This window comes from Pipistrellus hanaki (assembly GCF_964339955.1).
Source record: "Pipistrellus hanaki genome assembly, chromosome: X".
NCBI classification, from domain to species: domain Eukaryota; kingdom Metazoa; phylum Chordata; class Mammalia; order Chiroptera; family Vespertilionidae; genus Pipistrellus; species Pipistrellus hanaki.
Genome location: NC_140524.1, coordinates 62056582 through 62128670, shown reverse-complemented (window position 1 = coordinate 62128670; position 72089 = coordinate 62056582). Strand labels below are relative to the sequence as shown.

General features: G+C 38.2%; 1 pseudogene across 1 annotated transcript; it reads right to left on the bottom strand.

Moving 5' to 3' along the window:
• Positions 1–34884: 34884 nt before the first annotated feature.
• LOC311615451 (neurofilament light polypeptide-like) lies at positions 34885–61149 on the bottom strand (annotated as a pseudogene). The gene is made up of 3 exons: positions 61115–61149; positions 42985–43044; positions 34885–36125 (listed from the first exon to the last, which is right to left on the bottom strand). The product of its transcript is annotated as a neurofilament light polypeptide-like (transcript).
• Between the last annotated feature and the right edge of the window lie 10940 nt (positions 61150–72089).

Genomic DNA, 72089 nt, shown 5'->3' with positions numbered 1-72089 from the left:
TTATGCCAGTGACAAAGTGGTTTGTTTACTGCACCTTCATAATGTATTATTAAATTAGGAGGAGATGTGCCTCTAGTATTGTACTTAAGATTGGTTTGTCTATTCATGATGATTTGTGGTTTCATATGAATTTATAACTATTTTTCTATTTATTTAAAATGTCATTGTGATTTTGATAGGTATTGCACTGAATCTGTAGATTACTTTGAAATTTTCATAATATTAAATATTCTAATCCATAAACACAAGATGACTTTATATTTTTGGTACGTTCTTTAATTTCTTAAATCAATGTGTTCTAGTTTTTAGTCTGTAAGTCTTTAGCCTTCTTAGTTTAATTTATTCTTAAGTATTTTCTTATTTTCAATGCTATCATAAATGCATTTTTTTAAAAATTCTTTGTCTGATAGTTTGTTGTTAGTATATAAAAACCCAACTGATTTTATACTAGAGGCTTGGTGCATGAAAATTTAGCCTGGCCTGCCCCCTCTCACAGTCTGGGAGCCCTCAGGGATGGGAGGCGACTTGGCTATCAGGGGAAGGCGATGCCAACATTACACCTCTGCTGCTGCCACTGCTGGCAATGCAAGCCTCAGTTGGCCCTGGTTACCTGAGCCTCGGGTGGCCCTGGGCGGCTGGGCAGCCACCATCTGAGGCCTGCCTACACCTCAGGCTGGCCCTGGGCAGCTTAGGTCCTGAGGGGACTGGAGACTCTGGAGGCAGGCATGCAGAGTGGCCTTATCCACCTGGGGGCAGGCCCAGCCACATTGCACACCTGCCATCCTGGCAGGGCTGAGGGGACTGGGTGTTGCCATCTTGTGGTTGTGGGTGCCACCATCTTTGAGGGCATGGTGGTTAATTAGCATATTCCTTCTTTATTGGCTGTGAATGCTGACATATTTGTGATTTATTAACATATTAGGATATTCCCTATTTATTGGATAGAACTAGGGGCTCAGGTGCATGGAATTTGTGCACTGGGGGTGGGAGGTCTCTCAGTCCAACCTGCCCCCTCTCACATACTGGGAGCCCTCAGGGGATGTCCTACTGATGGCTTAGGCCCACACCCCAGGGAGCAGGCCTAAGCCACAGTCTGGCCTCCCTTTGTGGGAGGCAACCGGGCTGATCAGGGAAGGCACCAGCCCCATCACCCAGCTACTGCAGCCACTGCCAGTCACCACAGCCACCAAGGTATTTTCATCAACACAGACTCCCGTCCCTTCACCAAGAAAAAATGACAACTTTGTTTAGGCATTTTCAAGATGTGTTTTTCATAGGATATGCGTTTCTTTCTTTCTTTTTTTTATCCTCACCTGAGGATATGTTTCCATTGACTTTTAGAAAGTGTGGAAGAGAAAGGGAAAGACAGAGAGAAACATCAAAGTGAGAGGAACACTTTGATTGGTTGCCTTCTGCATGAGCCCTGATCTGGGCCCCAGACAGGGAGGAGCCTGTAACCTAGGAACATGTCCTTGATCAGAATCAAACCCAGACCCTGCTGTCTGCAGGCTGAAGCATTATCCACTGAGTCAAACCAGCTAGGGCGGGATATGCCATTTGTTAGCCCTCCAGCAGCTGACCTTCATATTCTTTCTCCAGAAGTGTGGTAGAAAATCCCTAGATCACCTTTTTAGATTCTTATTACCCAAGTTATTAAGAATATTACCAGTGGCATACAGGAAGCTTAGCCAATGTTCAGTCAGAAAAGGTGTTTCCTCTTTTCTGTTCACACCAATCGCACACATGATTGAGATCCCATGATACTATCTTTCCAGACTGACTTATTTAGCTTAGCATAATGCTTTCTAGGTCCATCCATGCTGTTGCAAATGATAAGAGTTCTATATATTTTACAGCTGCATAGTATTCATTTTATACTGCTGATGGGCACTTAGACTATTCCTAAATCTTAGCTATTATAAATTGTGCTGCTATGAATATAGGGGTGCATGTATTCTTTCTAATTGGTATTTCTGAGTTCTTGGGATATATTCGTAGAAGTGGAACCACTGGGTCAAATGGCAATTCCACTTTTAATCTTTTGAGGAAACTTCAAACTATTTCCCACAGAGGCTGCACCATTCTGTTTTCCTACCAGCAGTGCATTAGAGTTCCCTTTTCTTCAGATCCTTGTGAAAATTTGTCATTTGTTGATAGTAGCCATTCTTACAGATATGAGGTTGTGCCTCATTTTCATTTTGATTTGCATCTCTCAGATGATCAGTGATGTTGAGTACTTTTTCATATGCCTTTTGGCTTTCTGTATGTCCATTTTGGATAAAGCATCTACTGAGGTCCATTGCCCATTTTTTTAATTGGGCTGTTTATCTTCCTTTTGTTAAGTTGTATGAGTTCCCTGAAGATTTTGGAGGTTAACTCCTTATCGGATGTATCATTTGCAAATATGTTCTCCCATGGAATGGGCACTAATTACTTTATTGATAGGTTCCTTTGCTTTAGTTGGGTGTTTATATGAGACCATGTCATCTACAGAGACAATTTTACTTATTTTTTATTTAGAGGCCTTTTTACAAATTCCTTTATTGATTATGGTATCACACAATTGTTCTCATCCCCCATTCTCATCCCAAACCCCTCTCCACATATGTCCCCACCCCCCTATTGTCCGTGACCACTAAAAGTCCTTTGGTTGATCTCTCCCCTTTTCCCCACCCTCCCCTACCTTCCCTCTGAGGTTTGACAGTCTGATCGATGCTTCACTGTCACCTGGTCTGTTTTTATTCTTCAGTTTATATTCTTCATTATTTCCCGTAGACGAGTGAGATCATGTGATACAAGAAATACACTTAAAAGAATCAGAAATGAGACAAGCCATAATAGTTATTCTGAGGGGGAAATGAATCAGTCTATAGTGAGTTTCTTTCTGGGCCAACAGTACTTTTGAGTCTCAATTTCAATGTCAAACAGTTCCTTCTGTGTACATGTCAGCAATGATATTTCAGTTCTGGATGGTGGACAAATGGTGCTGGTGCAGGTCCGACCGTGTTTTTATTTCTTTCTTATTTTTTCTCTCTAGCTCTTCAAGTATGATATAGAATAGATGCGGCAATGAATGTCTTTGCCTTTCTCCTGATCTTACAGATTATTTTTTAACACTAAAGTATAGCTATATACTTTATTATGTTGAGGTAGTTTCATCTATTCCCAGTTTGTAGAGGTTTTATCATGAAAAAAATATTGAAAATTATAAAATGTGTTTTTGCATGTATTGTGAAAATCATGTGAATATTTTTGTTTATTGTGTTAATGTAGTTCTGAATTTGTTGAGGATTTTTGTGTTTATATTCTCCAGGGATACTTAACAGGAGTTTTTATTTTTATTTTTATTGTGTGCTTTTTAAAAAATTATTATTCAAAACTTGGTGCCAGGGTAAAACTAGCTTCATTAAGTTTGGATATGTCCCCCTTTCTTCATTTCTTTGAAGAATTTAAAGTAATTTGCATTATTTTTTTCTCCAGTGTTTGGGAGTATTTACCAGTAAAGCCATCGGGTCTGGGCATTTATTTGTTGAGAGGTATTTGATTACTGATTCAAACTCCATTGTAGTTGTAGGTTCATTCAGACTTTCTCTTTCTTCATGATTCAGTCATTGTAGGTCTTATAGTTTTGTGAATTTATCCATTTCTCCAAGGTTATCCAATTTGTTTGCAAATAATTGCTTATAACAGTTTCTGGGACCTTTTATTTCTGTGGCATCAATTGTAATATATTTTATTTAATATCTGATTTTATTTCTTTATTTTTTTACTCAGCTTAAATAAGATATTTTTTAATTATTTCTGATTTAATATTCATTATTTCTGTTCTGTATAAATTTGGGTTCATTTGTTCTTTTTCTAGCTCCTTGTTTTATAATGTTAGAATGTATATTTAAGATGTTTCTTTTTTATTTTATTTTTTTAAAGATATTTTTTAAAATGTATTTTATTGATTTTTTTTACAGAGAGGAAGAGAGAGGGATAGAGAGTTAGAAACATCGATGAGAGAAAACCATTGGTCAGCTGCCTCTTGCACACTCCCTACTGGGTATGTACCAGCAACCAAGGTACATGCCCTTGACCGGAATCGAACCTGGGACCCTTCAGTCCCCAGACTGCTCTATCCACTGAGCCAAACCGGTTTTGGCAAGATATTTCTTTTTTAAAGTAGGTATTTATCAGTATAAACTCCCTCTTTAAAAATGCTTTGTTTGTTATTATTATTTTACTGTGGTGTTTTTTGTTTGTACATTTGTTTGTTTTTGGCCATAGATTTTTTTTTTATGTTTTTGTTTATCTTTATTGTTGGAAGTATTACAGATTTCCTATTTTTCCCCCATTGACTCCCTTGACCCTTGCTCCACAGATCTTCACTGCACTATTATCTGTGTCCATGGGTTATGCATAAAAGTTCTTTTGTTTTCTTTTTTAGGGGGGGAGTGTTATTATTTTTAATTGTTTAAAGTATTACATATGTATCCTTTCTCCCCCATTGACTTCCCCTGTCTACCCCAATCCCCCAGCATTTATTTATTTTTAACTCTTTATTATTGAAGGTGAAATCAGGAGCTTCACAGACAAAAAAAGACTAAAGAAGTTTATCACCACCAAGCCAGCAATGCAAGAAATGCTAAAGGTTCTGCTTAACATTGCTTTTGCTATATTCTGTAAGTTTTGATATGTTGTTTCATTGTTTGTCTTGAAGTAATGCCTTTTTATTTCTTCTTTGATTTTTTTTGTTTAAAAATGTGTTGTTTAATTTTTATGAATTGTGAATTTCTCAGTTTTCCTTCTATTATTGATTTTTTTTTACTTTTATATCATTGTGGTAAAATATACTGAATATTATTTTCCATTAGGCCTTGATTTGTGACCTACCATGTAATTTATCTTGGAGAAATTCTCTCTGTGCTTCAGAAGAATGCTTATTCTGCTGCTGTTGAATAGAATGTTCTATTATATACATTAAGTCCACTTGATCTATAATGTTATTTAAGACATCTATTTCCTTATTGAACTATCTGTATATTCTATCCATTATTAAAAATAGGGTATTGGATTCTCTTACTATTATTATATTTTTATCTATTTCCTCATTCACTTCTGTAAATGTTTGCTTTATATATTTAGTTATTCTGATGTTGGGTGCATATATATTTATAATCCTGATATTTTCCTAGTGGATTAATCCTTTTATCATGATATAATATCCTTCTTTGTTTCTTGTTACACCTTTGTTTTGTTTGTTTTCATTGAATTTATTGGCCTGACACTGGTTAACAAAATTATATAGGTTTTAGGTGCACAATTCTACAACACATCATTTGTACACTGAATTGTGTGTTTACCACCCAAAGTCAACTCTTCATCATTCACCATTTATTCCCCCTATACTCTCTTCTACTTCTTTCCACCCCTTCTTATGTAATCCCCATAGTCTTGTCTGTTTCTATGAGTTTTTTCTCTCCCTCCCTTTTTTTGCTCAATCCTTTTACTTACCCCCACCCTGCCCCTTTCCCTGACAGCTGTCAGCCTGCTCTCTGTCTATGAGGATTTTTTTATTTAATTTGATTTAAAATATTTGATTTAAAGTCTGTTTTATCTCATATTAGTATAACCATTCCTGTTCTCTTTTTGTTAAAACTGGCATGGAATATCTTTTCCATCCCTTTGCCTATGTATATCCTTATATATATAGTGATTGTCTTGTGAACAGCAACATTGCTATAATTATAACAGTCTGTTCTAAGTTGTTAACAACTTAACTTCCATCACACAAAATCTCTACTCTTTAACATCTCCCCCAATACACTTTATGTTTTCTGGTCAAAATTTGCATCTATAAATCATATTGTGTATTTTTTTTAACATTTTTAGTTATAGTTATAATTTGTCTTTGAACTTTTATAACAGAAATAAAAGTAATTTATCTACTACTCTTATAGAAATGATACAGTATTCTGTATTTGTCTATATATTAACCTTTACCAGTAAGTTTTATATTTTTTACATTAGCAAGTTGCTTTTTAGCTACCCTTTATTTAAACTTGAAAAAAAAAAACACTTTATAAGAACTATTTCTTATAAAATATGCCTAGATGTAATTATCTCCCTCAGCTTTTGTTTCATGAGAAAGTATATCTCCTTTATTTGGGGATAGTTTATTTTGGGGATAGTATACTTGCCTAGTAATTGTTTTTTCTTTCAACACTTTTTTTTACAAGTATTACAAATAGTAGCACTTTTTAAATTAATTTTATTGATTATGGTCTCCCATAATTGTCTTTATAACCCCATTCCCATCCCAACCCCCTCCCTACATATGTCCCCACCCCCCTGTTGTCCATGGCCACTGGCTAGGCCCATATGCATGCACACAAGTCCTTTGGTTGATCTCTTCCCCTTACCCCCACCCTCCCCTACTTTCCCTCTGCGGTTTGAGAGTCTGATCGCTGCTTCTCTTTCTCTGGGTCTATTTTTGTTCATCAGTTTATGTTGTTCATTATTTCCTCTAGGTGTGTGGGATCATGTGATCCAAGAAATAGCCTTGTAAGCACTTTTAATATGTCATCATACTCTCTTCGACTCTGCATGGTTTCTGCTGAAAAATCCACTGATAATTTTATGCTGCCTTATTTTGTACATAAGTCATATTTTTCTCTTGCTGCTTTCAAAATTCTCTTCTGACTGAATGATTTCCAGTAACCTGTGTTCAACTTCCCTGATCCTTTCTTCTTGGTGTAGTCTGCTGTTTAACCCATCTAATGATTTTTTAGTTCAATTATTGTGCTCTCCAGCTTCATTAATTCTGTTTTGTATGCTTCTATATTTTCTCTTTGCTGAGATTTTTTCTTTGCTTATGCTACTTTTTAAAACTTTTTATTTATTTATTTATTTATTTATTTAATTATATATATATATATATATATATATATATATATATATATATATATATATATTAACCCCAGAGGTCGTTTTTTGGGTAGGTATTTTGGATTATCTTTCAGCTAAATCATACAATTATTTTTCAATAGAGTTTGTTTCTAGAGATTTATCTTAGCCCTTTGTTAGGGACATTTTTGCTTGATTCTTCATTCTCCTTGAATCTTTGTGTCTGAGTTTGCACATTAGGCAAAGAAGCTACCTCTCTTGACTCATACAGAAAATCCCCACCAGTCAGCTCAGATAGAGATTCTGGGAACCTCTCAAATCTTGTTTAGCACACTTCATTTGTTCTTTACAGTCCTCAGGGATCTAAGGTATACAAGTCCCATCTGTGTACTGAGACAAAAGAGACTGAAACCAGTTTTTTGGGCAACCCCCACAAGAGTTTCATAATTGCACATCAGAGCCAAATTTTTCCCTCCACTGGGAGGATTTAGGAGTTGTTTTTTTTTGTTTTTTTTTAATCTGTTCACTTGGTGGTAAAAAACATGTTGGTGGGATTTATGTTGACTGATAACCCAAATATCCATTTCTGCTTCACTTTTCCTCAGGTAACTAGGTTGTGCCAGTTCCCATAAACACTATGAGACAAGCAAGTTAGAAGCCATTCCTTTGGGAAGTCATCAGAAAATATGTGACTTTCCATACCCAGACCAACGTATTCCCTGTCCAGGAAGAAACAGGCAGCTGTGATTATGGCCTGTTCACTCTGTGCTGAGCCAGGAAGTGTATGCATGGTCTTTAGAACTTATGTTACTATTTTCATTCTTCCCTAGGTGGCTAGACTGTAGCAAGCCTGTCCAAGTTCCAAGACTATCAAGATGGATGCCAGTTCTTTTGATAGGCTTAGAGAAGTCGGAACATTGAATGCAGGTATCAATTTTTTCTCTCCCCAGAGGGAAACTGAAAGCTGGGATTTTTCATTCAATTGTTTTGTGCTTAGCTGAGCAACAATGGGAAACTATAGATTCTATGAATTATATCTATCAGAGTTCCAAGACTCGTAAAATAAAATTCAGCCTTCTTGGAAATTTTGGGGCATTGCATGTGTGAATTCTTTCCTTCCTCTGGGAGAAGTTTGGTGCTAGGTCATCTATTCCTGATCATATGTCACCATGCTGGGAGTGAGGATACTGGTAAGATAATGTCTCAAATCTATCCATATCAGCTTCACTAATTGTGGTTTCATGTTCATCTATGGTACAGGAGTCTTTAAATGCATTTATATTTCTCACACACACAAAAAGAATGTTCATAAATTGTGGCTAAAAGTTGTGTTTGTGAGTCCAAGGCTTCCTCTCTATCATTTTGCTGATGTTGCAGCCAATATCATTTCCTTTTATGGTACTCTCACTAGCCTTATATATTCTCTTAATTTTAAGCATACACTGGAGAACATTTTTTTAAAAAATTATAACCTAGTGAAAAAGATTGAGGAATATGAACTGGATAATGCTGATTGAATTACTGTACTCAAATAACTGATGGATTATTGCCAATATTATGGCCTAATTCTGGAAATATTCCCAAGAGCTTTGTATTTGACCTTATCAAGCTGAACTTAAAAATCAAAGACATTGAGGAGACAAAATGGTAGAAGAATAGATTGAGGTGTCCTGAGCCTTGTCCTGGAGCAAATAGAATGAGCAGCTGAAATAAATAACATGCACCCTGAGTCGGTGAAGGAGACTCAGCTGGTGAGACAGTTTGCAGTTGGGAAGGGCATAGGATCCCTGGAAAAAGGTAAAATCGAGGATCTGGGCAGGGGATTCTGCCAGACCTCTAAGCCCAGAGGGTCAGAGGGAAACTGCAGAGCACTGAGCAGAGTCCCTGAGGACAGGCACAGCATCTGACTGTGGAAAAAAGGTCCACAGGACTGTTGGAGGCAGGGCATTCTAGATCTGTGTCCACAGTCACAAAAGGCTGAACCCAGAGAGGGCAGCCTGGGGAGATGACCAGATTATGCAGTGCCAGCAAGAGAGAAGCCAGCAAAGACCCAGACTTGCCCCTCTCTGTGGCCTGAGCCTTTCTTCACTGAACCTGGTTCATAGGACCTTTCAGATATAGACACTTACCTGTGGGTGAGGTTCAGGAGAAGATGAAGATTTGGGGATTCTGAGGAGACGCTGCGGAGAGAAGGGGGTCCAGGAGAAGTGGCAGTGAGTCTGGGGCTAAGTCATATCTGAGCCCAAGACCTGGAAAGCCATTTTGTCCTGAAGAGATAGCCCCACTCTCCAGTTTCCAGGCAACTAATACAGCCACACTCAGATCCCACCCTGAATGCTACAAAAGATTAAATTTAAAAAATCTGAATAGTCCCTGAGAGTCCAAAGGGACTGGCCTAAATAGAGACCTTCAGTCCCAGCAACAGGAACCTGAGAAACAGTACAGTTCTGAAGACTTCACTTTTTCATTTTTATTTTTTTTATTATTATTTTGTTATCTCTTTTTTTTCTACTTTTTTCTTTGTTTTCCTGTTTTGTTTTTTGTTTGTTGTTTCATTTTCTATTTCTTTTCACGTTTTTCCCATCACTCTATTTTATTTTATTTGCTATTTTTTACTTTTATACCATTTTTAAATCAATTTTTGTAAATTTATTATTATTATTTTCTTCTCATTCTCTTTCTTCTTATCCACCCATCCCCTTTCTTCTTCCTCAACATTTAACTGAGGACCTCACCATATTCATCCAATTCTTAACCTTATTTTCTGTATATAAGGTCAGTCTCTACAGATTATGCCCCCACCCTCTTTGCTGGGTGTTTCTATTTTTGTTTGTTTATCTATTGGTTCTGTGGTGTTTTCCATATTTTTATTCCTTTTTTATTTTCTCTCCTATCTATTTCTTTTTCTTCAATATCATTTGTGCTCTCTTTTCTCTCCCCTAATTCTTATTTATCAGGTGGTCACTTATAGTGGGGTTATTGTTATCTTGAGTACATTCATGCTTTGTTCCTTTGTGTTGTGTCTTGTCAAGGTGAATTTTATCTTGTATGGCCAGGTGCTAGAGAGCAAGCCACATAACCAGACACCTGGAGAGGAACCTCCATCCACGAATGGGTCAATAACATCCCAGACCCAACCACAGAGGCTGGAAGAAAGCGGCAGTGAGAGAGAGAGCATGAGTGAGTGAGATAGCAAAAGAGGAGTGTGTAGTCATCTGGGGGGGTATGTTTGTATGTGAGTGAGGCACAGTTAGATCCCACAGGACCTTAGGGGGCAGGCTAACTAGGCATCTTCTGCTACCATTGCAAATAGTACAAGGAGGCAGGCTCGTCCTCAGAGGCCTAGCCTTTTAGAACGGGAGAGCTGCTGTAACTGGAAGCCCAGCTTCACCTCCACCCAGGGTGCCCACAGATAACATGTGGGACTCTATAGCACCCCTGCCAGGGACCTGCTACCTAGGCTGTGGTCCCACCTCAACAAGTTTCCAGCCTCCCCGGGCGCAGGCTCCTGTGAGTTCTCAAGTGTGCTTCCCTCTGAGCAGCCCAATGCTTTAGCCCAGGGCACTGTGACCACATGAGCAGCAGACACGAGAGCAGTCTGCTCCTGTCCAAGATAATCAGTTCCGGGAGCAGCCCACCCCAGGCCTAAGGGCCTGCCCCTGTCCAAGGAGCAGGAGCTGTGGGAGTGGCCCGCTCCCCCATCCAAGGAGCAGCAATTACGTGAGCAGTCTACCCCTTCCAAGGAGCAGCAGCTGCGTGCAGCCCTCACCTTGCACCTGTCTGAGGAGGAGCAACTGCAGGAGCACCCTGCACCCATCTAAGGAGCAGCAGCTATGTGAGCACCCCGTCCCAGTATGAGGAATAACAGCACTGTGAGAAGCCTGCCACTATTCGAGGAGCAGCAGCAGCCTGAGTAGCCCATCCCAGTGTAAGGAGCAGTATTCACACAAAGAGACTGCCAACATCCAAGGAGCAGCATCCCTGTGCTGTTTGCACTGATCCAAGGAACAGCAGCAACACACAGCCTGCATCTAACAAGCAGCAGCTGAATGAGTGGCCTGCCCTGTCTAAGTAGCAATGGCCTCATATGCAGCTCACTCCCACCTGAGGAGCAGCAGCAGCACAAGCACCCTTTCCTTCATATGAGGAGCAGAAGCTGCATGAGCAGACATCCCCTGTATGAGGAAGAAAACACGTTCTTCTCAGGTGTACATGGGTCATTATGGACCACATATTGGGTCACAAGCAAAGTCTCCCCAAATTCAAGAAGGTTGAAATCATATGAAGCATCTTCTCAGACCTCAAAGGCATAATATTAGAAATATACTACAATAAAAACAATCCACAAAATTCAAACACTTGGAAGCAGAAGAACATGCTATTAAACAATGATTTGGTTACCAAAGATATCAAAGAAGAAATTAAAAACATCCTGGAAACTAATAAAATAAAATAAAAACAAAGCAATCCAAAATTTATGGGACACAATGAAAGCAGCCCTCTGAGGGATGCTTATAGTTCTACAGGCATACCTCATAAAACAAGAAAAAATTGTAGTTAATCAAATATACAATTCAAAGAATTAGAAAGAGAGAAACAAGAAAAGCACAGAGTGAGCAGAAGGAAGGAGATAATAAAAATCGGAGCAGAAATAAATGACATAGAGACAAAAACAAAAACAAAAAAAACACCAAAAAAACAGTAGAATAGATCAATGAAAGAAAGAGCTGGTTCTTTGAAAGGATGAACAAGATTGATGAGCCTCTAGCCAGGCTTACCAAGAAGCAAAGAGAGAGGACCCAAATAAACAATATCAGAAATAAAAGAGGTGAAATAACAACAGACCCAAAGAAATAAAAAATGATTGTTAAAAAATACTATGGACAACTATATTCTAGCAAACTAGACAACCTGGAGTAAATGGACATATTTTTAGAAAAATACAACCTTCGAAAACTCAATCAGGATGATTCTAAAAATCTCAATAGGCCAATAACTATGGAAGAAATTGAAGCAGTCATCCAAAAGCTTCCAGCAAACAAAAGCCTAGGGCCAGACAGCTTCACAGGGGAGTTTTACCAATCAAGAAAGAACTAAAACATATTCTCCTCAAACTATTCCAAAATATTTAAGAGGAAAGAACAAATCCAAGCTCATTCTATGAAACCAGCATTACCCTAATATCAAAACCAGATAAAGACAACTCAATGAAAGAGCATTACAGGCCAATATCCCTCATGAACATAGATGCCAAAATCCTCAACAAAATTCTAGCAAATCGACTCCAGAAGAACATCACAAAGATCATACACCATGACCAAGTAGGATTTATCCTGGGAATGCAAGTATAATGCAATATCCGCAAATCAATAACTATGATACGTCACATAAACAAATTGAGAGATAAAAATCACATAGTCATATCAATTGACACAGAAAAAAGGTATTTGACAAAATCCAACACCATTTATTGATAAAAACTCTCAGCAAGGTGTAATACAAGCATCATACCTCAGCCTAATAAAAGCCTTATATGACAAACCTACATCATACTCATTTGGCAAAAACTAAAACCATTTCCCCTAAGAACAGGAACAAGACATGGACACCCAATCTCACCACTCTTGTTCAACATAGTACTGGAGTACTAGCCAATGTGATCAGAGAAGAAGAGGAAATAAAAGGCATCCAAATTGAAAAAGTAGGAGTAGAATTTATTTGAAATGACACAATACTGTACATAGAAAACACTGAAGACTCAATTAAAAATTATTATACTTAATAAATGAATTCGGCAATGTAACAGGATACAAAATTCATGCCAAGAAATCTATGACATTTCTATACACCAATAATATATTTACAGAAAGAGAGACTAAAAATGCAATCCCATTTATCATTGCACCAAAAATATCAAGATACCTAGGAGTAAACATAACTAAGGAGGTAAAAGACCTATATGTGGAAAACTACCGGGCACTGAAAAAGAGATAGAGGAAGACATAAACATATAGAAGAACATATGATGTTCATGGATTGTATGATGAATATCATCAACATGTCCATACTTCCCAAAGCAATCTATAGACTCAGTGCAATCCCATTAAAATATGAATGGCATATTTCACAGACACTGAAGCAACTTTCCAAAAATTCATCTGATATAAAAACAGACCACGAATAGTGGCAGCAATCCTGAGAAAAAAGGAACAAAATTGGTGGGATCTCAATAACAGATATCAAGCTGTATTACAAAGGCAGTGTTCTCAAAACTGCCTGGTACTGGCACAGGAACAGACATATTGACCAATGGAACAAAATTGAGAATCCAGAAATCGGCCCAAACCACTGTGCTCAACTAATATTCAACAAAGGAGGCATGAGCATACAATGGAGTCAAGACAGTCTCTTTAATAAACGGTGCTGGGAAAATTGGACAGATACTTGCAAAAAATAAAATGAAACTAGAACACCAACTTACACCATACACAAAAATAAACTCAAAATGGATAAAGGACTTAAACATAAGACAGGAAACCATAAAAATACTAGAGGAATCCACCGGCAGAGAAATCTCAGATATATGCTGAAGCAATTTCTTCACTGCTGCTAGGGCAATGGAAACTAAAGAGAAAATAAATGGGACTACATCAAAATAAAAAGCTTTGAACATCAAAAGAAAACATCAACAAAACAACAAGGAAACCCACTGTATTGGAGAACATATTCGCCAATGTTATTACTGATAAAGGTTTAATCTGCAACATTTACAGGGAACTCAAACAACTTAATACAAGAAAGATTAAAAAAAAAACCAATCAAAAATGAACAACGGACCTAAATAAATACTTTTTTAAAGAAGTCGGAAGGCCAAGAGACATGAAAACATGCTCAAAGTCACTAATCATTGGAGAGATGCAAATCAAAATGATAATGTGGTACCATCTCACACCTGTCAGAATGGCTATTATCAACAAATCAAGGAAGGACAAGTGCTGGCGAGGATGCAAAGAAAAAGGAACCCTCCTGCACTGCTAGTGGGAATGCAGACTGGTGCACCCAATGTGGAGAAAGGTATGGAGTTTCCTCATAAAACTAAAAATGGAACTCCCATTTGACCTAGTAATCCCACTCCTAGGAATATATCCCAAGAAACTAGAAACACCAATCAGAATGAATATATGCACCCCTATGTTCATAGCAGCACAATTCACCATAGCTATGATTGGCAACAGCCTAAGTGTCCATCAGTAGATGAGTGGATTAAAAAACTGTGGTACATCTACACAATGGAATATTATGCTGTGGTAAAAAAGAAAAAGTTCTAACCATTTGCAACAGCATGGATGGAACTGGAGAGCATTATGCTAAGTGAAATAAGCCAGTCAGAGAAAGATAAATATCACATGATCTCACTCATTTATGGAATATAATTAACAACACAAACTGATGAACATAAACAGGTTCAGAGGCAGGGAAACATTGATCAGACAGTCAAATCTCAGAGGGAATGTAGGGGAGTGTGTGGGCAAGGGAGAATGATCAAAGGACTTGTTTGCATACATATAGGCATAACCAATGGATACAGAGAACAGTGGTGTGAAGGCATGAATAGGAGGATTAGGGGGTAATGGGGGATAAGGACACATATGTAATAACTTAATCATTAAAGAAATATAAAAAACAGCAAAGACCTTAAGCAAATATATGTTATGCTTATATAGATAACCAGTATAGTTGAAATTGGAAGTCAGCTTTTGGCTGCTATATTTTAGAAAAACTTAAAGTCAAAGTAAGATAAGTAACAGATGCAAGATGCAGGGAACTGCATTTAAGTTGTGTAAAAGAACAAATTTCTAAAGTCTAGCAATGGAATATTATGATTTTCATAGTATATAAGCTCCCTCATCCTTAGAAATCATTTAATATTGGTAGAATGATCCTCTGTGTTGCATGTTATAAGGAGGATTAGGATATTGGATGGGTATCTATTTATTCTGGATTAATTCTGAAATCACTTTTGACTCACAGAGTCTACTAAGAGGTGACCACATTTATTTTCAAATGTTCCCTCCCATTTCTGACTTATAGTCTTCATAAAACACACACACACACACACACACACACACACACACACACACACATTTTAGCAGGACATAATATTAATGTCAGTGACCACACATATATATGATGTTTTTTACAAAAAGAATGTATCCTAGATAAACTTCAAATTTAAAGTTGTGGCTATAAGAGATTAAAAAAAAGTAAGAAATTAAAAACAGCAGGCAAGGAAATTAATGAAGTTAAAGTCTTAAAGTTAGGTAAGAAGATGACAAATACAGCTCCAAAAGAGTATATTAATAATGAGTCATGAGTGATTTCAGGCATTAAATTGGTACAATTCAACAGAAAATGTCTCATAATTTATTTGAAGTTTCTTGCTTATGCCTAGCAATCTACTGAATTATATTTTCATGTGTTGAATATCTCATTTTGTTTGAGAACATCCTTATGACTAAAGCCCACTGCACAGTATAGCTCACACCTTAGTAGTCATGTGCCCACCTGTTTTTCCCAATTAACATAACATTTCAAATTGAGTTTTACCTGTTTGCAGTTTTGAATCTATAAAATGGGAAGAGAGCTGAAATTCCAATTAGATAATAAGCTAAGGTGTAATAGAAAGGTCAGAAACTTTACTTGGAATATGATGACTTATTGGCTACAATTCATGAATCTAAGTATAAATTTCATACAACATTGCTATATTATTTTTCTGTCCTTATCATTTATGTATTTTTAAAAAACTGATATACCCCCATATGATGTCACTTGTAAAAAAATAAGCACGGTTTTAAGATGGGCTGGTTACATAATATTATTTAATTCTATTGCTGAAACTAAAACAATTACACTTTTCAAAATGTTACCACATATTAACGTTAAAACAAGAGAGGGTGAAAAGATATCATGATGCTGAAATCTCAGAAAAATAAAAAAGTGAAATTTGGAATTAACAAAGTAAAAAAATAACCCATGTGCTTTGATTATTCTACTTGTAATGAATTGGTGTTTAATTTCCATTGAGTCATCCTCAGGGATGGTAAAGTATTGGTATGAAGGACACTTAGCATAAATTCAGTTTGCCAGAATATATGAATAGGCAATATGCAGGTGGCATTTTATAAATGGCATTGTATTTAAAAATGAAGCACTGCCCACAGTACTAAATGTTTATTGCAATATTCTACTTTTTTTCTTGTAAATATTTTATGGAAAAAGTAATTAGAACTACACTGTAAGAGAAAACTAGAGACTCTAGACTACATTATTCCTTTATAATATAATGGTTAAATGCTGGAAAATAGTATAGAGATTCCTCAAAATATTAAAAATGGAATTCCTATTCCTCTCAGTAATCCCACTTCTGGGCATATGTCCCAAGAAAACAGAAACACCAGTCAGAAAGGATATATGCACACCTATGTTCATAGCAGCACAATTCACCATGACTAAGATTTGGAAAAAGCCCAAATGCCCATCAGCCAATGAGTGGATTAGAAAACTGTGGTACATCTACACAATGGAGTACTACACTGCTATAAAAAAGGAACTTTTATCATTTGCAGCAGCATGGATAGAACTGGAGAGCATTATGCTAAGCAAAATAATCCCGTTGGAGAAAGATACATATAACATGATCTGACTCATTTGTAATATAATGAACAACATAAACTGATGAACAAAAATAGAACCAGAGTCATAGGAGCATGGAACAAACTGTCCAACCTCAGATGAAAAGCGGGGAGTGAAGGGGTAAGAGATCAACCAAAGGACTTGTATGTAAGCACATGAGCATAACCAATGGACATAGATGAGGAAGGTGAGAGCATTTGCTGGGGTTGGGGGCACCTGGGGAGAGGTCAATGGGCAGGGAAAGGAGATTTACGTGATATTCTAAACAATAAAGCTGAGCTCCTGATTCTAACATTAAGGGCTTGAATCAACACTTGATTATTAAATTGCTCTGAGTCTCAGTCTTCTAATCTGTAAAATGGGCAAAATAGTACAACTTAACTCATGGAATTTCATGTGAGTTAAATTAAATAATTGATGGAAATAATTTAGTACTGCCCAGTACAAAGTAAGCATTAAATAAATGATCATTAATGAATATATCTGTTTTGCCTCTGTGGGAGAGTTGTGACTTCATTTAGCAACCCTATCTTTGCTGACATCATGCATTAAAATTCAGATTCTGGAAATAAAGGGTCCAAGTTTCCACACTTGAGTTTTCATTCTCACTACAGATATAGCTTTTAAAAAGTCTACCAATTGAAAAGACCTTCTTTTTAAAAATGTAAATACTTTATTGTTTAAAGTATTACATAAGTTTCCTTTTTCCCCCATTTACCTCTCCCCGGCAGCCCCCACCCCCCTGCACATGCCCTTACTCCTCCCCAGCTGTGTCCATTGCTTATGCTCATATGCATGCATACAAGTCATTTGATTGATCGCTTAACCCCTCACCCCCCACCTTCCCTCATAGGTTGAACATTCTGTTCCATGCTTTTATGACTCTGGTTCTATTTTTCTTTATCAATTTACTAGAGGCCTGATGCATGATACTCATGCACGGGTTTGGGGGTGTCCCTCAGCCCAGCCTGCATCCTCTCCAATCTTAGACCCCTCAAGGGATGTCAGACTGCCCATTTAGGCCCGATCCTACTGTGGTCAGGCCTAAATGGGCAGTCAGACATCCCTCTCACAATCAAGGCTCCTGGCTCCAAACTGCTCATCTGCCTGCTTTCCTGATTGCCCCTAACAGGTAAAAGGAAACTTATGTAATACTTTAAACAGTAAAGTATTTAAATTTTATAAAAGAAAGTCTTTTCAATCTGTAATTTTTTTTAAAGCTATATCTGAAATGAGAAGGAAAACTCACGTGTGGAAAACTTGAACCCTTTATTTCCAGAATCTGAATTTTAATGGGTGATGTCAGCAAAGGTAGGGTTGATGAACAAAAACTGCCCATTTTATGTTCATCAGTTCATGTTATTCATTATGACTCTGGTTCTATTTTTGTTCATCAGTTTATATTGTTCATTAGGCCCAGTGGGATCCGGCCTAAATGGGCAGTCGGACATCCCTCTCACAATCCAGGACTGCTGGCTCCTAACTGCTCACCTGCCTGCCTTCCTGATTGGCCCTAATAGTTTCTGCCTGCCATCCTGATCACCTCCCAACCACTCCCTTTCCAGTCTAATTGATGCCTAACTGCTCCCCTGCTAGCATGTTTGCCTCTAACTGCCCTCCCCTGCAGGCCTGGTCTCCCCCCAATTGCCCTTCCCTTCAGGCTTGATCACCCCCAACTGCCTTCCCTTGCAGGCCTGGTCTCTTCCAACTGCCTTAAGCAGAGGCCTGGGCCAGCCAGGGTGTGTGGAAGCTTGGCTTCCTCCATTGCCATGGGCAACTCTAGCCTCCTGCTCTTTCCAGCTCTGTAGCTGCTGTCATTTCTGTTTGGATTTATATATCTTCTATCATTGAAACTTTGTAGCTTTGAGTGCAGGGCTAGGCCTGCAAGGGTAGGCAGAAAGCTTGGCTTCCTCCATTGCCTGGGAAACCCAAGCCTTCTTCCTGCTCTCTGTAATGGTAGCCATCTTGGTTTGGTTAATTTGCATATTACTCCTTGATTAGATAGTATACTTCTAGAGGACTTCACGGGAGAGATTGACAACAATACAATAATAGTAGGAGACTTTAACTTCCCACTAATTTCACTGTATAGATGTTCCAGACAAAACCTTAACAAGAAAATGACTCTAAAGGACACACTGAATAGGATGTACTTAATGTACATTTACAGAACATTTTACCCCAAAGCTGCAAAATAAACATTCTTCTCAAGTGTACATGGATCATTCACAAAGATAGACCACATATTAGGACACAAAACCAGTCTCTACAAGCTCAAGAAGATTGAAATAATATCAAGCATTGTCTCAGATCACAGTGGAATAAAATTAGAAGTCAACTATAGTAAAAAAAAAACACCCCAAAACATTCAAATATTTAGAGGCTAAATAGCATGTCATTAAACAATAAATGGGTTACAAATGAGATCAAGAAAGAAAAAAAAAAAACTTCCTGGCAACAAATGAAAATTAGCACACAATAACCAAAAATCTCTGAGACACAATAATAGCAGTCCTGAAATGGAAGTCCATAGCACTACTGGCATACCTGAAACACACACACACACACACACACACACACAACAACAACAACAACAACAACAAAATCAGCAATAAATAATTTAACCCTTCAAGAGACCCATCTCAGAACAAAAGACACACACATGGTGAAAGTGAAGGGATGGAAAAAAATTTTCTCTACAAATGGAAATGAAAAACAAACAACAAAAACTGGAGTAGCAAGAAATACTAGAAAGAACTAGAAAGAGAGCTACAATAAAAGGCCATAGTAAGAAAAAGGAAGAAAATAATAAAGATTAGAGCAGAAATAAATAACATAGAGACAAAAAAAAAATACAAATAAAATCAATGAAACCAAGAGCTGGTTCTTTGAAAGAATAAACAAAATTGATGAATTCCTAGACCAGTTAAGAACCAAAGAGAGAGAACCCAAATGAATAAAATCAGAAACAAAATTGGAGAAGTAACCACTGACACCACATAAATGCAAAGGATTATAAGGAAATATAATGAACATCTATATGATAACAAGTTGGACAATGTGGATGAAATGGACAAATTCCTAGAAAAATACAATCTTTGAAAAACTGAATTAGGATGAATGAAAAAATAAGAATAGGCAAATAACTGATGAAATAGAAGCAGTAATAAATTAAAAAACAAACAAAAAAAAAAACACAAAAAAAAAACTTCCAGCAAACAAAAGCTCAAGTCCAGATGGCTTCACAGCGGAGTTGTACCAAACACTAAAAGAAGGACTAACACCTATATTCCTCAAACTATTTCAGAAAATCCTTAAGGAAGGAATACTTCCAAACTCTTTTCTGAGACCAACATTATCCTAATTCCAAAATCAGATAAAGACACCACAAAGAAAGAGAATTACAGGCCAATACACCTGATGAAAATAGATGCTAAATTTTTTTCAAAAAATGTCAGCAAATTGAATCCAGAAATACATTTAAAAGATCATATTCTATGACCAGTGTGATTTATTCCATGGATGTAAGGCTGTACATTGTTTACAAATCAATAAGCGTAATACATAACATAAACAAATTAAAAAAGAAAAATCACATGATCATCAATGAACACAGAAAAAGCATTTGACAAGATCCAACACCCATTTATATACATATATTCAGCAAAGTGGGAATATAGGAAGCATATCTCAACATGATATGATGAAGGGCATATATGACAAACCTACAGCCAACATCATATTCAATGGGCAAAAACTAAAACCATTCCGGAATAAGACAGGGATGCCCACTTTCACCTCTCTAATTCAATATAGTACTGGAAGTCCTAGCAACAGTGATCAGACTGGAAGAAGGAGTAAAATGCATCCAAATTGGAAAGGAGGAAGTAAAACTCTCATTATGCGAAGATGACATGCTATTATTATACATGGAAAACATTAAAGACTCCATTGAAAATCTATTAGATTTAATAAATGAATTTGTAAATGTAGCAGAATACAAAAGCAACACCCAAAAAATCAAAGGCTTTTTTTATACACCAATAATGAACTCACAGAGATAGAAATTAAACAAACAATCCTATTTACCATTTCAAGAATAATAAATTAAGATATTTAGGAATAAACTTAACCAAGTACCCTGTTTCCCCAAAAATAAGACAGTGTCTTATATTAATTTTTTCTCCCAAAGTTGTGTTAGGTCTTATTCTCAGGTGATGTCTTATATTTCCATGCGCTAGGTCTTATTTTCGGAGGATGTCTTATTTTCGGAGAAACACAGTAGGCAAAAGACCTGTTCTCGGAAAACTATAGGCTATTGACAAAAGAGATAGAAGAAGATATAAACAAGTGAAAGTATCTACTGTGTTCTTGGATTGGTAGAATCAATTAAAATGTCCACACTATACAAGGAAATCTACATATTCAATGCAATCCCTATTAAAATACCAAGAGCTTATTTCACAGATCCAGAACAAATACCTTTAAACTTTATATGGAATAAAATATGATCCCAAATAACTGCAGCAATTTTGAGAAAGAAAAACAGTTGGAAGAATCATAATGCCAGATTTCAAGTTATACTATAAAGCCACCAAAATCAAAACAGCCTGCTTTGGCACAAGAACCGGCATATAGATCAATGGAACAGAACAGAGGCCCAGTGCATGAAATTTGCGCACAGAGGTGGGGGTTCCAGCAACACAGCCTGCACCCTCTCCAATTGGGGACCCCTTGTGGGATATCCAACTGCCATTTTAGGCCCAATCCCAGGGATCAGGCCTACACTGGCAGTCAGACATCCCTCTCACAGTCTGAGACCACTGCCTCCTAACTGCTCACCTGTCTGCCTGCCTGATCACCCCTAATTTACCTCTTTTCAGGCCTGATGTTGCCCCCAACTGCCCTCCTCTGCTGGCCAGTTTGGTTCTGATTGGTCAGTTCCTATGCCAGTGTCAACAGCTTCGCCTCCTAGGCAGCCATTGGCTCCCCACAGCACCCAGATTTGGTCTCATTGATCAGTTCCTATGCCAACCAGCATTAAAAGCTCTGCCTCCTAGGCAGCCATTGGCTCCCACAGCACCCAGATTGGTTCTGATTGGATAGTTTCAATGCCAGTAGGCATCAGAAGCTCCACCTCACAGGCACCATTGGTTAGTCACAGCAGCCACCTTTGGTTCTGATTGATTGGTTCCTATGCCAGTCAGTGTCAAAAGTTCCACCTCCTAGATAGCCAATGGGTTGCCACAACACCCACCTTTGATTCTGATTGGTCGGTTCTTATGCCAGTCAGCAGCAAAAGCTCCGCCTCCTATACAGCCATTGGCTCCCCACAGCACCCAGATTTGGTTCTCATTCTTTGGTTTCTATGCCAGTCAGCATCTTCAGGCCTATCTCAGGGCCTGATAAAAGGGGCAGGACTGAACAATAGCCTTCCCTCCTCCAGAGGCAGGGCGAGAAAGAAAAGCCTAGCTGCTGGCAAAGATCAGAAAGAAAGAGGGAGAGAAAGAGAGAGGTAAGTACACTGATCAACAACTTTCACTGAGGCTGTAGATAAGACCCTGACTCACTTTCTGGGTCTCAGCCACCTGGGCAGTCAGTGTTGGGTTGCCAAGCTGCACCTGGGCAATCCAGTGCTGAGTTCTGGATGATCTGCGTTTGGTTGTAGTTTTGGCCCCTTCCCAAGCCTAAAGCCACTGCCCCAAACTTTAGGCTTGGAAAAGGGTCCCCCCTCTCCAATGGCCACCTGGGAGTGAACTGAGTGCCACGCCAAGGAGGTTCCTAGGACCCAGGTATATATGCAAATTAACTGTCATCTTTGTTAGGTTAATTTGCATACTCACTCTGATTGGCTGTGGGTGTAACTGAGGTATAATCAATTTACATGTTTCTCTATTATTAGGTAAGATATATGCATATATATATATATATATATATATATATATATATATATATATATAATATTTTTATTTACTTTAGATAGAGGGAGAGTGAGAGATAGAAACATCAAGGATGAGAGAGAATCATGTATTGAATGACTCCTACACACCCCATACTGGTGATCAAGCCTACAACTCAGGCATGTGCCCTGGCAGGGAATCGGGCCATGACCTCCTGGTTCATAGGTTCATACTCAACCACTGAGCCCTAAGAGTTGGGCTTCATGGCATATTTTATAAGACAGTTCCAACAGGCCTTTCTGGTTGATTAAATATGGGATGTGAGCTAAAACAAAGATAACTATAATTTTTGGCCTAATAATCCAAAGGATGGAATTGACATTTACTAAATGTTGAAAGGTTGAAGACAGAGAAAATGAATGTGTGAAGAAATGGAATTCAGTTTTAGAAATGAACTATCTATTAGACACCCATGTGAAGATGTTGAGAAGTAGATAATTGGATATATGAGTCTTGAATCTGGGAGAGGTGTCTGAGCTGGGAAAATGTATATAGTCATTATTGGCATATGTATGTTATTTAAAGCCATAAGGGTGGATAAGATTTTTATGCTGAACTGAGCTCGAAGGGACTGTAACAAAAAGCTATTTGAGAAAGAAAAATATAACTAGAAAAGGAGACCAGGAAAGAATAGCTAGCTAACAGGAAAATGATGAAGATGTAGTATCTTAGAAGCTAAGTGAAGAAAATGGATCAAGGGAGAGGAAGTGATTGACTATGTCAAAAACTGCTGATAGGTGAAGTCAGATGAGAGCTTATCATTGAAGATTTCAAGGACAACAGGTTTGGTGAGGAGAGTAAAACCTAGTTGAAGTATTTTTAAAAGAGAATGGGCAGGGAGAAATTCAAGAGGAAATATAGAGAATCTATCAGGGACATCTGCTGCTAAAGGGAGTAAAGAATTAGATCTATAATGGCAATGAAAATAGAGCCAAAAATGGTTTAAAATATATTTCTTCCTCACGAAGAGATTAACAAAAGCATAAGAGAATAAGAAAAAACATGCTGAGAGCATTATCCATTAAAGAGGGAAAATAGACTATAAAATATATAGAGAGATTATTAATTGCTGGAATAGGTAACAGGAGATGAGATCTAGCATACAGGTAGAAAGACTGACCTTAGATAAAAGTGTGGGTAGTTCATCCATAATAACATTTGGAACAGAATAATATTAATAATTCAGATAAAGGATTCTGACCTTTGGAATTTCAAGTCCTGCAAGGCTCTGCATGAAATACTTTTAAATACAGGGCCTTCCAGCACCTCTCAAATATTAGCATGTAAAAAATTGTAGGCCAGCTCTTCCAATAAGTAGCTGGATAACTTTGGAATTTTGTATTTAACTTGTTGAGCCTCAGCTTCATCCAGAAAATGAAGATATGGATCTTTAAGGTACTTACTATTTTTAACAGTTTATGATGCTATAATGTATACTAGTCCAGATTTCATAGCTGAATGACACTATCCTCTCAGAAGCCTTGTTTTTTGAGCAAGCCATATCTAAACCAATCATAGTTACTTTTGGAGGCAGGCATACATTATGGACAGATACAGAGAAAAAGAGGGACAAACAGATGGACAAACACACACACACTTTTCTTAAATTCTGTCTTATCAGTTCAGTTCTCTCATCTCTACCTCATAGCAATATAGGCAGACATATAAAAAAATTTTAAGGGACGCATGAAGTACATTCATATATATTTTGTGGCACCTTTAAAAACTGAAAATGGTTAATTACATAGACAATGTGCAGGTTCTTTGATCTTCTATTCCTGCACACATAAGATTTCATCTTAATTCAGGATTGATTTTTTTCATATAAAATTTATTTGTCATTTTTATGTTCTTCATGAAACTGGCCTACTTATTTCCATGCCTCACTGTTGTCCTAGGAATTTATTCCAAACACTATTATCTTTGCATAAAATAGTTCATCTTTTTTTAATTTACTCCTAGATTTATAATTTTAAATGAAATCCCTAAGGATAGTGATTACCCTAAAATATCAAGACAGAATAGCTATAAGTGACTTTTACCTTTTTTCATAATTTTATACTCTCACTTAAGGGTTTTGGACCATCCTCTTTTCTGATGGAAACAAATGTATTGGTCTGAATTCTCACTCCAAATTTATGGGAAAATCCTTATGATGGATTCTCATCTATTTTATTTAACCAGTCCTGTGAACCCAGGCTTATGGCTGTCACTTTTCTGGGACTGAAACTCTTTTGGTTTGTTGAAAACAGAGGGAAAGGAAAGGAAATCTTAGTTAACTATAAGCAGAGCACAGAAAGATGCTGGCTGCACTTGAAGGGCTTCTAAGATTTATTGCTGAATATTTCTCAATGTAAACATTGCTGACTTTGATATTTCTCACCATTTTTCTTCTCTCTGATAATTTCTTAATTGGTCATTAAGACATGACCACTGTACCATTGCTGTCTAAAACAAAGGGTAGGTGGAACAACCTCTGAAGTATGAGAAAAATTGAGTTAATCTAGTTGCCTGAAAAAATGAAGTGATAGAATTGACACTGGATAAAAGGAATTTTACATGTATTTAGTTTTGGAAGGAGGAAAAAATTAATGTTAATTCCCTGATCTTCAAAAATTAGTCATGATCTGGCTAGCTTCTTAAAGAGAAATTTTATATGCTAAACCAGAATAAAAATTATACTGGAACTCTATTATTCTATAAGAAAAATAGTCATATCAATTTATTAGAAGTCTAACACATTTCTAAAATAATATAATAAGAAGTTAGTTAAGTCATTAATTCATTATGAAAGTAATTACTATAGCCGAAACCGGTTTGGCTCAGTGGTAGAGCTTCGGTTTGCGGACTGAAAGGTCCCAGGTTTGATTCCAGTCAAGGGCATGTACATTGGTTGCAGGCACATCCCCGGTAGGGGGTGTGCAAGAGGCAGCTGGTGGATGTTTCTCTCTCATCGATGTTTCTAGCTATCTCTGTAAAATATCAATAAAATATATTAAAAAAAGAAAGTAATTACTATAAGCACAAAATATTGATTCAATGCTAGGCAACTATTAAAATGAGTGAAGGTGATTTACATGAACTAACTTGAAAAATATGCATAGCATTTTATTTAGTGAAAAAAAATCAATTTATGCAACACAAATAATACAATCTTATTTCTGAATATTACATTAAATATTAACTATAACTAAAAATTCTCATAAAAATATTAGATGTGTGAGTGTGTATGTATACATTTATTTGTAGGTAATATGATATCGTATACATATATAATATACAATATACTCTTATAAACCACCTGGGCAAAATGGACACATTCTTAGAATCATACAGTCTTCCAGAACTCTACCAGGAAGAATCAGAAAACTTAAATAGACTGATAACTAATGAAATTGAAGCAGTAATAATAATAATTATAATTATACTCTAGCAAACAAAAGTCTTGGACAAGATGGCTTCACGTGTACATTTTGTAAAATATTCAAAGTAGAACTAACACCTATTCTCCTCAAACTATTCCAAAAATTCCATAAGATGGTAGACTTACAAGCTCTTTTTACAAAGCCATCATTATACTAATTCCAAAACCAGATAAAGGCATTACAAAGAAAATTATAGGTCAATATCCTTGATGAACATAGGTGCTGAAATCCTCAACAAAATACTAGAAAAACAAATCCAGCGAGACATTAAAAAAAAGATCATACACCATGATCAACCTTGCAATCTGGAAATGCAATGTTGTTACAATATTCACAAATCAATAATTGTGATGCATCACATAAACAAAATGAAATATAAAAATCACATGATCATATCAATAGATACAGAAAAAAACAGTTAATAAAATCCAACACCATTACATTTAAAAAAAAAAAAAAGCCTTATACTGGCAGAAGAACAGGTATTATAGATCAATGGAAAATAATAGAGACCCCAGAAATCACCGAAGTCTTCAGGGTCAATTAATATTTGACAAAGGAACCAATAGCATACAATGGAGTAAAGACAATATATTCAATAAATGGTGTTGAGAAAATTGGGCAAGTGCATGGAAAAAAAAAATGAAACTAGACCACCAATTTATACCATAGAAAAAATGATCTTAAAAGGAATAAAAGACTTAAAAATCATAAAACCATAAAAAATCCTAGGAGAAATCATAGTCAGCAAAATCTCAGACATCTCTCATAGTAATATTTTTGCAACTACATCTCCTAGGCAAGGGAAACAAAGGAAAAATAAACAAATAAGACTATATTAAACTAAAATGTTTCTGCACAGCGAATGAAACCATCAACAAAATCAAAAGGTAACCCACTGTATGGGAGAACATGTTTGGCAATGATACATCTGATAAAGTGTTAATTTCCAAAATACTGGTTGTCCCCCAAAAGTGCATACACACCTTCACAGCTGATAGCTCAATTTTGAAAATGAAATGTATTTTAATAATCACTGCCTTATAATTGTTCAAAGTGTGTATACACATTTTGGGACACCCTATATATAAAGAACTTATAAAACTCAATACTAGAAAATAAACAGTCCAATTAAAAATGAGCAAAGGACTGGATGGACATTTCTCCGAAGGGGACATAGACATGGCCAATTGGAATATAAAAATGCTCAACGTCACTAATCAACAGAGAAATGTAAATTAAAACCACAATAAGATATCACCTCACACCTGTCATAATGGCTATCATCAATAAATCAACAAAGTGCTGGCCTGGATGTGAATAAAAGGGAAGTCTCATGCATTGTTAGTGGGAATGCAAACTGGTGCAGCCACTGTGGAAAACAGTAGGAAGTTTCCACAAAAAAATAAAAAATGGAACTGCCTTTTGAACCAGCGATCCCATTTCTGGGAATATATCCTAAGAATCCCAAAATATCGATCAGAAAGCATATATACACCCTTATGTTCATAGCAGGATTATTTACAATAGCCCACGTGCTCATCAGTAGAGGAGTGGATAAAAAAGCTGTGGTACATTTACACAATGGGATGCTATGCTGCTGAAAAAGAGAAGGAACTCTTACCTTTTGTTACAGCACGGATGGACCTGGAGAGCATTATTTTAAGTGAAATTTTCCAAACTGAGAAAGACGCACACCATATGTTCTCACTTATATGTAGAACCTAATGATCAAATTAAGACAGATTAGAGCCAGAGGCATGGACACATGGAACTGACAGAGGTCATGGCGGGGGGAGGGACTGGATGAAAGAAGGTGAATAAAATAGCCAAAGAAATGTATGCATAGCCCATGGAAACAAACAAGAGTGTGGTGATGACCAGAGGGAGTGGTGGTTAGGGCTGGGTGGAGGTATGTAAAGGGGAAGGGGTTGGGTAACATCGTTAATAGTGTCGACAATAATAAAAAAAACATTTAAAAATAATATTTTTATTTTATGAAATGTATAAAAATACTATAAAGGTATCAGATTATTCAAAACTAGAGTCCCAGTGCATGATATTCATGCAAGAGTAGGCTTTCATTCCCCTGGCTTCTGGCACCAGCTTCCCTCTGGTACCCTGGACCCGGACTTCCCTCTTAGCCCTGGCTTTGTCCAGAAGGTTGTCTGGAAGGACTTCCAGTCTAATTAGCATATTACCCTTTTATTATTAAAGATGGCCATTTCTTGGAATTATGATGATTCAAAATTCATTTAAATATATATGGTGTTTTAGAATAAATGTAAATGTAGAAGAAAAATATCACCTATATTTATAATTTTTAAAAAAACCAGTTCCTTTTTTTTAAAAATCACATTGCTTGGTATTGTTTGATTCCTGATTAAAAATTGCATATAGAAGTACTGAAAGTACTGTATAAAGAATAAAATAACTGATATTTTCAATGAAAAAATACATTTCTAGTCAATAACCTCAAAATAAAATGAATGACATTACCATTACTCATTATTTTACCATTTTCTATGATGTACATATGCTATCCTTGTAATTAGTAAAATAATATTTAAGCCAATTAAAAGTAGGTATTGAGAACCTATTTTATCATAGTTATTGAGGTTGTAGGGAACAGAGGAGCTGGCTATAAAAATGAATAGTTTGTAGCACTCTTATCAAGAATTACTGTATTCCACCAAAACCGGTTTGGCTCAATAGATAGAGCGTCAGCCTGCGGACTGAAAGGTCCCAGGTTCGATTCCGGTCAAGGGCATGTAGCGTGGTTGCGGGCACATCCCCAGTAGGGGGTGTACAAGAGGCAGCTGATCGATGATTCTCTCTCATCGATGTTTCTAACTCTCTATCCCTCTCTCTTCCTCTCTGTAAAAAATCAATAAAATATATTTAAAATTGTTCAAAAAAAAAAAAGAATTACTGTATACCAACATTGATGGTGTAGGCGAAATGTGAGTCCAATCCTCCAAAGCAGGCGTGAAAAGCTGAAAGTCTCAATATTTTGATGGACTTGGCAAATGCAGAGATGAGGTCCTCTTTCTGTGGGGAAAAGTACACAAATGTTTTATACAATCTATTTCTATATCAATAAGATGTAAAAGCTAAGGACAATTATGTTGTTACAAATCTGTGATTTTTTTTCTAAAGAAAATTAAATAATTATAAATTAAATATGTGTTCTGCTTCTGATATAAATCTAGATATTAAATTGGTGTCCTTGGATAGACAACAGGAGTCCAAGACACTGAAGTTGTATGCAAAATATTGTTTTAAATGGTGAGAAAGTAACCAGCTTCCAGCTTATATTCTAAGAGACCCCTAAAGTAGTGTTTATCACCATGTGAACTACTGACCAACTGCAACTGAATGTGTTATACTTAGAGATTTTCTGCAACTGAATGAGGATTTCTGGAAGATGACCCTGAGGTTTTGCATTACCGATGAGCTGGAAAATTATTGATCCAGAAGAATTAAGGACTATACTTTCTCTAAGCTCTCCTTTTAATGTTTAGTTGTTTTAATCAAACCTCAAGCCAGAGCTGGAAAGGAAATAATACAAAAATTAGATCCCTGGTGAATCCTATTGTAACATGGGACAAATATGTATCCAGAAACTTTTGGCAGAGTTTCAAATTCCATGTTAAAATTGATCAAATCAGATTAATAAAATGAGTGGAAAGCTGTATCCTCTTGGGAATGAACCTATAGAAGCACTCCTGAGATATAAATTGAGTATCTATAGAATTCAAAAACCATAGCGGTTTATGTGCTATAAACTTGGAAAGTGTGATGTGTGGCTAATTTTACCTTCCAGTAGTTTAGTAACACCTCAGGAATGTGCTCCCATATTCCACCTATCTGTGGTGTTATTTTAACCTAAAAATTTGAGAAATTAACAGAACTCTGGACCAAGCTAGGTACTAGACTGTCAATCCATTTCCTCTTTTTGTTTCCCCTTTGCAATGAGAGGCATGCCTTATACTTTTCATGTGAAACAAAGACATATTAAGGACATGTGTACTCCAATTATGTTAATGATTCCTATATTATGGGTCTCTGTTCTTGAAGTTATTTGACTTCACTTTTAGAATGGGAATGATTATTTGTTTTTAAAAAAGCAATAACCTCAAGTTTCAGGAAATATTCTGTTTCAAGTTATTCATAGCAGTAAAATACATATTTTTGAATGATATACTATAATAAAATAGGATAACATAGGATGAATCAAATGAATAAGGAAGGTTGGTATTTTAAAGCTGAACTCCTTGCCTCATGCATCAATCACTCTCTTAGTAGATGGCATATCTAAACTTGTGTTACAATCTTGATGGAAATATCTGAGTGATCTGACAATGCCCGTGTATTTATAATAATATGTTTAACTCCTGGCAATGCTGACTCTTTCCTTTATCTTTTGATACGACTAAGTGTTTATTATGGTGTCATAGTGTTGAGGTGAGAAAAATGTCATGCTTGGTCATACTACAACTAGAACCATGACTATCTCCAATGAATGGTTTCCCCATTGTCTTACAGTTGGCCAGTAAATAGGAATACTGATCCAACTTGTTAAAACGTTGATGATATTTTTTTTCATTTCTCCATTTCATTTGCTTTTTCATTAAGCACCCTATATTTATGTCTTTGTTATTTCACTTGTAGTCATAACTGTTTGGGTCATTCTATTTATCTTTCTTCCCTCATCTTCAGTCATTTACCAAAACCAAAAATATATTACCAGGTGCTGGAAAATCAGAGATTCATTTACTCTTGATGAAGATTATGGGAAAGGAGGAGGCGCTAATAGATGCAAAAGTGGTTTTATTCTAGCCTTGTGACCCCATTTCATTTAAAGTTTTCTTCCTTTTTGAATCTTTAAGTTTCTGTATCAGACACAAAAACAACCCTGTCTAGTTTGCTTTTTGTAAGTGAGTTTGAGTATTAGCATATGTCCTTCTAAATCTGCTCCCATTCTCTTTTGAATATTATAATATATTTTAATTCTCTAGCTGGGAGACACAAATACAGCTTGATATTACCCAGAGTACCAAGATTTAGGGAGACAAATTTACAGCAGAAATCATCTAGCATTTAAGATGAGTAAATTCATATTCTTGTATGTCCTTCAACTTTTCATACCAGGTATTTACCGCTCCCCATTTCAATTAGCTATAAAGATAGTATAACCATAAAACTGATGAACATACATTTTATTCGTATTTAGTATGTGTTCATGGTATGTGATAAATACATTGGTTTTTTTTGGTGTGTTGTTCTTTTTAATCCTTGAGGATATTTTCCCATTGATTTTCAGAGAGAGTGGAAGGGAGAAAGGGGGAGAGAAATAGAGAGAGGGAGAAACATGAATGCGACAGAGATATCTCCCTTCTGCTTCCTAAGTGGCGTGGAAGATCAAACCTGCAACCCAGGCATGTGCCCTTGACCAGGAATCAAACCTGAAATCCATGGGTGAACTGTCAATGTTCTAACCTCTTAAAAACACCGGCTAGGACAAGTTTTTAAAAAGATAAACTTTTTCCTTTAAATGTATCATTTTAAACTACAGCTGCATCCTCAAATATTTTTTAAATATTGAGAGCATTTGGAGAACTAAGAAAAAATTTAATTTTACAGTTACAGACAATAAAAAATAGGATTTCATGTATGGAAAATAACTTTGTAGGCAGTTTTTTAATGTTATTATATTTCTTAAAAATACTAATCCAATTTGCTGAACACAATATTTGGATATCCAATAATCCTACATTTGTGTTTGGAATTTTCTATAATATTTTGATAATATATTTCTAATGGGAAAGTCAGAACATGCACTTTTTTAAAACCCTCATAATTGAATAGTACATTTTTATTATAAATATAGCCAGGTAAAAACCTGTAAAAGCATATAAACCTAAGCAAAATCAGTTCCTTACTAGAAAATGATTACCTAGGCATTCAAACTCAGTGGGCTTAAAATTGGTTGATTGGGATCCAAAATGTAATGTCAATTGAGTCATCACTTCATTAAACTGCAATGCAATCCTCTGATAATGCTCATTAATGTTAGAATGGACCTTTTAAATTACGAAGTGTTTTGTCAATATTAACCCATCTTCCTACCACCATGAAACCTTAATTGAGTTACTGTTTATATTTCTATTTTACAGAGAGAGGGAGTTTTGGAGATGGGAGGAATGGAGAAAGGAGATAGGGAGGGAGAGAAGGAAGGTGGAGGAGGAAGGGAGAAAGAGAATATGATCATGCAAAGTAGTCAGATAGTTTGGAAGAAAGTAAAAGGTCATTAATAGCATTGAAAAGAGTAATAAACAGGGTTAAAATACCTCCATTTACTGGCCCATTCAAACTCCCATTATATTAGGAAACTGGGGAAGCTTTATGAGTTAGGATTCTTGGGATTTTTACTTGTTCCAGGGATATTATATGGGATAGATATATAGGAACAGAGCTTAAGCCAAGGCAGAGATGGCTCATTTGCATGCCACCACATCCCCTTGGATAAATGCCACATGGTAATAATGCTGTCTCATTCTTGCATGGTGTAGAGAAGTTCACATCATGCTTTTTATATATATATATTATATTATAATATATTATATTATATTATATTATATTATATTATATTATAATTATATAATACTATACTAGAGGCACAGTGCATGAAATTTGTGCATGGGGGAGGTCTCTCATCCCAGCCTGGGACCCCTCAAGGGATGTCAGACTGCCCTTTTAGACCCAATCCCTGGCCTAAAAGGGCAGTTAGACATCCCTCTCACAATCCAGAATTGCTGGCTCCCAACTGCTCACCTGCCTGCCTTCCTGATTGCCCCTAATCACTTCTGCCTGTCAGCCTGATCACCTCCTAACCACTCCTCTGCCAGCCTGATTGATACCTAACTACTCCCTGCCAGCCTATTTTCCCCTAAATGCCCCCCCTTGGAGGCCTGCTCTCCCACCCCCCAATCGCTCAGGCCTCGCTCCCTCCCAACTGCCCTTCTCTATAGGCCTGGGTCACCCCTAACTTCCCTTCTCTGCTGGCTTGGTCACTCCTAACTGCCCTCCCCCGCAGGCTTGATCAACCCCAACTGCCCTCCCTTGCAGTCCTGGTACCTCCCAACTGTCCTCCCATGCTGGCCATCTTGTGGCAGCCATCTTGTGTCCACATGGGGGCAGCCATCTTGTGTATTGGAGTGATGGTAAATCTGCATATTACTCTTTTATTAGATAGGATAGAGGCCTGGTGCATGGGTGGGGGCCAGTTGGTTTACTCTGAAGGATGTCCTAGATCAGGGTGGGGGTTCCTTTGTGGTGTGGGTGGTCTGGGCAAAGTTCTGTGGTGGTTTGCAGGCTGGCCACGCCCCCTGATGACCCAAGCAAAGGCCCTGGTATTTGGGGTTTATTTATCTTCTACAATTGAAACTTTGTAACCTGGAGCAGTGCCAAGCCTTCTGCTTGCTCCATGGTGGCAGCCATTTCTGTTGGGATTTATGTGTCTTCTATAATTGAAAGTTTGTAGCCTGAAGCAGAGGCCTGGGAGGCCAGAGTGTGGGGAAAGCTTGGCTTCCTCCATTGCCAGGGGCAACCCTAGCCTTCTGCTCTCTGCAGCTCTGTCTCTGCCACCATTTCTGTTTGGATTTATGTATCTTTTGCCATTGAAAGTTTGTTACCTTGAGTGGAGGTGTAGGCCAGCAAAGGCAGGCTCCTTCATTGCCTGGGAAACCCAAGCCTCACTCCTGCTTTCTGTGGCTGTAGCAATCTTGGTTGAGTTTATTTGCATATTTGCTCCTGATTGGCTTGTGGGTGTAGTTTGTGGGCATGGCTTGTGGGTATAGCAGAGTTATAGTTAATTTGCATATTGTTATTTTATTAGATAGGATTATATTATATTATATTATATTATATTATATTATATTATATTATAATTATACTAGTGGCACAGTGCATGAAGTTCCTTCCCTTCCCTCAGCATGGCCTGCATCCTCTTCAATCTGAGATCCCTAAATTGAGACTTAACTGCTCAATTAGGATCAGGCCTAAACTGGCAGTTGGACAACCCCCTCACAATGTGGGACTACTGGCTCCTAACGGCTCACTTGCCTGCCTGCTTGAACTCCCCTAACCACTTTGCCTGCTGGCCTGCTTGCCCCCAACTGCTCCCCAGCCAGCCTGATCATTCCCAACTGCTCTCCCCTCCTGGCCTGATCATCCCTAATCACTTCTGCCTTGACCCTGCCACCCTGGCTTTGTCCAGAAGGCCGTCTGGAAGGTCTCATGGTCTAATTAGCATATTATCCTTTTATTATAGGTAGAATAGAGCATACTGCCATAACTATAACATATCTACCAGTATTACACTATGAGAATACATACTTTATTTGATAGGAAGGCATCTAATATATTATATTATATATGTTGTAAGTAATAGGAAATACTGTATTTGTAGCAATAATATACACCCTTTTTACTTCCCTTCCTGATCTGGGAATGGTTCCTCAGTTCTTTGAACTTTCCTTGCCCCTAATGTATTTTTTTTTTCCATTCAGTATAACTTTATTTACTGTTTATTGCACATGATTTGAGGTCTTTAATTTCTAACCACCAAAAATTCAAATGACTATTTTTTCCATGAAGTTTAACATTAACTTCAGTGAATTCATGTATTCATGTATTTTTATTGTAAACATATGAATTATTCAGATTGTCATAGATCCTGAAAGCATAAGCATGGACCATGTACAGGGTGGCAGCAAGCCAGGAAGCCACTCTGCAAGCAAACAGATTATCTGCAAAAGGAGAAAAGTCATAGCACAACATTTAATGTCCAACCTGAGTCACCTCAGAATGTTATATATATTGACTTAATTCATATAATAGTGGGAACTGAACTGCTTGGTTGGTGATGGGGTTGACCTGGTTTCAGGAGGATTATTCCTGAAATAATTAAGGAAAGGGAGGGTTAATCTTTCTTCTTGGTTGCTTGCTCCTCCCCAGCACCTTTATCTTTCTTCTTGTCCTCAGCTTCTTGGGCATCTTATCCTTCACCTTCACCTCCTTCTTCCTCCTTTGCATCCTCAAATTCTTCCTTAGTACCTTCTTCTTCTTCCTCTCCTTTCTCTTCCTCAGCCTCATATTTCTCCTTCTCCTCCTCTTCAGATTCTCCTTCAGAAGGGGGTTCATCCTTAGCTTCTTCAGCTTTGGCAGCCTCAATGGTCTCCTCCACCTCGATCTGCTCCTCCTGAATGTGCCTGGTGTATTAAGAGGGAAGGAGTGAACAGACATCAAATAGGAGCTAGTTTGTAAACTACCATAGCCATATCACCAAAGATCTGGGAACTCTGGGAGTAGCAGCTGGCTATGCTACTCATGCTGGTAAAACTGAGCCGGGTTTCCTCACCTTCCAAGAGTTTCCTGTAAGCTGCAATGACAATGTCCAAAGCCATCTTCCCATTGAGGAGGTCCTGGTATTCTTTAAATATTATGCCATTTCACTCTTTGTAGTTCTCAACTCATTTTCTAATTTGTTGATTGTGTCCTGCATAGCACTAACATAGGATTTCTGCTTATCCTCCAGCTCTTGCAGCTGCTTTTCCAGTGCTTCATTCATGCCCCAGCTTGCTTCCATCTCCAGGGTCTTGGCCTTGAGCAGTTCCTAGCCAGTACTACGTAGGGGTTCTTGGCAGTGCACTCGATCAGCGTGGTGTAGAGGCTCTTGTACCATTCTTCGGCATTCTGAATGTTCTTGAAAGCCAGCTTCTCATACGGGGTGCAGATGTCCTTGAGCATGGTAGAGAGGTCGGACTTGGAGAACACGTCTATCTCCAGTCTATCTCCATGGAGATCTTAGCATACTGGATCTGCACCTGCAGCTCGGTGATCGCCTCTTCATGCACCTTCTTCAGAAAGGCGATTTTGTCCATGAGGCTGTCAATGCACTTTTCCAGCTCAGTGCTGGCATGAGCCGCCTGCCTCATCTGCACGTTTACTCACCTCCATCATCCAACCCTCTGCATCCTCATGGTTCAGCACCTCTTTTTGGAAGATTGCCTGCAGGTTGTTCCCAGCTACTTCGGAGTTCTGGTGCCTCCTAACTGCCCACTTCCCTCTCCTCTCCAGGGACAGGGTACTGTGGGGCAAGGCACAGACATCCAATTTTAATTAAAATGTTCAACCGGGACCTGCTCCACTGGTTTCCTAAGGAGGCCCAGGGGCAGACAGTTATCCTGGGGATCCTGGCCACCCCCGCCTACAGACCCCACAGGTGACATCAGGCACTGTCCATGCCGCCTGCCCAGTCCTGATAGACACCTGGACCCCACAGGCAGCATCAGGCACTGCCTGCTGGAACTGTCCAGTCCCGATTGATGATTGGATTCCACAGGCGATGTCAGGAACTCTCCACTGGGCCTGCCTGGTCCCCATCACCACCTGGATCCAGCAGGTGACGTCAAGCACTGTCCAGGCCATCTGCCCAGTCCTGATCACCATCTGGACCCCGCAGGTAATGTCAGGTGCTGTCCATGCTGCCTGCTCAGTCCCAAGCACCCCCTGGACTCCATGGGTGATATCAGGCGCTGCCTGCATGGCCTGCCTGGTCCCAATCGCTGCCGTAACTACCTGGGGACGTCAGGCTGCCCACCAGGCAAGCTGGGTCCATGGTGGCGTGGACCCTGCAGACTACGTCAGGCACTGCCTGCCCTGTCTGCATATGCAGATTTACCTGCCATCTTATTTGGTTTATTTGCATATCACTCCTGATTGGCTGTGGGTTTAGTGGAGGTAGGGTCGATTAGCAAATTTCTCTTTTATTAGTGTAGATTATATTATATTATATTATACCCTGTTTCCCCGAAAATAAGACAGGGCCTTATATTAATTTTTGCTCTCAAAGATGCGCTAGGTCTTATTTTCAGGGGATGTCTTATTTTTCTATGAAGAAGAATACGGTACACATTTATTGTTAAACGAAAATAAAGGAAATTTATTACTTGTATACGGTACGGTAGTACGGTAGTTGTCAACACAAACCAGACAAACTGTAAATCCTACAGTATCAAGAATTTACTCATTTATTCAATGACAATCATGTCATCATCTTCTGGAACATCGTCATAACAATCCAATTCCTGAATTGTCTGGTGAATTTCTTGTGACTCCATTTCTTTCAGAATCAGTAGACCAAATCTCTCATGTTTAGACTGGGGGTGCTTATTTCCGGGGGGATGCCTTATATTTCACTCAGAAGGAAACCTATAAGTAGGTCTTATTTTCGGAGGATGTCTTATTTTCGGGGAAGCACGGTATATTATTATATTATATTATTATATTATATCATATTATACAAGAGGCCCAGTGCATGAAATTCATGCAAGAAGGGGAGCTATACCCCAGCCCAGCCTGCACCCTCTCCAATCTTGGTCCCCTCAAGAAATGTCTGACTGCCCATTTAGGCCTGATCCCACCCTCTCACAATCCAGGACTGCTGGCTCCCAATTGCTTGCCTGCTTTCCTTCCTGATTGCCCCTAATCACTTCTGCCTGCCAGCCTGATCACCCCTAACCACTCCCCTGCCAGCCTGTTTGCCTCTAATTGCCATCCCCTGCAGGCCTGGTCACCCCTAACTGCCTCCCCTGCAGGCTTGCTTGCCCCCAACTGCCCTTCCTTGCAGGCCTGGTCCCTCCCAACTGCCCTCCTCTGATGGCCTGATTGCCCCCAACTGCTTTCCCTTACAGCCAGTTCCCTCCCAACAGCCTTACCCTGCTGGCCATCTTGTGGTGGTCATCTTGTGTCCTCATGGAGAACGGCTCTTTGGCCACATGGGGGCAGTCATCTTGTGTGTTAGAGTGATGGTTAATCTGCATATTACTCTTTTATTAGATAGGTTAGAGGTCTGGTGCATGGGTGGGGGCCAGCTGTTTTGCCCTGAAGGGTGTCCTGGATCAGGATGGGGTTCCCCTTAGGGTGTGGGGTGGCCTGGGTGAGGGGCCTGTGGTGGTTTGCAGGCCGACCACACCCCCTCACGACCCAAGTAGAGGCCCTGGTATCTGGGATTTATTTATCTTCTATAATTGAAACTTTGTAGCCTGGAGTGGAGGCCAAGGCTTCAGAATCTTGGCTTCATCCATTGCCGGGGGCAACCCTAGCCTTCTGCTCTTTCCAGCTCCATGGCTAATGCCATTTCTGTTGGGATTTATTTATCTTCTATCATCCAATCTTTGTAGCCTTGAGTGGAAGCCTAGGCTAGCAAGGGCAGGTGGAAAGCTTGGCTCCCTCATTGCAGGGGAAACCCAAACTTCCCTCCTGCTCTCTGTGGCCATAGACATCTTGGTTGGCTTTATTTGCACATTCTCTCCTGATTGGCTGGTCATCAGGGCTTGTGGGCATTGCTTGTGGGTATAACAGAGGTATGGCCAATTTGCATATTACTCTTTCATTAGATAGGTTTCTATTAGATGTCCAGTGCACAAATTTGTGCACCAATTGAGTCCCTTGGCCAGGCCTGTGGAATCAATCCAAACTGTCTCTCTGATATCCACCGAGGGGTCCCAGATTGTGAGAGGGTGCAGGCTAAGGTAAGGGACCCCACTGGTGCAAGACTGGGGCTAGAGAGGGACTGCGGGAGGACTCCAGGGTGTGTCCAGCCTGTCACACTCAGTCCTGATTGGCTGGATCCCAGCAGCAAGCTAACCTATAGGTCATAGCATCTGGTCGACTGGTCAATCGTATGCCCCCTAGTGGTCAGTGTACGTCATAGCAAGTGGTTGAGTGTCTTAGCATATCATTAGCATATAACACTTTAATTGGTTGAGTGGACAATCAGACTACAGGACAGTTAGCATATTAGGTTTTTATTATATAAGATTATTTCATAATCACAATGAATAAAGTACACAAATTCCTAATATGGTCAGAAAGCTCAGATAGAAAGACAGCATTTACACACAATATAATTTAGAAAGAAATAAAGATTTTTGAAACAATCTGTCAATTACTGGATTCTAATCAGTTTTATGATGCAATTTGATTATAATATCACTGTGTATGTAGGTATAACCCAAGAATCAATGTCCTGTATATAAGTTGCATATAACTTCCTTGAAAACAGTCATAACAGCCCAAATCTACAATGTATCGTGTACTAATCAATACCAATATTTCTGTGTGGATGGTTACCATCCAGTTGTGTGGATTTTATTCATTATACCAGATGTTCAGTCTATATTCTTTGAATGATAATAAATCTATATGTTAATTTAACCAAATTAACCAAAATTATGATTATACCTTGAGATAGGTAGATTTTCCCAGCTGGTTCTTCATAAAAGAACTGTGGTGTATAATAGGGTTTAGCAAATGTGTGACACACACCCAAGGGCAGACATGTATGAAAATTTGGCAGAGGGTTAAAAGAGAAAGTAAATAACTAATTAATTTTGTTATTAAAATGAGAAAAAAGAATAGAACAATTCTTTCTTTTTTATTTTATTTTTTGTACAGAATAGCAGTTCAGAGCCTTTTAATGTTTGACTAAAGCAAGAGTGTTTACTACTGTGGAGAAAGAAACTTCTTGTATTGAAGTTTGAAATTCTGATTTTTTTAAAAGAGTGCAAAATAGTGATTCATTTAGATGGTCATGTTGGGGGTCAGGGTTCTTTAATGTCTGGTCATCTGAATTCTTTGGGTTTCAAAAACTAAAATGGAAGACATGTAGAGAAAACTGCTTACAATTTGTTTCTTAGTTAGAAACCAACTTTTTCTCTTACACTTTCCTTTCTCTGATTCTCCTCCTTTTTTTATACATACACACACTCCTATGTACCTAGGTTCTTTTATTAGAATGAAGAGTAATTTATCAGACTGATCACTAAGCAAGAATTTATATTTCATGTTTATTTTGTAATATACATTACACTATCTTCTTCTGGACCAGACTACAGCTGAGGTCAATCAAGCAAGAATACTTGCATTTGACACCTAAATGTAAGAATAATTAAAGTAGAAACAATATAAACCAGCTGGATTAGGACTATCTGAATGGCAGATATGAATACCATTACTCATTTTATGACATTAATTTGAGCCAAGATATATATTCAGCACCCATGGAAAGTATTAGGTTTTGGTGAGGGTTTTGGTTAGGCATAAACCACTAAGATTTCCCTGACTATCCTAATGCTCTAAAAACATGAACCCACATTCATTGAGAGTAAATAATAGAAAACACTTATGTAGCTTTTACTAGAGACAATATACAATATTATTTGAAGCACAACATACACATTTTCTTATTGAATGTTTACTTGTCTTTGAGATGGGCACCTTAATTTATCCACATTTTTGGTATAAGGAAACTGTGACAGAGAAAGGTTAACTAACCTATTACCATTAAGATAGGTCCCATACCACAATGTGGATCCTTAATGAGTTTTGCTCTACCATGTGGTAAACTATCTTTTGTATCAATAGCTTGGAACTTAGAACCAATGCAATCCTAGGAACAATCTCCTCTTTTGCTTTATCCACTTAAGTCCAACATACTAGAGCCTCAGATTTTAATACTATAATGACAGGGAAAGACCAATTCAAAGCATTGTAGCAATAAGAAACTGAAACTTATGAGAATAGTAATAGAAAAAGAAAATTTGCCCCAATTCATAGAAACATTTACCCTAGGCCTTTTCAAGCCTGAGCACTTCTAGCCATCTTAGCTAAGCAAAGGTAGAAAAAGAAGGAGAGAGAGAAGAAAGAGAGAAACCATGTCTGAGATTTTGCTACAATGTTTGCTTCCATGTAATCCAGGATTTTCAGGACAGCTTCCAAGTAAGAACATACTTTAGATGCTTCTAATTTAATCAATTGTGAGGGGATAGGAGGAGAGTCAAAATAGATAGCAAAGGACTGACTCGAACAGAAAAAGAAAATTAACTCCTCTAGCCTAGTAGACTCAAAGATACTACAAAAGAAAAAAAATGCCAGGGTCAAGTAGCCATAGCTCTATGCATTTATAGGCCCATAATCCTGGTTGATAACACATTCTCATAATACTACTGTCATTTAGAAGCTAAATTCATGAATCTAGTGTTCATCAGATAGAGGTCCCATGATCATAGATAGGAAGGGACTTAATTAAGATGAAATCATGTTGGCATGGACAATTCAAGCCAATTAATGATTTGCCTCTAGATAATTATCAGTATACATGGCAATGCAGTGTCCTCCCCAATGCAGTATTTCACTCTGAAATTGTCTGAAACTATTGTTAATATCACATTCAATTTAGCCTTTTCATACCCAACCATCCTCACTCAGTTTTATATAGATATAAAATTATTTAATTCAAAGTCAATTATTAAAATCATTTTGCATACCTAAGATTCTGTTAAATGCTAGGTTCACAGATTTCACTCAATAATGTGAGTCTGTTGGGAACAACTGTAGTAATGTTGTTCCCTGGCCTGAACTGATCAGAAAGGTTGTCTGCATTGCAAAACTGTTATTCAAATTCAAAGTCATATTGGTATGCTTCCAACTCCTCCAAGTATAAGCTTTTGATATTCTGTTCTCAGTTTGCTTAACTTACTGTGACTCCTAAGAAAGTTGCTCCAATTCAAACACACTCTCTGGATATGAAGGTAGTATTTTCACAAAGCATTATCAAATTCCAAATGAATACTGTGGACAAATGCTATTGGGATTCCATTAGTATGTAAAGTCTTTGTGGGCAGCCTCAGAGTGCTCTGTAATTTTATCATAGGATAGTCACATGGAGAGTTTCACAGTATAACACATGCCATTGCTTGGAAAAGAAAATGACTTAAAGGGCCTTTTGAAGTCTCTTCTACAAGTGATCTAAACAAAATCTTAATTTAGTAACCTTTGCTTCTTGGTATAAAAATTATAGATCTGTGGGTATTTTATGTGACTTAGGCTTCCCCTGGAGTGAGGATCAAGGTGAGACTGATAAAACAACAGCAAAAGTAAACTAAAACAGACAAAAATATTAGAATTCAAAATGTCAGAGCAGAAAGACACTGAAACCACCTCCTCCCACAGACACAACACATTTATAGCTACATATGGGATAATTTTCCTCTGAAAAGGACACAGATAAAATTAGATGAACAGCACCTCCATATTAAAAGATAAGACACATGAAGGCCAGTAAGGAAGGCTGAAACTTGATCTGGATGGGATTGGGATTCCATTCCAGGTGCAGTGTCCCACAAGTGGGAAGGGATTCCAAAAATAGAAAGCTTTCTTTAGAAGAGTGAAAAGAGTGTTTCACATCAGGCTCCCTAACCCCTGGATCTGGCACCAGAAAGGCAAGAGCCAAAAATGTCTGGATTTGAAAATCAATTGGGACTAAGCCCCAGAGAACCATAGAACTACCGGTATATGGAATGGAGAACTCACTCCTAATGGGCTTGCATGCAGACCCACTCACCCTGAGATTCAGCACAAAAACAACAGTTTGAAAAACACCTAGACCATAAGTGAGGGTGATACACTAATCCCTAAAAGTGGGTGCTGGAGGAATCTGCTGTACCTTTCTCCAAGGATATGTATACAGATGGGTGCCATTTTTGCAATCTCATTCTAATTTGCTGGTAAATAGAACTGATAGATGCCACTTTTGTGGCTTCCCTCTAGTCTGTTAGCACCAGTAGGTGTACTCTGTGCTCTGCATAGCCCACCTTGCCAAATAGCCAAAAGCACACTCTTAAAGGGTTTGTGAGAAAAAATAGTCGCTCTGCAATCCAGCACAAAAGCAACAATTGACAAATGCCTACACAAGAAGTGAGGAAAACACCCTTACCAAGCCTAAAGAGGCTGTGGGAGAGGCAGAGACTTTATTTGGTGATGGAATCATTGATGGACACCATTTGTGCAATACATTCTATATTGCTGGTGAGGAAGCTGGCAGAAACCATTTTCTGTGTCCTCTGTCTGCACTGCTAGCACAGATGGGGTGCTTCATGCTTTACCCGTCCTGCACAGCAACTCGGAACCTGTTCTTAAAGGACTGCAATACAGACCTACTTGATCTAAGAACCAATGCAAAAACAACAGTTTAAAAAGTGCCTACACCTCTTATCTCCCCCAGATCTCCCTACCCTCCCCGCTGTAATTTGACAGTCTGCTTGTTGACCAAAGAACTTGTATACATGCATATAAGTACAATCAATGGACACAAAACTCTGGGGAGGAAGAGTATGTATGGGGGGGGGGCAATGTTAAAATATGTACACAGATAATAATTTAATAAAAAAGTGCCTAAACCATAAGTTAGGATGATTGACTAATTAATCCTAAAGTGGCCGTCAGAAAGACAAACTAGCAGCAATTTCCTGAGGACAAAAATGGTGGGTGCCAATCTTACAATATCATTTTAACTTGCTGGTGATGAAGCTGGAGGGCGCCATATTTAGTCCCCTCTGTCTAGACCACTAATGCTATGGGATATGTCCCTGCCCTTCTCACCCTTATAGCAGTCTTGTCACAAACTGGGACAGGGGAAAGCATAATGCCACACTCATATTACACAACAGCTGCTTCATAGCTGGTCTGGGCTAGACCCCCACACAGTTTGATTACAAAATGGGCAGAGGACCCAAACAACATTTTTCTTAGAGGACATAAGAGGGTAAATGGGCACATGAAAAATGCTCCTTGTCACCAATCATCAGGGCAATGTAAACCAAAACAACAATAGGAAATCATCTCACTCCTGTCAGAATAGCTATTATAAGAAAGACAAAAAAAAAATAACAAGTCTTGGTAAGAATGTGGAGGAAAGAAAACTCTAGTGCACTGTTGGTATTATAAATTGATAAAGCCACTATGAAAAACATGGAGTTTCTCAAAAAATTAAAGTGTAACTACTACATGAACCAGCAATTCCATGTCTGTACATTTACCCAAAGAAAATAAACATACTAATTGAAAAAGACATATACACCCCAATGTTCATTGCAGCACTAATTACAGTAGTCAAAATATCACAGCCACCTAAATGTCTATTGGTAATTTTACTAAGTAGTTCAAAGTTCATTATGTCAGATATTCTTTGGTTTCTTATTTTAGGGATATGCCATTGCGAAGTCCCAACTAGACACATGCCAAATATCCAGGGCTCAGACATGAGTATGCCAATAGCCAGCATTTAAGAACAGAAATTAAAGGAAACTATGTCCAGTGGCAAAATTGCAACAGTTAGTTTGGGAGTGTTCATTTTATTTCTCAAAGACATTGACATAAGGTAAAATATAGCTTGGTGTCAAGAAGTTGATGTTAGGGATGGATGGATGTAGGGCACTGTTGGATTATCCATAGTGGAGTGTAAAGTCAACATATCTGAACATCTAGAATAATAATAAGCAAATCTCTTCATAGGGTCAATATTAGAATCTCCAGACTCTATACCAAGCTAATTAATGAATTAAATGGTTAGGGTCAAGTATCAGTTTTTTAAAGCTTTTAAACACATGTTTTAATGATGAACCATGATTGAGGAACTCCATTACAGATCAGTGCTTATTAAAATTTAATGTGCACATGACTCACGTTAGAATGCCATTAAATGTAAATTTTGATTCAGTAGGTCTGAGATGAGGCCAAAGAGTCTGCAATTTCTAACAAGCTCTCAGCTGATGGTGATAATGTTGGTTGTGGACCACAATGGGTAAGCATGTAAATAAAATGAGAAGTGAAGAAAGAAGATATATTTCATGTGTGTATGAGACAGCAGAGAGATGCTGAATAAATACAAAGGCAATCTTTTGAGATTTTGATATAAATTGAGAACAGGAGAAGGCCTTCATGACTTTGTTCCATTTAAGCTTTAGCTCATAATGGTAGCACATGCAAAGGGACTATTAAATTCTTAAGGAGCTATTTAAAACTACTGTGTATTAGAAAATCCTCCTTTCAGAGCTTTACAGGATTACTTCTTGAAAAAATTCAACCATTTATATCACAAAATAGCAAACAATCACAACCAGAACATTTCCTCAATGGCCAGAAACATATTTATTTTAAAGTCAGTGAGCACTAATTTTTTAATGGTTTCTTAAATTTGCTATAAAAATGAAGAGACAAAAAGACATGTTTTTCAAAAATAAAAAGAAAACCCATTTTTAACAATGTATCAAAATTAAATACAAAACGTACCTCTAAAAATGGCAGTCCCTGGCATTCATTCCCCTTATTCTGCGACTTCAGGTAAGTTACTTAAACTACTCTTGGGGGAAAACAAAAGGAGAGAAAAGATATTTTTGGTATTAGGTCATAATAGTGCAGACATTTAAATATTTTATAGAAACACTTTATAACCCTTGTCTCTGGGGATAGGTATAAAACCTGCAATATTGGCTGAACGTGTTATATCTCTCCTTTACTGTAAATAGTTATATATTTTAAAAACATCACTCAGTATCTTTTTGAGCTATGTGCCTACCTGCTTCAGGCATATAGTTCATCAAACATGGAGCCATGGCTTCATATGCACCACATTACTGATATCTAAAAATCTGTTTTGAAATTCTACTTCTTGACTCAGCAGCTATCAGCATGCATTTGATCAATATGACCAAAGAAAAGGAAAAGGATGCTGGGAGAGTATGCTCCTAGAGCACTGAGGCCTGGCACTAAATGGCATACACAAAAATCAGGGCATACACACTGTACACAACCCGCCACCAGGCCCTCCACTGCAGCCTTAGGCCCCATGCACCTTGACACCTAGATCAATCAGTGAGATCAAATATGGGGAGACAGAAGAATAACCCCCAAAGGAAATAAAATGAGGGATCATCAGAAAAAGAACTAAATAAAATGGAGGCATGCAATTTGTCAGAAAAAGAATGCAGAATAATGGTCATACAGTTCATAAACCAAATGGATGAGAAAGCCAACAACCTATGTAAGAACCAAGAATAAATAAAAAGTGATATAGCTACAATAATAATGATAATAATAAACAACTATGAAAGCTTTCAATAGTAGAATAGGAGAAGCAGAGGAACAAATTAGTGAATTAGAAGATAGGGAAGCAATACACACCTAATATGAGCTTCAATTGGAAATAAAAATCAAAAGATAGGAGGAGAGCCTGAGGGAGCTTTGGGACAACATGAAATGAAGCAACATACATATAATAGGGTGCAAGAAGAAAAAGAAGAAGAGCAAGGGTTAGAAAACCTAATCAAAGAAATATGTCAGAAAACTTCACAGATTTGGGGAAGAAAAAAAGTCACACAAGCACAGAGAGTGCCAAAGAAGATGAACCCAAAAAGATCCATACCAAGACATGTCATAATTACGATGGAAAACTTCAACGACAAAGAGAATCCTAAAGGCTACAAGAGAAAGACAGAAAGTTACCTATAAGGGATCTCCCATTAGATTTTAAAAAATATATATATTTTATTGATTTTTTTTAACAGAGAGGAAGAGAGAGGGATAGAGAGTTAGAAACATCGATGAGAGAGAATCATCAATCAGCTGCCTCTTGAACACCCCCTACTGGGGATGTGCCTGCAACCAAGGTACATGCCCTTGACAGGAATCAAACCCGGGCCCTTTCAGTCCGCAGGCTGATGCTCTATCCACTGAGCCAAACCAGTTTTGGCTCCTATTAGATTTTCAAATGATTTTTCAACAGAAACACATCAGGCCAGGAAAGAATTGAAGGAAGTATACAGAGAGATGCAAAATAAGGGATTGAACCCAAGAATACTTATCCAGCAAGGCTATAATTCAAAATTGAATGGGAAATGAGAAACTTCACAGACAAAGAAAAGCTAAGGGAGTTTATCACTACCAAGTCAGCAATGCAAGAAATGCTAATGGAACAGTTGTAAAAAGAAGAAAAAATAAATAAAAAAGGGAGAAGTAACAAAGGCAAAAAAATAAAAATAGCTGCAAACAAGTACCTATCAATAATAACTTTAAATGAAAATGTACTAAATGCTCCAATCAAAAGACAAGTGAGTGGCTGAATGTATAAGAAAACATAACCCATTTATTTGCTGTCTACAAGAGACCCACCTTAGAACAAAAGATTCACATAGACTGAAAGTGAAGGGATGGAAATTATCTTTCAGACAAATGGAAATGAAAAACAAACAGGGTTAATAATACTTATTTCTGACAAAATAGACCTCAAAGTGAAGGCCACAACAAGAGATAAGGAAGGCCACTTCATAATACTAAAGGGATTGATACAACAAGAGGATATAACTCTGGTAAACATATATGCACCCAATGCAGGAGCACCCAAATACAAAAAACAAAAAACAAAAAAACAAAACAAAACAAAACAAAACAAAAACTGGGAGATATCAAGGGACAGATCAACAGCAATATGATCACAGTAGGGGACTTTAAAACTCCACTGACATCATTGGATAAATACACTAGACCAGCAGTCTCCAACCTTTCAGACCTCATGGACCACCAGTGGTGGTTGGCAACTGCTGCTCTGGACAAAATATTAGCAAAGAAACAGCTACCCCAAATGACTCACTGGATCAGGTGGACTTAATTGACATCTTCAGAACATTTCATCCCAAATTCACAGAATACACATTCTTTTCAAGTGCACATTGGACATTTTCAAAGATAGGTCACATATATTGCATCACAGACAAAGCCTCTCCAAATTCAAGAAGATTAAAATCATATCAAGCATCTTCTCACACCACAATGGCATAATATTAGACATCAAGTACAATAAAAAAAATCAAGAAAATTCATACACTTGGAGACTGAATAGCATGCTATTAAATAATGATTGGGTTACCAAAGAGATCAAAGAGTTAATTAAAAACATCCTGGAAACAAGTGACAATGATAACACAACAATTCAAAACATATGGGAAACAGTGAAAACAGTCTTGAGAGGGACATAGTATTACAGACCTACCTCAAAACAAAACAAAACAACAACAACAAAAAACAACAAAATAAAACAAAAGAAACAAACAAAAAGCAAGAAAAATGGTAATAAATTATCTAACACTGTAATTTCAAGAAATAGAAAGAGAGCAACAAGAAAAGCCAAGAATGAGCAGAAGGAAGGATATAAAAAAATCAGAGAATAAATAAATGACATAGAGACAGAAAACAAACAAACCAACAAAAAACAACAATAATACAAAAACAAACAAACAATGAAACCAAGAACTAGTTCTTTGAAAGGATAAACAATATTGATGATCCCCTACCCACGCTCACCAAGAAGCAAAGAAAGAACCCAAATACCAAATAAACAAAATAAAAAATGAAAGAGGGGCAATAACAACAGACCCTACAGAAATACAAAGGATTGTTATAAAAAAAAATACTATGTACAACTCTTTTCCAACAAACTTAACAACTTACAGGGAATGGACATATTCCAAAAAAAAAATACAACCTTCCAAAACTCAATCAAGAATAATAATAATAATAAAATCTTAACAGGCCAATAACTAAGGAGGAAATTGAAGCAATCATCAAAAAATTCGCAGCAAACAAAAGCCCGGGGCTTCACAGGAGAGTTTTACCAAACATTAAAAGTGGAAATAAAACCTATCTTTCTCATACTATTTCAAAATATTCAAGAGGAAGGCACACTTCCTAGATCTTTCTATGAAACAAGCATTACCTTAATCCCCAAACCAAATAAAGATACTTCAAAGAAAGAGAAATATAGGCAAATTTCCCTGATGAACATAGATACTAAAATCTTTAACAAAATCAAAGTAAATATGATTCAGCATTATATTAGCAATATCATACACCATGACCAAGTGTAATTTATCACAAGGATGGAAGGCTGGTACAATATCTAGAAAACAATCAATGTGACACATCACATAAACAAATTGAAATACAAATATCACATAATCATATCAATTAATGCAGAAAAGGCATTTGACAAAATCCAACACCCTTTCCTGATAAAAACTCTCAGCAAAGTGGCAATAGAGGGATCATACCTCAACATAAGAACAGCCTTATATGACAAACCTACAGCAAATATCATACTCAATGGGGAAAAATTAAAATACCCTAAGATCAGGAACAAAACAAGAATGTCAACTTTCACCACTCTTGTTTGGGGAATTGTTGTATCAATCATAGTGATCAGACAAGAAGGAGAAATAAAAGGCATCCAAATTGGAAACTGAGAAGTAAAATTGTCATTATTCCCAAAGGACATGATATTGTACTTAGAAAACCCTAAAGACTCCATCATAAAACTACTAGACTTAATAAATGAATTTGGCAATGTAACTGGATACAAAATTAACACCCAGAAATCTATGGCTTTTTTTATGCACAAATAATGAACTCACCAAAAGAAAAAAAAATCAAAACACCAAAAACAAACGAACAAACAAAAACACACACACATACACACACAAAACACCCAATTTACCATTGCAACAAAAAAATTAAGGTACCTAAGAATAAATTTACCAGGAGGTAAAGGACTTGTACTCAGAAGGTTACAGAATGCTGAAAAAGAAGATAGAGGAAGACAAACAAATGGAAGAATATACCAAGTTCATAGATTGGTAGCATCAACATCATTAAAAATGTCCATCCAACCCAAAGCAATCTATAGATTCAATACAACCTCATTAAAATACCAATGGGATACTTCAAAGACCTAGGACAATCTCTCCAAAAATTCACCTCGAATAAAAAAAGAACCCGAATCGCTGCAGCAATCTTGAAAACGATGAACAAAGTTGGAGAGAGCACAATGCCAGATTTCAAGGTGTATTACAAAGCCACTGTTCTCAAAACTCCCTGTTACTGGCACAAGAACAGACATATAGACCAATGGAACAAAACATAGAACCTAGAGATCAACCCAAGGCAGTATGCTCAATTAATATTTGACAAAGGAAGCATGAGCATACAATGATGTCAAGAGAGTTTCTGCAATAAATGGTGTTGGGAAACTTAAATTAAAAAAAAATAAAAGGAGAAGAATGGTTTCTGAGTAAAATTTGATTGCTTTACAGTTTTACCTGACACCAATCCTCTTTTCCAGCAAGTAAACCACCAGCAACTATGGTTCATATACATTGAAATATATTATGTATTAGAGGCCCAGTGCACAAAATTCATGTCTGGAGGCGGGGGGTTGTGCCTCAGCCCAGGCTTGACCCTCTCCAATTTGGGACATCCCTCTATCAATCCAGGACTGCTGGCTCCCAATTGCTCACCTGCCTGCCTTCCTGATTGCCCCTAACCGCTTCTGCCTGCCAGCCTGATCACCCCCTAACCACTCCCATGCCAGCCTGATTGATGTCTAACTGCTCCCCTGCCAGCTTGTCTGCCCCCAACTTCCCTCCTCTGATGGGCTGTTCACCCATAACTGCCCTCCCCTGCAGAGTTGATCACCTTCAACTGCCCTACCTTGCAGGCTTGGTGCCTCCCAACTGCCCTCCTCTACTTGCCTGATCACCCACAACTGTCCTCCCTTGCAGGCCTGGGCTCTCCCAACTGCTCTCCCCTACTGGCCATCTTGTGGTGGCCATCTGTGTCCACATAAGGGCAGGATCTTTGACCACATGGGGGCAGCCATATTGTTTGTTGGAGTGATGGTAAATCTGCTTATAATTCTTTTATTATATATGATAGAGGCCTGGTGCATGGGTGGGAACCAGCTGTTTTGCCATGAAGGGTGTCCTGGATCAGTGTGGGGGTTCCCTTGGTGTTTGGGGCAGCCTGAGAGAGGGGCCTGTGGTGGTTTTCAGGTTGGCTATGCCCTCTGGTGACCCAGGCAGAGGCCCTGGCATCTGGGATATATTTACTTTCTACAATTGAAAATTTGTAGCCTGGAGAAGAGGCTTTGGCAGGTGGAAAGCTTGGCTTCTTCCATTGCCAGAGAAACCCAAGCCTCCCTCCTGCTCTCTGTGGCCACAGCCATTTTGGTTGGGGTTAATTTGCATACGCTCTATGATTGGTTGGTGGGTGTAGCTAGTGGGTGTAGCAGAATGATGGTTAATTTGCATATTACTCTTTTATTAGGTAGGATATCCCTACACTGAATATCTACTAGACTTAAGTGAGAAAATGCTTGTGAATTACCTAGAATATTATAGTTTAAAACATATTAAACACCATTCCTTACACTTGATTTTAAAGCCTTGCTTTGCCTTTATTAGTGTGATTTGGGGAAAAATTAATTATTTCATCCTAAATATTTTTACCTATAAAATAAGTATATAGCAATTATATTTTACAGAATTTTGAAAAAAGAAAAAATATATTAAAGAAAAATATTTGAGTTTCAGTCAATGGTTGGCAAACTCCTTAGTTAATAGAGCCAAATATCATCAGTACAACAATTGAAATTTCTTTTGAGAGCTGAAAACCGACTTCTGCACATGGGCCACAAAGTTTCAATCGCATTGTACATACATACCACAGGTGGTATTTTGAGGAAGAGCTACACTCAAGAGGCCAAAGAGCCTCATGTGGCTCGTGAGCCATGGTTTGCTGACCACTGGTTTAAGTGATGAGTATAGTACATAACCCACAGTAGGAATATAATGAATTATGGCAATAAACATCATCTCTATTATTTTATACTAGTGAAACTAAAGTTTAAAGAATTGTATTCTATTTGGGTTTTATATAAATGACATATGGTCACAGTTTATATAATTTTAAAAATGATTCTTGTACATCTAATAGTCATTTTCATAAAAAAAATATATACCTACAATATCTTTGCATTAAGCTTCCAGTTGTTTTCAATGAGATGTTTTTTCAGATCTGTGTCTTTTATTTGCATTCCTCTAGATCTCTTAGCTAGAAAGCAGCAGAAATGAAAAGACCATTTGAGCATGAAACAATTAGAGTGAACCTTCTTTTAAGTAATTAATTTTGTATACATATATTTGTCTACCCTTAAAAGACTTCTTTGTTTGGAGTGTTCTCAGTTGACCCGTTTCTATAGGGCAGATGCCTACCATATCTTTGTGAATCCAATCCTATATAATTGAGAGATAATATGCAAATTGACTGCCACACCCTCAAACAAGATGGCTGCCCCCTACTGGTCACAAGATGGCTGCCACAAGATGGCCAGCAGGGGAGGGCAGTTAGGGGCAACCAGGGCAGCAGGGGAGGGCATTTGGGGTCAAACAGGCCAGCAGGGGAGGGCAAATTGGGGCACAAGGCTTGCAGGAAAAGGCAGTTGGGGGCAACCAGGTTGGCAGGGATGGGTGGTTGTGGTCAAATGGGTCTGTAGGGGAGGAAGGGCAGTTCAGGGGACCAGGCCTTCAGGGGATGGCAGTTAGGAGAGACCAGACCAACAGAGGAGGGCAATATGGGGCAACCAAGCCTGCAGGGGAGGGCAGTTGGGGCCAATTGGGCCGGCAGGGGAGCAGTTAGGTGTTGATCTGGATGGCAGTGGAGTGGTTAGGGGGTGATCAGGCTGGCAGGCAGAAGAAGTTAGGGGCAATCAGGCAGACAGGCAGGCAAGTGGTTGGAAGCCAACAGTCCCAGATTGTGAGAGGGATGTTCGATTGCTGGTTTGGGCCCGATCCCTAGAGGGGTCCCAGATTGGAGACGGTGAAGGCTGGGCTGAGGGACGTCCCCCACCCCCAGTGCACAAATTTTGTGCACTGGGACTTTAGTATATTATGTGTCTATGTCCAACCCAGAGGAGATATGTTACTATGAAGACTATCTTACTACTGAAATTGACTAGACTGTAGGTTAATTACAGTGATAATCCTACCAGCCTTTTCAGTTTTTTGTTTGTTTGTTTGTTTGTTTTGTTTTGTTTGTTTGTTTTCTGGTGCAAGAAAGGCATCCTTCCCTGATTACTCTCTTTTTATTTTTTTAATATATTTTATTGATTTTTTTTTATTTTTTTTGCCCCCTTCCTTCCCTCCCTTCCATACATACCCTCCCTCCCCAGAGTTTTATGTCCATTGGTTGTACTTATATGCATGTATACAAGTCCTTCGGTTGATCTATTATCTCCCCCAGATCTTCCTCCCCTCCCCACTGTATTTGACAGTCTGCTTGTTGCTTTAATGTCTCTATATCTATCTTTTGGTTCATCAGTTTATAATGATCTTTATTATCCATAAATGAGTGAGGTCATGTGGTGTTTCTCTTTCATTGATTGGCTTATTTCACTCAGCATGATGTTCTCCAATTCCAGCCAGATTGCTGCAAATGATAAGAATTCCTTCTTTTTTATGGCAGCAGAGTATTCCATTGTGTAGATGTACCATGGTTTTTTGATCCAATCATCTGCTGACGGGAACCTAGGCTGTATCCAAATCCTAGCTATTGTAAATTGTGCTGCTATGAACATAGGGGTGCAGATATCCTTTCTGATTGGTGTTTCAATTTTGGGGGATATATTCCTAGAAGTGGGATTAGTGGTTCAAATGGGAGTTCCATTTTCAGTTTTTTGAGGAAACTCCACACTGTTATCCACAGTGGTTGCACCAGTCTACATTCCCACCAGCAGTGCACGAGGGTTCCTTTTTCTCCGCAACCTCGCCAACACTTGTCGTTTGTTGATTTGTTGATGTTGGCCATTCTGACAGGTGTGAGATGGTACCGCATTGTTGTTTTGATTTGCATCTCTCGGACAATTAGTGACTTTGAGCATGTTTTCATGTGCCTTTTGGCCTTCCTTCTGTCTTCTTTTGAAAATATTCTATTTAGGTCCATTGCCCAGTTTTTAATTGGATTATTCATCTTTTTATTTAATTGTATAAGCTGTCTGTAAATGTTGGAGATTAAACCTTTATCAGTGGTATTATTTGCAAATATGTTCTCCCACACCGTGGGCTTTCTTGTTGTTTTGTTGATGGTTTCTTTTGCTGTAAAAAAGGTTTTTATTTTGATGTAGTCCCATTTGTTTATTTTCTCTTTAGCTTCCATTGCGCTAGGGGCAGTATCAGTGAAGAAGTTCTTTTGGCATATGTCTGAGATTTTGCTGCCTGTGGATGCTTCTAGTATTTTTATGGTTTCCCCTCTGATGTTTAAGTCCTGTATTCATTTTGAGTTTATTTTTGTGTATGGTGTAAGATGGTGATCTAGTTTCATTCTTTTGCATGTGTCTGTCAAATTTTCCCAACACCATTTATTAAAGAGACTGTCTTGACTCCATTGTATATTCGTGCCTCCTTTGTCAAATATTAATTGAGCATAGTGATTTGGGTTGATATCTGGGTTCTTGATTCTATTCCATTGATCTATATGTCTGTTCTTCTGCCAGAACCAGGCTATTTTGAGAACAGTGGCTTTGTAATACAGCTTGAAGTCTGGTATTGAGATCCTTCCTGCTTTACTCTTCTTTCTCAGGATTGCTGTGGCTATTCGGGTTCTTTTATTGTTCCAAATGAACTTTTGGAGAGTTCTTTCTAGGTCAGTGATATATGTCATTGGTATTTTAATGGGGAATGCATTGAACCTATAGATTGCTTTAGGAAGTATGGACATTTTGATGATGTTGATTCTACAAATCCATGAACATGGTATGTTCTTCCATCTGTTTACATCTTCCTCTATCTCTTTTTTCATTGTTGTGTAGTTTTCCGCATATAGGTCCTTTACTTCCTTAGTTAAATTTATTCCTAGGTATCTTAATTTTTTTGGTGTGATGGTAAATGGAATTGCTTTTTTAGTCTCAGTTTCTGTAGTTTCACTGTTGGTGTACAGAAATGCCATGGATTTCTTGGCGTTAATTTTGTATCCTGCTACATTGCCAAATTTATTTATTAAGTCAATTAGTTTTTTAATGGAGTCTTTTGGGTTTTTTATGTACAATATCATGTCATCTGCAAATAAGGATAACTTTACTTCTTTTCCAATTTGGATTCCTTTTATTTCCTCCTCTTGTCTAATTGCAATGGCTAGTACTTCCAGTACTATGTCAAACAGGAGTGGCTACAGTGGGCATCCCTGTCTGGTTCCTGTTCTTAGAGGGAATGGTTTTAGTTTTTGCCCCTTGAGTATAATGGTGGCTATGGGTTTATCATATATAGCTTTTATTATGTTGAAGTATGATCCTTGTACTCCCACCTTGTTAAGAGTTTTTATCAGGAAAGGGTGTTGGATTTTATCAAATGCTTTTTCTGTATCAATTTATATGACTATATTATTTTTATCTTTCAATTTGTTTATGTGATGTATAACGTTTATTGATTTGTGGATATTGTACCATCCTTGCATTCCTGGAATAAATCGTACTTGGTCATGGTGTATGATCTTTGTGATGTTCTTCTGGAGTCGATTTGCTAGAATTTTGTTGAGGATTTTGGCATCTATGTTCATGAGGGATATTGGTCTGTAATTCTCTTTCATTGAGTTGTCTTTATCTGGTTTTGGTATTACGGTGATGCTGGCTTCATAGAAGGAGTTTGGAAGTGTTCCTTCCTCTTGGATTTTTTGGAATCGTCTGAGGAGGATAGGTTTTAGTTCTTCCTTGAATGTTTGGTAAAACTCTCCTGTGAAGCCATCTGGCCCTGGGCTTTTGTTTGCTGGAAGCTTTTTGATGACTGTTTCAATTTCTTCCCAAGTAACTGCTCTATTGAGATTTTTAGATTCTTCCTGATTGAGTTTTGGAAGTTCGTATTTTTCTAGGGATATGTCCATTTCCTCCAGGTTGTTCAGTTTGTTGGAATAGAGTTGTTCGTAGTATTTTGTAACAATCCGTTGTATTTCGGCAGGGTCTGTTGTTATTTCACCTCTTTCATTTCTGATTTTGTTTCTTTGGGTCCTCTCTCTTTGTTTCTTGGTTAGCCTGGCTAGAGGTTCATCAATCTTGTTTATCCTTTCAAAGAACCAGCTCTAGGATTTGTTGATCTTATGTATTGTTTCTTTGGTCTCTATGTCGTTTATCTCTGCTCTGATTTTTGTTATTTCCTTCCATCTGCTTACACTGGACTTTTCTTGTTGCTCTTTTTCTAACTCTTTGAGTTGTAGAGTTAGATAATTTGTTATCATTTTTTCTAGTTTTTTGCAATAGGCTTGTAAGGATATGAACTTCCCTCTCAAAACTGCTTTTGCTGTGTCCCATAGATTTTGGATTATTGTGTTTTCATTGTCATTTGTTTCCAGGATGTTTTTAATTTTTTCCTTGATTTCTCTGGTAACCCAGTCCTTGTTTAATAGCATGCTGTTTAGTTTCCATGTGTTTGATTTCTTTGGATTATTTTTATTGTAGTTAATTTCCAGTTTTATGCCATTATGATCTGAGAAGATGCTTGATATGATTTATATCTTCTTGAATTTGAAGAGACTTTGCCTATGTCCCAACATGTGGTCTATCTTTGAGAATGTCCCATGGCACTTGAGAATGTATATTCTGTGGCATTGGGGTGGAATATTCTGAAGATGTCAATTAATTCCATCTTGTCTAGTGAGTCATTTAGGATTGATATTTCTTTGCTGATTTTTTGTTTATATGATTTGTCGAAGGGTGACAGTGGGGTATTAAAATCTCCTACTATGATTGTATTGCTATTAATCTCTCCCTTAATGTCCTCCAGCAGTTTTTTTTTTTATGTATTTGGGTTGCTCCCGTATTGGGTGCATATATATTTACCAGGGTTATTTCTTCTTGTTGTATTGTTCCCTTTAGTATTATGAAGTGGCCTTCATTATCTCTTGTTATGTCCTTCACTTTGAGACCTAATTTGTCAGATATAAGTATTGCTACCCCAGCTTTTTTTTTCATTTCCATTTGCCTGGAAAACTTTTTTCCATCCTTTTACCCTCAGTCTGTGTGCATCTGTTTTTCTGAGGTGGGTTTCTTGAAGACAACAGATGTATGGGTCTTGTTTTCTTATCCAATCTGACACCCTATGTCTTTTATTGGAGCATTTAATCCATTTACATTTAAGGTTATTATTGATAGGCACTCATTTGACGCCACTTTTATTCTATACCCGTGTTCCTTCTTCACTTCCTATTTCTTTATTTTTACAGTAGACCCTTTAGCATTTCTTCCATTGCTGGTTTGGTGGAGATACAATAAATTCCTTCCGTCTTTTTTCGTCTGTGAAGCTCCTGATTTCACCCTCAATTTTGATTGATACCCCTGCTGGGTACAGTATTCTTGGATTCAGACCCTTCTTTTGCATGACTTTGTATATTTCATCCCATTCCCTTCTGGCCTGGTATGTTTCTGTTGAGAAATCAGTTGCTAGTCTGATGGGGGTTCCTTTGTATGTAACTTTCTGTCTCTCTCTGGCTGCTTTTAAGATTCTTACTTTGTCGTTGTTGTTTGCCAATTTAATTATAATGTGCCTTGGCGATTGTCTTCTGGGATTTATTTTGCTTGGGACTCTGCGAGCATCTTGGATTTGTGTGGGTTTTTTCTTCTCTATCTCAGGAAAGTTTTCTGTCATTATTTCTTGAAATACTTTTTCCACGTCTACCTCAGTTTCCCTTCCTTCTGGAACCCCTATCATTCGAATATTGTTTTGTTTTGTATTGTCCCAAAGCTCCCATAGCCTCTCCTCCTGCTTTTTAATCTTTTTTTCTAGAAGCTGCTCTACTTGGGTATTTTTTTCCATCTTGTCTTCTAGCTCACTGATGCGGTCCTCTGCTTCATCTAGTCTACTCTTGATGCTTTCTATTGAGTTCTTCATGGATGCGATGTCATTTTTCATTTCTTCTTGGTTCTTCTTCAATTCCTCATGGTTCTTCTTCAATTCTTCATGGTTCTTCTTCAATTCCTCATGGTTCTTCCTCATTTCTTCTTGGTTATTGTTAAATTTCTCTTCCATTCTTTTTAGCCATCCTATGATCATTACTCTGAATTCTTGCTCTGGTAGGCTGCTTGCCTCTGACTCGTTTACTTCCTTTTCTGGTGATGCCTGCTTTTCTTTCATATGCGGGCTATTTTTCTGTCTTCCCATGGTCTCTCTTTTCAGGATGTCTGGTTATGTGGTGTTCCTTATCCTACGTTAATTTAAAGGTACAAAATACAACACTATCAGGTACAACACAAGAGGCACTTAACAGGAATGTATTTACGATATTAATAACCTCTAATAAAGGTAACCACTAGAGAAAGGCAACTTAGGGGGTAGGAGAGAAGGAAGAAGGGTAAAAATAAAATAAAGAAAAAATAAAAAAAAATAAATAAGTAAATAAAAAAAAGAGGGATAAAGAGATAGAAAAAGAAGAAGAAAAAGTAATGACAAAATGAAGTTGGAAAACAGGGAAAAAAGAAAAGAGATAGAGATAGATAGAGAGAGAGAGATAGAGAGAGAGAGAGAGAGAGAAGAAGAAGCAGACTAAAAGAGAAATGGGAAACAAACTATACATATATATATATATATATATATATATATATATATATATATATATGGGGAAAATTCCCATAGAACCACCACTAAACCCAGCCAATGCCAGTAACAATACTTGGAGATTAACACAAACTACAATATCCACTATTATTAAGTAAGGCTATGATATACGGAAGTAAAAAAACAAATAAAAACAGATGATTTAAAAAAATACAAAGTAACAATAACAACACAGGAATACACATAACCATTTCACTAAAAAGCATAAAAATTCACAATAATCAACATTCACACAAACAATGAGAAAAAGATAGAGAGGAGAACAGTGTTTTTTTTTTCTCTTTAACTAGTTAATATAGAGCAGAGAGTGGTATTTATACACTTGGATCAGGGGTTGGAACTTAGGTCTATAAGTATATTGAGAGCTTTAGCAGGGGGTTTACAGAAAGAATAGAGGAAAAACTAAAGCCGGTAAGGCATAGGATAAACAGGAGACTAACAGGGTCGAGTTGAGATAGGGTTGAATGATGCTATAGTAGAGATTAAAATAGAATGAAGATTGCTCCCAATGTAAAAAAAAAAAAGAAAAAAAGAAAAAGGAAACAAAAATTGCAAAATAGCAGTAGTAATAGTGATGATAGAGATTAAAAAATATAATAATTGAAAAGGTAAAATCAAGTAAGGAAAAAAGAAAAAAATTCTATTCTTAAGTAAAAGATGTAAAAAATGAAAATTAAATTAAAGATGTAAAAAATGAAAATAAAATAAAGAATAGTAATTTTAGCATTAAAATGTCCAGTAGTGGTCATTCACTTCCTCTGTTATTGTATTATATTTGGAGTGCCTGATTCTCGGACCAGACAGTCTTGCAGTTCCCAGCATTCCACTGCACCTTAGTTTTGTAAGGTAGCCCTTAATTTTAAGTAGGCTATATCTTAGTTATTTGTGTCCATTTATTTTTGATTAATTAAAAGAAAAAAAAAAAGGCAGTTTTAGTTCAACCCCTAGGTTACAGTGTTTCCGGTTTGACCTCCCAGTCTTTTTGGTTGCTCTGGCCTTCTTTCTCTATGGCTCTAGCTGGCAGAGTGCCAACTGGCTCCCAGACTATCTCTTCTGGCTGTGATCCCTTGTTTCCAAGAAGGCAATTTCCCCCTGCAATTTCCCCAGATATGCCCAACTGGGAAGTCCTTCCCTAGTATTCAGGAGCAAGGGGGTGAAGTGGATCAAGCACCAAGTTGTCCAGATGTTCCACCCTTGGCGGGACAGCCGCGATTCTTAACAATCTGTCCCGTGTCCCCTGGCATTTTAAAAAAAGTCCCGCTTCTGGGGAAGATTACGCCAAACCCACCACTGGGTATTGCCGGGCAGGATTCTTGCTGCAGCCTACTTTGGGCGCAGCTCTGGCGCTGGCTGTTGCGCGCTGCTCCTGGGCTACAGTGGAGGCGGGGCCTCGCGGGAGCTCCACGGCTACCACTGCCTGCACCGCGGGACCCAGAACCCTCAGGCTATCCCCGCAAACTCTGACCTTTCCGTGGGTGATTGAAGAACTTCCTTGAATCCACGTGTTTGGGCCAATTGGGGCGTCACAACTGCTCGATGGACTCCTCCGCTGTGGGTTTTCCAGGCCTCAGAGAAGATCCTCCTTTCCTGGTAACATGGTGCAGTCTTCCCTCTGAGCCCATAGCTCCGGGAGAAGTCTCCGTGGCTGCCTCCGTGCCGGCTGCTTGGTCAGGAAATCCTGTCCAGTGGACCCTTCCTTCCCTTCCCTGAGAGTTCAGCTGCCCCTCAGCTGCCAATCAACATTTCCTGAGCGAGTCAGACGCTGCTTTTATCTGTTCTGGGACCAGGGTCAGAACAAGTCCATCTGTTTGGTCGCCATCTTCAAGCTCCACCCCCAGCCTTTTCAGTTTTAAGAGAAGGTATGTACAATGATTACAAGGTAGGCTTGGATGCCAGACTGCATGGGTGAAGAATTCTAGATCTTCATTTGTGACCTGGGTGACCAAAGGCAAACAATCTAACCTCTAATTGTTACTGTTCCCTTAAAGTAAATTGATTGTGATAATAATAGTTAATACACAATATTGTTTAGATTATTTAGTTTATGGTAAGTATTCAATACATTTTAGGTATAAGGACAATAATAATGAAGCAAAGTGGCTCAAAAGAAGACAAAGGTTTTTTTTAGTGTATCAAGTATTTATAGTTTTATAAAAGACAATCACGTCTTCTGCTTTCTAAATCTTTTTTGTTTGGGATTGGATACTTTTATTTTAGGGCAATACTCTGTCCTTCAGTGTTCATAAAAGATATGATGGCCTTTTTAATTCAGGGCTCTATTTCCTTGAGAATCAATGCTTTTGTAAAATAAACAAACAAAAAACATTGTGACAATTTAAGTACATTGTTGCTAATGGAAATGAATTGCTGTCTGGTCTATGAGAATACAGCTTTTGTTGAAATTTTCCGCTTTCCTAGCACTCATGGGAATATATAAAATATGAAAGATGATCTTTAACCATAGAATTAACTCAAAAAAATGTAATTAGCACATTTTAAAAATCCACTAAACTATTATTTTCACACAGAAACTAGTATTCTTCCAACCTAGAAAATAAACTTGGAGGTATATACCTCGCTTATGTGAAAGAAGCAATGCCATCTTGTCTGACTCAGAGACCAAGTTACAGCATCTCCTTTTTTCCACAGGCAAATCTCACTATAATGCAGTTGTTACTAATCTTTAGCAAAGTCTAGAAGTTTGAGTAGTCTTTGGAGTCAGAGTTAGCTGGATTTAAATACTGCCTCTGTCACTTACCTTAGCTGAATGATCTTAGTATAGTCAACCCTCATACTAGTAAATATCAGTTCTCAATTCCCTTATCTTTACAGTAGGAAATAAATGAGGTAATCCATTTAATGTATTTAACATAATAACTATTCAGTAAATACTTGATGTTGGTTTTTGTTATAATCTGCATATGCATGGCTTTCTGCAATGTTTCTCTATTTCACACACTCTTTAACAAAGAAAACATAGAGAAAAATGCATTACTTTTTTAAATTAATGTAATTTAATTATTTTTCTATCTCTTCTTCACCTGAGATGGCCAGTGAATTATCCTTACTCCCATTCTGCGGTGTTTTCTCATTTTGCAGTTTGTTACAAATGAAGGGGGAGGGGAATTGGCACAGTGTCTGGCAGGTATATGTATTGGTATTGCAAAATAAAATAGTTTTTATTGTTATTACTATTATTATCAGTTTTATTATTTGATGATAAAAATTAATTTTATTTCCCAGAAAAATCTAGGAACAATTAACATTATTCTTTAGAAAGATTCGTGCTTTTGTATCAAACACAGCTATATGTGTAATATAAAGACTGGATTCAGAATATACTGGAGCTTCACCCCATTTTAAACTTTAAACCTGAAGAAATGAATGATTATGTCATTTTGTAGAAGGCCTAGAATATTAGTTACATTTATGGCAATAGGTCATCTACTTTTTCCCTACCCACTTTTCAGCAAAGACCACATCTATTGATCAGTAGATGGGGACCAAGCCCTGCTGTGATTCTGTGAGGTCAGAAAAAAGTACATTCTGTAATGCTGGCTCAGGAACACTCAAAACAGATATTTTTATGCTTTTAGATTATTAATTTGTGTGATGAAAATATAGACAGCTGAACATCAGGTGAATTAAATTGAAGAGTACCTAATTTTAGTTTCTCAGTAGTTTGAAGAGAACAAGCTCCCTACCACTTGAATGCCTTTCTAATCTATATGAAAAGGACATACTAATCATAAATAAATGATGCACATACTTATCAGCAATACCATTAATATGATATTGCAAATATAGTCATGCTTCTTTCAGTTATTTAGTTTTGCTTTGTTGTTGTTGTGTTTGTTTTTTGTTTTTTGTTTTTCAATTAATGAAGTAGAAATAGACTGACAGATCTCATAGGGAACAGGGGAGGTAAAGCGATTAACCAAAGAACTTATATGCATACTAGAGGCCCAGTTCACAAAATTCATGCACTGGTTGGGGGGGTTATCCCTCAGTCTAACCTGAACCCTCTCCAATCTGGCACCCCTCAGGAGATGTCTGACTGCCTGTTTAAACAGGCAGTTGGACATTCCATTCACAATCCAGGACTGCTGGCTCCCAACTGCTTGACAGCCTCCCTGATTGCCCCTAACTGCTTCTGCCTGCCATCCTGATCACCCCCTAACCACTCCTCTGCCATCCTGATTGACACCTAACTGTTCCCCTGCCAGCCCAATTGTCCACAACTGCCCTGCCCTAACAGCCTGGTCACCCCCAAATGCCCTACCCTGCATATCCCCTCTTTATTAGATAAGGTTTTTTCTTTAATATATTGGACAGTGTACCTGCCGTGGTCTTGATAAACCAGTAAAAATGTAAACCCAAAGTAAAAGTGTCATAAAATAAACTCGTTAAACAGGAATTTCATGAGACCTTGGAAAGGTGATATGTGGTTGTTTCTTCCGTTTTCCCTTCTCTTTCTTCTCTTTCTTTTTCTTTATGTTTCACCTTTTGTCCTTTCTTTCTTTTCTCCTTTTATTCCTTTTCTGTCTCTAATCATTCTGCTGGGGGCAAGGGAAATGCCAAGGCTATAGGTGTGTGGGGAGGATCACTCCATGGGCGCGCAGGCCCTTTGGAGGCTGACACCCCAGGCTGTCCCAGGGAAGGGATAGCTCTTGGGGGAACAACTTCTTCCCAGGCTGTGTATGGGAGCTGGAACACCCTCTTCACCCCCCTCCAGCTGTGTATGGGAGCTGATCGCTGGGGTGGGGGGAGGGAAGGGGATAGGCAGTTGCGGGCCCCTCCCAGGCCCATGCCCACAGCCCAGGCCAAGGCTAGGAGCAGATCATGCATGGAAGTTGGGGGGCGGGTAGAGGGTTGGAGGGCATGGTGGAGAGGGTGTGGCCACTGCCCAGGCCATGGCTAGGGTCACTGCTGGGAGTGGATTATGAAGGGGGTTTGTGCTGCCTCCCAGGCCAAGAACCTGGGTCACGCTGGAAGCGGATTTCTTAGGGAATGCACACCACCTTCCAGGCCACTGCCCTGGTCGAGGCTGGGAGCTGATGGTGCCAGGGGTGTGTGCTGCCTACCAGGCCTATGGCTGGGGTCCTGGCTGGGAGCTGTTTGCACAGGGGAGGGAGGTGAAGAGGGTGTGCATCTGCCTCTCAGGCCATTACCCTGATCTATGCTGGGGGTGGATCACGCCAACAGCTGGGGCCTCATGCTGCCTTCTCTCAGCAGCAGCCCTCCCTGAGCCTGAGAGGACTGGGCACCGCCATCTTGTGTCTATGGGTGCCATCATTTTTATCACAGAGTGATGGTTAATTTGCATATTACACTTTTATTAGATAGGATATGTATTGCCCATGGACATGACAATAGTGTAGTGAAGGCCTGGAGGTGGAACTGAACCCTGGTGGAGGGGAGGAAATTGGGGGAAATTTTGGGATGTCTGTAATATTCTCAAAAATAAAAATAACTGAAAAGAAGGTATGGCAGTGAATTGAATTATTTGTCTGTATGTCTTACATGTGTCCAATTTAAGTTTCTTCCACCAGGTGTCATATTGCATGTAGCATCTCTACTGCCTTCAAAGGAACTGCCAGAGCAGCAAATACCTTTTAAAAACTGATGTAGATACCTCCCCAAAGACCTGTTCTTCAACCTTTAGCTTAAAGAGTAGCAAGCTGAACCTGCAGAGCCCTGCTTTTCCTGCTGGCTATAGTGGAAAAATATCATGTAAGAAAAAAATACCCTGCGAGTAAGTTACATCTAGAAAATTTGTACTTTAGAAAATTAACTTTAATTTGAAATGCTAACAGCAAGATACCCATTGAAAACAAACATGGTGTCAAAACAAGCCAGAGGAAAATCATTTGGGAAAAAAAATGAAAAGGGATCCCAAGTCAAATTTATAGAAAATATTCCCTTATTAACTTTTGATTGAGAATATTTTTGTATATTTTCAGAAAACAACTCTGAGACCATGTGGATTCCTGCAACAGAGGAATTGATAGGAGTGCTCCAGCCATGAAGACAGAAGAGAAACAGTCCAGAGATGGAAGACGCTGAAAACACCTTGCCGTACTAGCAGACAGCAGCTGTGCATTGCTGAAGGATACCCAGGACCAAACCAGAGACTGTCGGACCTACATCACCACCATTTTTCCACCATCCAGAACTGAAATATCATTGCTGACATGTATACATAAGGAAGTGTCTGACATTGAAATTGGGAATCAAAAGAACTTGGCCCAGAAAGGAACTCACTACAGACTGATTTATTTGCCTCTCAGTGTAACCATTATGGCTTGTCTCTGTTTCGGTTCTTATAAGGTAATTCCTTGTATCACATTATCTAACACATCTAGGGGAAATAATGAACAACATAAATTGATGAACAGAAACAGAACCAGAGACAGAGAAGCAGCGATCAGACTGTCAAACCTCAGAGGGAAAGTAGGGTAGGGTGGGGGGAAGGGGGAGAGATCAACCAAAGGACTTGTGTGCATGCATATAAGCCTAACCAGTGGTCATGGACAACAGGGGTGGGGGCATTTGTGGGGAGAAGATTGGGATGGGAATGGGAGGATGAGGACAATTATGTGATACCATAATCAATAAAGAAATTAAAAAAAAACACTCACCTGAAAACCCCTGCCTAACTCCACACAGCAGGAAGTATAAAATAGGATGGAAGGCAAGTATTCCCATTTCTAATCAAAGAGATTATCTAGGTCTTCTGCTCTTGCCGGTCCTCTGGACTATGGTTTTAATTTATGTATTTATTTATTGTTGGCAGAAAATACACATTCAATCAAGGACATTTTACTTCTTCCAACTATTAAAACAACTTCTTAAAGTGGTTTTTAATTTGTCATACTGTAATTGACTTACTGCTTTCATTATCCTTTGTGTGTGTGTGTGTGTGGCCTTCTAGTACCATTCACATGGCAGTGTTGGCTCTGCACCAAAGAAAGTGAAACAGCTAAGAGAGCTCTAACTGGTTTGGCTCAGTGGATAGAGCGTCAGCCTGAAGACTGAAAGGTCCCAGGTTTGATTCCAGTCAAGGGCATGTACCTCAGTTGCAAGCATATCCCCAGTCCTGTGTGTGCAGGAGGCAGCTGATCGATGTTTCTCTCTCATCAATGTTTCTAGCTCTCTATGCCTCTCCCTCTCTGTAAAAAATACGCACACACACACACACACACGCACACACACACACATCACTCTATGATATATATATATATATATATATATATATATATATATATATATATATATATATATAGACATCATAGAGAGTGATTTTTCTCATCTCATGGGACACATAAACTAATTATTAAAATTATGTGGCACAACAAAAATATATATTTTTTATGATCTGACAAAAATAAGTGTAATTTTGATTCATTCATGCCAGATGGCTATTGTTGTGTTGACTATTATTATTTTTTTATTTGACAATCTAAAGGAAAAGAGTCAGTGCCCCTGGCTTAATTGTCAGGAATTGCAAGTTTTAAAATTACTTATTGCACACCAGTGTACTGCTGCTGCACACTAGTTGAAAATTGCTATCATAGAGTTTCATTGTGTGGTTTACAGCACCCAAAGAAATCAGTCATACAGTATACTTTCACTTCAAGCAGAGACAAAGGTGTAGCCCTTCTTGGAATTTGACCTATGACTTTCTTCTTACTCTTGGAAGTTCATATATGAATGGCTCTTTCCCTTAGCCAGTAATTATTCCAAGGTATAATGAATTTATATTGCTTCTAAAAAAATCTATACACAGGAATACCTCATTTTAATGCACTTCATTTTATTGTGTTTTCAGAGATGGATTTTTTTTTTAAGTTAAAGGTTTGTGGCAATCCTGTGTTAGCAAGACTATTGGAGCCATTTTTCTAAAAGGCTCAAATGATGGTTGATAATTTTAGCAATACGGTATTTTAATTTTTTGTATGCTTTTATTGATTTCAGATTGAATTAGAGAGAGACAGAGATAGAAACATCAATGATTATAGAGAACAATTGATTGGTTGCCTCCTTTGTGCCCCCTACCGGGTATGGAGCCTCAACCCAACATGTGCCCTGACCAGGAATCTAATCCTGACCTCCTGGTTCATGGGTTGAGGCTCAACAATGAGCCAGACAGCAATACAATATTTTTAAATTAAGGTACATACATTTTTCTAGACATTTGCTATTGCAGACTTAATAGAATACAGTATGGTATAAACATGGCTTTTACATGTACTGCAGACAAAAATATTTGTATAACTCACATTATAATATTCACTTTACTGTAGTGGACTGGGCATAAACCAGCAATATCCAATCTAATAAAAAAGTAATATGCAAATTCACTATACCACCACTACACCCACAAGCCACGCCCACCAGTCAATCAGGAATGAGTATGCAAATTAACCCAACCAAGATGGCTGTGGCCATGGAGAGAGCATGAGGCTGGGTTTCCCTGGCAATGGTGAAAGCCAATCTTTCTGCATGCCTTGGCCTGCCTTGGCCTCTGCTTAAGGCTACAAAGTTTCAATTATAGAAGATAAATAAATTCCAGATACCAGGGCCTTCCCTTGGATCACTGGGGCATGTGGCCAGCCTGAAAACCGTGACAGACCCCTCACTCAGGCCACCCTATGCCACAAGGGAACCCCCATCCTGATATGGGACATTCTTCAGGACAAACCAGCTGACCCCCACCCATGCACCAGGCCCCTATACTATCTAATAAAATAATAATCTGCAAATTGACCATCACTCCAACACACAAGATGGCTGACCCCATGTGGTCAAAGATGACTGCCCCCATGTGGACATAACATGGCCTCCACAAGATGACCAGCAGGGGAGGGCAGTTGGAAATGACCAGGCCTGCAAGGGAGGGCAGTTGGGGGCAATCAAGCCTGCAGGGGAGGACAGTTAGGGGTGACCAGGTCAGCAGAGGAGGGAAGTTGGTGGGGGCAGGCCTACAGGGGAGGACAGTTAGGGGTGACCACACCTGCAGGGGAGGTCAATTAGGGGCAAACCGGTTGACCGGGGAGCAGTTAGGAATCATTCAGGCTGGCAGGGGTGTGGTTAGGGGGTGATCAGGCTGGCAGGCAGAAGCAGTTTGGGTCAATCAAGGAGGCAGGGAGACAAGCAGTTGGGAGCCAGAAGTTCTGGATTGTGAGGGGGATGTCCTACTGCCTGCTTAGATTGGGCCTAAATAGGCAGTTTGACATCCCTCAAGGGGTCCCACCCCGGTTGGAGAGGGTGCAGGCTGGACTGAGGGACACCCCCCTTGCATGAATTTTGTGTGCCAGGTATCTAGTCTCATAATAAGCTTGTATTTTAAAATTTCTACTGGCATCTCAATTAATCTGAGTATATCTCTAATATACTATCAACTGGGAAAACTGTAGTCTATAAAATTGACCCTAAATAACTTAGCAACAAATCTTTTAAAAAAAAATTTATATTCATTGTTGAAATGATTACAGACATCACTCTATGTTTTTTGATGCTTTTTTTCCACCATTGATTCCCTCCTCCACACACCCACCAGTCCCAAGCTTCTGCCACACCATTATCTATGTCCATGGATAATGCATATATGCATATAATATCACCTGTTAATCTCTCCCCTCCCCACTGACATTAATTAGTCTGTTCATGGTTTATGTCTCTGGATCTATTTTGTTCACCATTTATTTTGTTCATTTGATTCCACATATGAGTGAGATAATGTTATACTTATCTTTCTCTGACTGGCTTATTTCACTTAGCATAATACCCTCTAGGTCCACCTATGCTGATGCAAATCATAAGAATGCTTTATTTTCCCCCCCACTATATAGCATTCCATTGTGTAAATTGTACCATAGTTGTTTTTTGTTTGTTTTTTTGTTTGTTTTGTTTGTTTGCTTTTTTATCCATTCATCTGCTGAAGGGCACTTGGGCTGTTTGAAAATCTTAGCTATTGTAAATTGTGCTGTTTTGAACACAGGGGTGTATATACTCTATCTGTTTGGTGTTTTTGGTTTCTTAGGATATATTCCTAGAAGTGGAATCACTAAGTCAAATGGGACAAATGGGAGTTCTAGTTTTAATTTTTTGAGGAAACCCTATGTTGTTTTCCATAATGGCTATAGAAGTCTGTATTCACATCAGCAGTGTATTGGGGTTTCCTTTTCTCCACATCCTTAAACTTGTCATTTGTTGATTCATTGATGACAGCCATTCTGACAGGTGTGAGGTGATATATCATGGTCGTGTTAATTTGAGTCTCTCAGATAATCAGTCACTTTGAGCATTTTTCATGTCTCTTGGCCTTCTGTATGTCCACTTTGGAGAAATGTGTATTTCAGTCCTTTGCCCATTTTTTAATTAGATTGCTTATCTTCCTTTTGTTAAGTGGTATGAGTTCCTAATATATTTTGGAAATTAACCTCATATTGGATGTATCATTAGCAAATATGTTCTCCCTTACAGTGGAATCTCTTTTCACTTCGTTGATGGTTTCTTTTGCTGTGAAAAATATTTTTTATTTTGATTCACTCCATTTTTTTATTTTCTCATTAGTTTTTCATGCCCTGGATATATATATATATATATTGCTGTGAGAGATGTCTGAGATTTTGCTGCCTAAGGTTTATTAAGGTGGAAAAAATAAAGCATTCACAACTCATATTTAGGTCTTTTATCCATTTAAAATTTATTCATTTGTATGGTGTAAGTTGGTGGTCTAGATCTGTTTTTTTGCATGTACCTGTCCTATTTCCCAACATCATTTATTGAAGAGACTGTCTTTACTTCATTGTGTGCATGCTCCTGTCTTTTCTGTCAAATATTAATTGAGCATGATGGTTTGGGTCAAGTTCTAGGATCTCTGTTCTGTGCCATTGTTCTATGTGCCTGTTCTTGTGCCAGTACAAGACTATTTTGAGTACCGTAGCTTTGTAATATAACTTCCAGTTTGGTATTTTTCTTCCTTCTTTCTCAATATTGCTGTGGCTATTTGGAGTCTTTTGTGGTTCCATATAAATTTTTGCAGTGTTTGTTCTAGATCTGTGAAATGCACCACTGGCATTTTAATAGGGACAGCATTGAATCTATAAATTGCTTTGGGTTGTATGGGCATTTCAATGATGTTCATTCTACCAATCCATGAACATGGTATATTCTTCCATTTGTTTATGTTTGTTTCTATCTTTTTTTCCCCAGCAACCTGTAGTTTCCCATGTACAGGTCTTTTACCTCCTTGGTTAAATTTATTTTAAGTATCTTAATTTTTGTAGCAATAATAAATGGAATTTTTAGTTTCTCTTTCTGAGAGTTCATTATTGGTGTATAAAAATGTGATTGGTTTCTAGGTGTTAATTTTATATCCTCCTTCATTGCCAAATTCATTTATTAAACAGCAGTTTTTGAGGGAGTTTTCTATGTACATAACATGTAATCTGCAAGTAATGGCAGTTTTCCTCCCCCTTTTCCAATTTGGATACATGTTATTTCTTCTTCATTTATGATTACTATGGCTAGCACTTCCAATACAATGATGAACTGGAGGGTGAAAGTGATATCTCTGTATTGTTCTTACTCTTAGGGGAACTTGTTTTAGTTTTTACCAATTGAGTATAATTTTCGCTATAGGTTTGTCATATATGGAGTTTATTATGTTAAGGTATGATCCCTTTATTCTGACTTTGCTGAGAGTTTTTATCAAAAAAGTGTTGGATTTTGTCAACTGATTTTTCTCTGTCAATTGATATGATCATGTGGTTTTTGTCTTCCAATTTGTTTATGTGATGTATCATATTTATTGATTTGCCAATATTGTACCAGCTTTGCATCTGCAAAGAAAATCCTACTTCGTCATAGTGTATGATCTTTTTGATGTATTGCTAGATTAGATTTGCAAATATTTTGTTGAGAATTTTAGCATATATGTCCATCAGGGATATTGCACTCTAATTACCTTTCTTTATAGAATATTTATCTGTTTTTGGCATTGGGCTAATGCTAGCATCATAAAAAAGCTTGAAAATGTTACTTCCTTTTGGATATTTTTTGGAATAATTTGAGGAGGATAGGTATTTGATCTTCTTTGTTTGTTTGGTAAAACTCCCCTGTGAATCCATCTGGACCAGGGCTTTTGTTAGCTGAAAGTTTTTATTTTTATTTATTTCATTTTTTATTTTTATTTCTTTATTTATTTTTAGGTTTTTTTTGTGATGAGAACTTTTAAGGTCTTTTAAATATAAAATAAATATTATTAATTATGAGGGGCCTGATGCACAAAATTCGTGCACTTGCGGGGGGGGGGCGTGTCTCTCAGCCCAGCCTGCACCCTCTCACATACTGGGAGCCCTCAGGGAATGTCCTACTGATGGCTGCTCCCCATGGGCCTAAGGTGCAGTCTGGCCTCCCTTTGTGGGAGTTGATCAGGCTGATCAGGGAAAGGGACCATCCCCATCACTCTGTTGCTGCAGCCACTGCTAGTCACTGCAGCCACCAAGGTGTTTTCATCATCACTGACTCCAGTCCCTTCACCATGAAAAAATGACAACTTTCTTTAGGCATTTTCAAGATGTGCCATTCATAGGTTATGACATTTCGTTCATTCTTTCTTCTTTTTTTTTTTTTAATCCTCACCTGAGGATATGTTTCCATTGATTTTTAGAGAAAGTGGAAGAGATAGGGAAAGACAGAGAGATATAGCAAAGTGATATAGAACACTTTGATTGGTTGCCCCCTGCATGAGCCCTGACCTGGGCCCCAGCCAGGGAGAAGCCTGCAACCTAGGTACATGCCCTTGATCAGAATCGAACCGAGACCCTGCAGTCAGCAAGGCTAGGCATTATCCATTGAGCCAAACCGGCTAGGGCAGGATATGACATTTCTTAGCCCTCCAGCAGCAGACCTTCATTTTTTTTTTTCTTTAGAAGTGTGGTGGAAAGCCCTAGATCACCTTTTTGGATTATTATACCCAAATTACTAAGAATATTACCAGTGGCGTATAGGGAGCTTAGCCAATGAGCGGTCAGAAAAAGGTGTTCACACTATCATCTCCAGTTCCACCCCACCAAGGCCTAAAGCCTCTGGGCCTGGGCAGGGGATTCCCCAGCTCCCTCCAATTGCAAGCTCCACCCCTGCTGAGGCCTAAAGCCTTGGGGACTGGGCAGGGGCCCCCCAGATCCATCTGATTGTGCCCTCTGCCCCTGCCCAGGCCCAGGCCCCAGCCTTGGCCCGAGGCTTGGGGCCTGAGCAGGGGACCCCCAGCTCCCTCTGATTGCTGGATCTGCCCTTGCCCAGGAACACCTTGGCTAAGCCCTTCCCAGAGTTGCTCAGGCCCACACGGGGCCTACCTCAGAGTGATCTATTTTTTTATTTTTTTATTACTGCTTCAATTTCATCTGTAGTTATGGGCCTATTCAGGATTTCTGATTCTTCTTGACAGAGTTTGGGAAGACTACATTTTCTAGGGATATGTCAATTTTTGTCCAGGTTGTCCAACTTGTTATGATAGAGTTGTTCATGATTTTTTTTTTTTTGTGATCATATTTCTGTGGGGTCACTTGTTATTTAACCTGTTTCATTTCTGATTTATTTTTTTATTTGGTTTCTAGTTTCTTTTAAAAAATATTTATTTTTTAAAGTATTACATAAGTTTTCTCTTTTCCCCATTGACCTCTCCCCAGCCACCTCCTCCTCCCCCAAGTTCATGTCCTCACCAA